General features: G+C 38.1%; 1 protein-coding gene across 1 annotated transcript; it reads left to right on the top strand.

Annotated features, from left to right (window-relative positions):
- Positions 1-28,855: 28,855 nt before the first annotated feature.
- LOC121417273 (transient receptor potential cation channel subfamily A member 1 homolog) lies at positions 28,856-71,229 on the top strand. Its single transcript, XM_041610915.1, has 24 exons — positions 28,856-29,116; positions 31,729-31,906; positions 34,442-34,518; positions 35,685-35,846; positions 36,819-37,040; positions 43,028-43,121; positions 44,387-44,630; positions 44,943-45,135; positions 46,551-46,645; positions 47,399-47,557; positions 48,412-48,526; positions 49,260-49,405; positions 50,570-50,685; positions 54,077-54,220; positions 55,731-55,828; positions 57,161-57,259; positions 58,292-58,612; positions 60,360-60,515; positions 62,944-63,052; positions 64,945-65,036; positions 65,917-66,129; positions 66,831-66,899; positions 68,272-68,457; positions 70,323-71,229. Exons 1-24 carry the CDS (start codon positions 28,865-28,867, stop codon positions 70,536-70,538), a joined length of 3,756 nt encoding a protein of 1,251 aa, XP_041466849.1. The 5' UTR covers positions 28,856-28,864; the 3' UTR covers positions 70,539-71,229.
- The last annotated feature ends 860 nt before the right edge of the window (positions 71,230-72,089 follow it).

The raw sequence follows: 72,089 nt of genomic DNA, 5'->3' as shown, positions 1-72,089 counted from the left end.
CATTTAATTGGAGAGGGAATGAAATTGGCCTATATAATATTCCCATATTGTACCTACTGGGTTTTAGGGGTTATAAACTATTTTTTGGCTTGAAGGGGGAGGGGTACTTCCATTAAAACCCTACATTTAATTGGAGAGGGAATGAAATAGGCCTATATAATATTCCCATATTGTAGTAGACCGGCCAAAACGATTTTTTATACTTTGGACGGCAAAATTTGTTAATGCTTGCTAATGCTTGGCATCCCAGCTAATAGTTTTGCAAAAATACCCAGGAATAGCGTACGGCCGGATGCCAAGCGCAATTTTGCGTGAAAGTGTCATTTTTAGCGTAAAATCTGAAAGACTGTCGAAAATCACGCATTTTGATATTTTGACGGATTATCATCATATTTTTAATTATCTTTGATACGAAATTATTTTTATTCAGAATTTCAAATGATAAGTCTACTTAATATGCATTTCATATTTGAATATTACACACACTTATATGGCACAGGGAAACATAAAACCGCGATTTCCTCGAAATAAAAGTTTGTGAAAAATATCAATAGTTTGAAGTTTTTTTACGCAACATAAATTCTTCGATTTAAATGCGTTTATCCATCGAATGTATAGTAAATGTCCTAGTGCCACAAATATTAAAAGAATTTTTAAGTAAGATGGTAGATATCTCATTTTATGTTATCCGAAAGGAGACAATGTGCATTTTACCAGGTGCGCATTTTGAAAGAAAACTTGAAAAAACCGTACATTATGTACATAATTACATGTATAAGTACATACTAAGCGAGTTTTTATTTACATGTATAAGTCCATAATAAAGCGAGTTTTTAATTGGATAGCATAATTTGTCAATTCCTTGCATCCCAGCCAAAAGTCTTGCGGAAATACTGAGGAATAGCGTACGGGCGGATGCCAAGTGCACTTTTGCGTGAAAGTATCATTTTTAGCGTAAAATCTGAAAGACTGTCGAAAATCACGCTTTTTGATATTTTGACGGATTATCATCATATTTTTGATTATCTTTGATATGGAATTGTTTTTATTCAGAGTTTCAAATTATAAGTCTACTAAATATGCATTTCAAATTTGAATATTACACACACATATATGGCAATATGAAATATAAAATCGTGATTTACTCAAAATAAAGGTTTGTAAAAATTATTAATGGTATAATGTTTGTGTTCCGCATCTCAATTTCGTCAAGATTTAGTGCTAACCGAATAAATACTTAATGATTGTTGTCATGTCACATATAGTGAAAACAAATACTGAAATAAGATGCAAGATATATATCATTTTATGTTATATATGCGAAATATAACAATGCACATTATTTTATCAGATGCGCATTTCTGATAAAAAAATAAACAGCGCACAATATTACATCGATATTGCACATATCTTATATCAGTGCGATACTCGTCATGATATTATATAGGATTATGTTTGCTTTTGTAGAGTTCGATCTTCTTGCTATTTCCACGAATGAATTGGTGCTGAACTTAAATCTACCTGTGGCGATATTCAGAAATAAGTCTGATATTTAATTTGCCGTTACCATGGTAGCATTAATTTTACAGGAATATCTATATCCAAAATCATAGAAAACATACATGTATGAATAAAGCGATTGAATTAGCATTTTTAAACCACTCTGTCAATTTTCAGTGAATTCCTTTTTGGATTTTTTTTTCTCTTTTCAATCAAATCAATTTTATGTTGGGGTGGACTTGTCCTTTAAAGTTCACTTTAAAAGTTCACATTTCAAATCTTAAAGCGCATTTCATCACAGTGTATTGCCATTTTGGGAAATGCCGTCGCACGACCATTATGACAAACAAATCTAAAGGCTAATGACCAGCGTCCAGCGCATATATTGTAATATATAGATTGTCGTACAACTGCATTTCCCAAAAGGGCATTGGTATGTCCAACGTTCTCGCCAGGTTCACTCTGACGGTTGTCGGCGCGAAGCGACGAAAGCCGCGCAGCGGCCTCGGTGCGTGCGAAGCACGCACGGGGGAGGGTTCGGGAGCGGGTGTCCCCCCTCCCGCGCGAAAGCGCGGTAGCTATCGAAAATATCAATATCGACGAGCTTAGATTGCTGCTAAATGCACCACATTTTATGTCTGTTTAATGCTTCTCCGGCCACACAGCCGTAACTGTTGCGCGAATTGCGATTGAAGCAGAAAGGCAATTACCGGTACTGATATCTTAAAAAGGTGAAAGGAAATGTCAATCTCATTTTATACTTACAGTTAATTGATTTATTCACATTGATGGCATCGATAAATTAAGTCCATTATTTCAATGTTTAGATCGCTTCATCATTGTAAAAGTGCGATTAATTTTGTGAATGCGTGTTGCTTATTATGTCAATGACCGACTAAATCTACGGACCGCATGCATGCGTAGCCCTTTGAGCTTGCACCGCGTCACGCCCTTACGAAATCCAAAGATTGTTCCAACTTTATTTGGATGCCTCGGAAGATTTCTTCCGAGGCTTCCAAATAATGGACATCGGTATTCATGAGACGGGGTCCCCAATTAACTAATATAATTTGCATGAATGTTTTTTTTTTATTCAGATACTTACTGAAACTAACTCTCATAAGATTTCTGTTGATGATGTTTACTCTTATAATCTTTTATCAAGATTCTTTTATCACTGTCAATTATTGCTGTGTTTGTTCGTTACTCACCTATAAAATAATGCATGTGCTCATCAAGAGCGTGAGGAATATTTTTAGTCATTCATAAAACTTTAATATTACGATTTTGTTATCAATTGCGATTTATAATGTTTTGAAAGTATAGGTTAATTGATAGGAAAAAATATTTTTAGGTAATACAATATGTAGGCCTACAAATACAGCGTATGTGAAAGAGAGGGGAAGAGGGGGGGGGGGGGTTGTAGATGTTCGACGGGAGAGAGCGATGGGGGAGTGGCCGTGGCCTGGACAATGACAAGGGGATGTTGAGATCGTGTGTGTGGGATTGGTGAAGAAGTCAATATTCAAAGCGAATATATTTTTTTAGAATTCTACTGATGATGATGGCTGAATAATCTTTCTTTACATGTATATTTTGGTGATTTTAAATTCTAAAAATATTTTCTTGCATCAGGAGTGGGAAGATCGAGGTACGTGATTCAATAAATTGCATCACAATATCACTGTAGGTGTAGTTTTAAATTTACAGAAATTCACGTTTTAACAGTATTAAAATTAAAAGATTTTCTTAATTGTATAGCACTCAGCAGCGTATAAAACGGGCCAACATTGAATTAATCCCAAAATACATCATCATGAATGCTCAAGAAACCTCGATATCTAAGCAATATTCCTTCAAAGTCAAATAAGCTTTGTCTCGCCTTTGCGTATTTGATCTGACGGTATTTTCCACTCCCCCCCCCCCCCACACCTCCCATAGATCTAGAATGAAAACCCCAGACAACACAATTTCTGATGACCATGTGCATGGTTCTCGATCAAGATTGCGCAATTTGTACTTTTCCGTAAACAAAATGGATGGGAGGAGGGTTCGTGAAAGGGGCTAGTCTACGTTTTCAGTCGGTTCTAAAATGTCAAACTACCACAATGCATATTCTTCAGTAAACTATACATGTATTTGAAATAAGGAATAGTTGGATGAAACTAAAAACGTTTGCATTAATTATGACTGGTAAATGTCCATAACTGAATTTTAACCACGACTGGTACTTTTATTAATCATATCGTGCTATCATTGATTTCTTGCCAATAAGGCAAGCCTCCAATTTAAGACTAGCAAACAAACTTCTTCTTTATTAGTACTCTTCCAAAAGAATGAGGAAAGCTGGAACGTTATTTTCTCAATATGGAAGAGATAAACAACTCGGGGGGGGGGGGGGTAACTCTGAAATAAAGTGTATACAAGGATATGAAATTAAAAAATATATAGCATGTGAAGTGAAAACAGATTTAAAGAAATAAGATCAAAAGTGGCAAAATATGTCATGCTAAATATATTATTCAATTATATAGTATCCTGTTCCAAACTCTATTAATAAAAGAAGTACAACTTGTTAGAACAGAAATAAAGAAAAATAGTAGAGGAATATTCATGAGGAATATTTGAGGTCACGAAACCAGCTGGTTCGCACTCAAACAACAGGTTAAAAGGTCACACACGGTGGCACACATTCCAGGGGGATCGGGGAAACCCGTTCAAGCACAATGATTGGCTCAAGCCCAAGATAATGAATACTAATTAGATCACGTGCCATCGGTTTTGGGGCGTCTCGTTCACATTCATGAATATCATCCACTCGCAGTAATTAGGCTAACGACGTTGTAAAGCTAACTGTATAAAAGCACAATGCCGATAGAAAACATAACAGTGAAATTGAAAAATTCATCCAACGATATTCAAATTATACTAGCAACTCATTGTGGGCGTAAACAACGAAATACATATCCTCTAAAACGTTCACACAATCCGTACTTAAAATGAATATCTGTGAATGAATTGTCAATCCTCTTTTTTTTTGAATGTGTGTACTTCTATCGAAATCTATTGAATCACGTAACCCTCCCGACCCAAGGTGGATTTTTCAATCGCCATAAAGACTATGCAGCCACAATGATCAATCACAGTAGACACATCCATAAATGAATATTAATTTCATTCGCTCCGAACATTGACTTCTTTTCTCCAATCCCCTCCGACCCCCATCATAAAGTCACAAACATCCCATAATGTTATACATTGCCCACGACCACCCCTCCCCCCTTTATTCTTTCTTTCTCCTTCAAACAAATCAATTTTTTCAAATAATATTTTATTTTAGATCGTAGTTAAGCAATTGTGCAACAAATTCATAAAGCATTCACCGTGATGATTAAAAACATTTCTCAGGACCGTGACAGGTGCGCTCATTATTCAATTGGCAGGCCATTAGCAATAAAGAACAATACAAATGAAAATACACTGTATATACGTATAATTCACATTAAAAAGATGAGTTGTAATGATAACAAATGTGAATGATATTAATAAAGATAATTACTTATGAAAATTGTAACAGATTCATTGAATATCTGAAAAAAAAACATTCAAACTGAATTAGTTTTGGATCCCATCTAATTCTGGAAGACTCGGATCCCCAGATCAAGGATTTTGATGCCATGTGCGATTTGTTTCCTGAATGTGGTCGTTGCGAGCGCTCGTGCGGTGATACAGAACTTGGTAGACACACCGTCGCGAAATTAATCAACACTTTCAAAAGATCGATGTAGAGATCAAGACTTTGGAAATTATGGAGTAAAATCGGAATATAAATGTGAATGAATAAATCATTATGCTGTAAGTAAATGAGTTGGACATTATGTCAATCCATTTCTTTGGCTTTGTCATTATCAACGTGATCTTTGAATAATTTTCTAAATTCGCTCGATCTACGGGAGTGTCATCAGAAAAGCATTCAATGAATTCATGTAGTCGATGTAGCCCCGATGTAGCAAAGGCTGGGACGAGTAAAATTAAAATCCGATCAAATTTTGATATTATTTTTGACACTTTACTTTTGAAAAAGAGAAGTGATAATATCAACTGAAAACTGAAATTCGTAATAACCTAATAATTACATTGCCTAACCCAGTAACCTACGGTACCCCTCTCAACTCACTTTATTTTTTTAGCGTATTTACTACCATTTTAAAGACGTAAATAATGTGAGCAATGCGATACGCAAGCGGGTAAGCATCTTCGCGCTTCCCACAAAAGAGATTGGGCCTCGAGTAGAGGTCGTATCGTATAGCGTAGCGTAGTGAGTGAGTCAAAGAAATCCCGGGAAGAAATCTTGGACGAAATAATCGTCAAGTTTATTTTAGGATCTGAAAAGCAGATTAATATATTCATTTTTTTGTAGATCTAGGCCTGTTTTACAGTTGTCGGCCACGGTTGTCGGGGAAGTTCACGGTTGTCGGATTTCCCCTGAAAATTTTCAGGGTTGTCGGCGCCCGACAACCGTGACGCGTGGTAGCGAGAACGCTGGCCCGTATGTCCAGGGCTGCCCAGGGTCGGGCTGTCCGGCCCCCGTCTTAGACCAGGATATATAACAACATGGACCTGTGATAATAGCAAATGCAAAAACTTTGATGAAGTAAAATGAATTGAATGAAAATTATAATTTGCAACGCAAAAGACCAAATAACATTTATTATTTATATTTTAACATAATAATTATAGCAGCAGGACATTGGAAACAACTGAAATTAATAATTCAAAAAAACGCCATCCATAGCTCATCGAACCAAAATAACGTATGACCTTGATCATGTGAACTGAAATTTGTGCAAAATGATCGATGATGCTTAAATACCCTTATGTTCAAGTGTAATCTTTAACTAGATCAATAAAAATAAGAAGTTATGACATTTAAAAAAATACACCCATATGGCCAAAGTTCAGTGACACTAAATGACTTTTGAACTTAATCATGTGATCTAAAACTTGTGCAAGACGATCAGTAATACATGAATATTAAAGTGTCATTAAAGTTAAAGTGTCATTATTTTTTTCTATACGTTCAAAGTTATAATGAAATTTTGAAAAATGTAACTTTGGTTAAGATTACAAGGTTGATATGACGCTGTTATTTCAAAACTACCGTCACCTCCACCGGAGAAGTGGCTCCTTATAATTTAGTCCTGCTCTGCTATGCCGGCGAGACAAAAAATAGGTACTGCCGTGCAACGGCCATTTTTTTAATGTACTTTGATAATCAAATAACTGAAGTAAAATGTAGATTGACAGAGTGGTTTAAAAATGCTAATTCAATCGCTTTATTCATACATGTATGTTTTCTATGATTTTGGATATAGATATTCCTGTAAAATTAATGCTACCATGGTAACGGCAAATTAAATATCAGACCTATTTCTGAATATCGCCACAGGTAGATTTAAGTTCAGCACCAATTCATTCGTGGAAATAGCAAGAAGATCGAACTCTACAAAAGCAAACATAATCCTATATAATATCATGACGAGTATCGCACTGATATAAGATATGTGCAATATCGATGTAATATTGTGCGCTGTTTATTTTTTTATCAGAAATGCGCATCTGATAAAATAATGTGCATTGTTATATTTCGCATATATAACATAAAATGATATATATCTTGCATCTTATTTCAGTATTTGTTTTCACTATATGTGACATGACAACAATTATTAAGTATTTATTCGGTTAGCACTAAATCTTGACGAAATTGAGATGCGGAACACAAACATTATACCATTAATAATTTTACAAACCTTTATTTTGAGTAAATCACGATTTTATATTTCATATTGCCATATATGTGTGTGTAATATTCAAATTTGAAATGCATATTTAGTAGACTTATGATTTGAAACTCTGAATAAAAACAATTCCATATCAAAGATAATCAAAAATATGATGATAATCCGTCAAAATATCGAAAAGCGTGATTTCCGACAGTCTTTCAGATATTACGCTAAAAATGATACTTTCACGCAAAAGTGCACTTGGCATCCGCCCGTACGCTTTTCCTCAGTATTTCAGCAAGACTTTTGGCTGGGATGCAAGGAATTGACAAATTGTGCTATCCAATTAAAAACTCGCTTTATTATGGACTTATACATGTAAATAAAAACTTGCTTTAGTATGTACTTATACATGTAATTATGTACATAATGTACGGTATTTTCAATTTTTCTTTCAAAATGCGCACCTGGTAAAATGCACATTGTCTGCTTTCGGATAGCATAAAATGAGATATCTACCATCTTACTTGAAAATTCTTTAAATATTTGTGGCACTAGGACATTTACTATACATTCGATGGATAAACGTATTTAAATCGAAGAATTTATGTTGCGTAAAAAAACTTCAAACTATTGATAGTTTTCACAAACTTTTATTTCGAGGAAATCGCGGTTTTATGTTTCCCTGTGCCATATAAGTGTGTGTAATATTCAAATATGAAATGCATATTAAGTAGACTTATAATTTGAAATTCTGAATAAGAATAATTTCATATCAAAGATAATCAAAAATATGATGATAATCCTTCAAAATATCAAAATGCGTGATTTTCGACAGTCTTTCAGATTTTACGCTAAAAATGACACTTTCACGCAAAATTGCGCTTGGCATCCGGCCGTACGCTATTCTTGGGTATTTTTGCAAGAATATTAGCTGGGATGCCAAGCATTAACAAATTTTGCCGTCGAATCCTTATCTAGAGCACTTTTTGAGGTTTGGCGGTCTACTATTGTACCTACTGGGTTTTAGGGGTATAAACTATATATTTGGCTGGGGTGGGTATAAACCCTATATTTAATTGGAGAGGGGATGAAATTGGTCTATATATATTCCCGTATCGTACCTACTGGGTTTGAGGGGTATAAATTATGTTTTGGCTAGAAGGGGGGGGGGTACTTCCAATAAACCCTACATTTGAGTGGAAAGGCGATCAAATTGGCCTATATATATTGTACCTACTGGGTTTGAGGGGTATAAACTATGTTTTTGGCTTGGGGTGGGTATAAACCCTATATTTAATTGGAGAGGGGATGAAATTGGTCTATATATATTCCCGTATCGTACCTACTGGGTTTTAGGGGTATAAACTATTTTTTGGCTTGAGGGGGGGGTACTTCCAAGAATCCTACATTTGGGTGGAAAGGGGATCAAATTGGCCTATATATATTGCACCTACTGGGTTTTAGGGGTATAAACTATGTTTTGGTTTGGGGGGGGGGGTACTTCCAAGAACCCTACATTTTAAATTTAGTAGAGAGGGGATTAAAAATGGCATAATATATATACTACCATATTGTACCTACTGGGTTTGAGGGGTATAAACTATTTATTGGCTTGAGGGGGGGGGGGGTTACTTCCAAGAACCCTACATTTGAGTGGAGAGAGGATCAAATTGGCATTTATATACTACCGAATTGTACCTACTGGGTTTTAGGGGTATAAACTATGTTTTTGGCACGGGGTGGGTATAAACCCTATATCTTATTGGAGAGGGGGTGAAATTGGTCTATATATATTCCTGTATCGTACCTACTGGGTTTTAGGGGTATAAACTATTTTTTGGTTTGAGGGGGGGGTACTTCCAATAAACCCTACATTTGAGTGGAAAGGCGATCAAATTGGCCTATATAGTGCACCTACTGGGTTTTAGGGGTATAAACTATTTTTTGGCTTGGGGGGGGGGGTACTTCCAAGAACCCTACATTTGAATGGAAAGGGGATCAAATTGGCCTATATATATTGCACGTACCTACTGGGTTTGAGGGGTATAAATTATGTTTTGGCTAGAAGGGGGGGGGGTACTTCCAATAAACCCTACATTTGAGTGGAAAGGCGATCAAATTGGTCTATATATATTGCACCTACTGGGTTTGAGAGGAATAAATTATGTCTTGGCTTGAGGGGGGGGGAGTACTTCCAAGAACCCTACATTTGATTGGAGAGGGGATAAAAATGGCATAATATATATACTACCGTATTGTACCTACTGGGTTTGAGGGGTATAAACATTTTTTGACTTGAGGGGGGGGGGTACTTCCAAGAACCTTACATTTGATTGGAGAGAGGATTGAATTGGCCTATATATATTCACATATTGTACCTACTGGATTTTAGGGGTATAAACTATTTATTGGCTTGAGGGGGGGGGGGGTTACTTCTAAGAACCCTACATTTGAGTGGAGAGAGGATCAATTGGCATATATACTACCAAATTGTACCTACTGGGTTTTAGGGGTATAAACTATGTATTTGGCTGGGGTGGGTATAAACCCTATATTTAATTGGAGAGGGGATGAAATTGGTCTATATATATTCCCGTATCGTACCTACTGGGTTTTAGGGGTATAAACTATTTTTTGGCTTGGGGGGGGGTACTTCCAAGAATCCTACATTTGGGTGGAAAGGGGATCAAATTGGCCTATATATATTGCACCTACTGGGTTTTAGGGGTATAAACTATGTTTTGGTTTGGGGGGGGGGTACTTCCAAGAACCCTACATTTTAAATTTAGTAGAGAGGGGATAAAAATGGCATAATATATATACTACCATATTGTACCTACTGGGTTTGAGGGGTATAAACTATTTATTGGCTTGAGGGGGGGGGGTTACTTCCAAGAACCCTACATTTGAGTGGAGAGAGGATCAAATTGGCATTTATATACTACCGAATTGTACCTACTGGGTTTTAGGGGTATAAATTATGTTTTTGGCTGGTGGTGGGTATAAACACTATATCTTATTGGAGAGGGGGTGAAATTGGTCTATATATATTCCTGTATCGTACCTACTGGGTTTTAGGGGTATAAACTATTTTTTGGTTTGAGGGGGGGTACTTCCAATAAACCCTACATTTGAGTGGAAAGGCGATCAAATTGGCCTATATATTGCACCTACTGGGTTTTAGGGGTATAAACTATTTTTTGGCTTGGGGGGGGGGTACTTCCAAGAACCCTACATTTGAATGGAAAGGGGATCAAATTGGCCTATATATATTGCACGTACCTACTGGGTTTGAGGGGTATAAATTATGTTTTGGCTAGAAGGGGGGGGTACTTCCAATAAACCCTACATTTGAGTGGAAAGGCGATCAAATTGGCCTATATATATTGCACCTACTGGGTTTGAGAGGAATAAATTATGTCTTGGCTTGAGGGGGGGGGAGTACTTCCAAGAACCCTACATTTGATTAGAGAGGGGATAAAAATGGCATAATATATATACTACCGTATTGTACCTACTGGGTTTGAGGGGTATAAACATTTTTTTGACTTGAGGGGGGGGGGTACTTCCAAGAACCTTACATTTGATTGGAGAGAGGATTGAATTGGCCTATATATATTCACATATTGTACCTACTGGATTTTAGGGGTATAAACTATTTATTGGCTTGAGGGGGGGGGGGGTTACTTCTAAGAACCCTACATTTGAGTGGAGAGAGGATCAATTGGCATATATACTACCAAATTGTACCTACTGGGTTTTAGGGGTATAAACTATGTTTTTGGCTGGGGGTGGGTATAAACCCTATATTTAATTGGAGAGGGGGTGAAATTGGTCTATACCGGTATATATTCCCGTATCGTACCTACTGGGTTTTAGGGGTATAAACTATTTTTTGGTTTGAGGGGGGGGGGGGGGGTACTTCCAATAAACCCTACATTTGAGTGGAAAGGCGATCAAATTGGCCTATATATTGCACCTACTGGGTTTTAGGGGTATAAACTATTTTTTGGCTTGAGGGGGGGGTACTTCCAAGAACCTTACATTTGATTGGAGAGAGGATGAAATTGGCCTTTATATATTCCCGTATATTACCTACTGTATTTTAGGGGTATAAACTATTTATTGGCTTGAGGGGGGGGTTACTTCCAAGAACCCTACATTTGAGTGGAGAGAGGATCAAACCCGGGGGGGGCACTCGACAAAAAAATGGTGGGGGGGTGCCGCAGGCGAGACAAAAAACGGGGGCCTCGGAGCGGGCTTATTGTAAAAAAGAGGGTCCTCGGAACGGGCTTCGGAACGACAAATGTTTGTGAAAACGGGGGTCCTTGGAACGGATCGCCAGCGTGTGAGCGCGTATTAGGCGAGCGGCGAGAGGCCAAAATTTGGGACTTTAATCCCCCCGACTGGATCAAAGCAAAAACATGCTTCATTTTGAAGGAAATTTTCTGAATTTTTCAGAACTGAGAGTTAAAAGTGTCCCAGAGTGTAGCTTCACCATGGAAACCAGCCTTGAATCGGCCACGCCCATTTTTGTGATAAATGCAAAGCAGCAACTTATTTAGATTTGTTAATTAGTTATACTAATTTATATATAAATATAGAATTTACAAGGATAAGATCACTACAGATTGAATGATATGATAATGCCTAGCAACCAAATATATATTTAATACATATTTGATTTCAAAATCGTTGCCTAGCAACATTATTTTCCCTAGTAACCATATTCTCTTTTCAATATTCTTTAATTTTTTTACCAGATTAATTCATTTTATAATTTTTTAAAGTTTTTAATTTGTAAAAGCTAATAAAAAAGGTAAATTTTGATGAAAAAGTGATAAAAGAGGAAGACTAGGATGTATAATGCATATATGATCATGAAAAGTTACATTATTGCTGTGTTTGATTAACCCCTGTATGTGACGGATATCACTAAATATATATATGTTTGTGTGTATTTACGACTATATGCATCATTGAATGGATATTGTAATATTGTTATAAATCAAATAGATACCCTATTGTGTCATGTTATCTGCTCTAATCTAAATATTTGAGTACTCACAGATTTTTCTGTTACCTATGGAAACCATTTTTTGTTGCCTAGCAACAGTATTTTCCCTAGCAACCATCACTTTTTTGGCGATATTTCAAGCCTGTAACCTCCCCAAAATTCCTGATTTTGGTCCTCAAAATGCATCTTATACTATTCTAAGCATTTATTGTGGCGATGACAATTAACTTCAGCCATCTGGCCAGGCAGTCAGCATATTGAGAGAGGGCATGGCTGTATACAGAAAACTTTTCCTTGGGGGTGGCAAGAAAGTCTCCAAGAAAAGCGAGGAAGCAAAGCGACTGAGTTTGGCAAGGGATGCTTTTTCATAGTAAATGGAAGGATATCATGCATACTTTTGGTGAAGTTTGTGAAAATTTTCAGTTAGATACCCTGTGTCAAGTTATCTGTTCTAATCTAAATAATTCAGTATTCATAGAATTTTCTGTTACCTATGGAAACCATTACGTTGCCTAGCAACAGCATTTTAACTAGCAACCATCACTTTTTGGTGATATTTCAAGCCTGCAACCTCCCCAAATTCCTTTTTTGATCCTCAAAATGCATCTTATACTATTCTGAGCATTTATTGTGGTGATGACAATTAATTTCAGCCATCTGGCCAGGCAGTCGGCATACTGAGAGAGGGCATGGGTGTCATTACAGAAAACTTTTCTTTGGAATGGCAAGCCGACTAAAAGTCTCTAATAAACAAAGCGAGGAAGCAAAGCGACCGAGTTTGGCAATGGACGCTTATTCATAGTAAATGGAAGGATATAATGCACACTTTGGTGAATTTTGTGAAAATTTTGAGTTTAAAAATGTATCTTTTCGCTTTTCACGGCCATGGTAGAGTAATGGGTATTATTATCAATATCATTTAGTTTGTTATTTGGAACATTTTATTATACATTTTAGGAAAAGTAATATATATCCAACACCAACCAATAAATCTTAAAGTGTATACAAGACCAGCCAATAAGTGCCTGCCATGGGAAAACGGAATTATTTATTTTATGGAAAATATAATTCCTATACTGTAGTGATTGTGAACTCTAGAGCTACATGTAAGTACTTTATGAGGTTCCTACTAAAACATTTAAATCACAATGATCTATCAAAGTTTCTATCTGCAATTCTGGCAACTCTGACATTGTGAAATCAAAACTAATTACTTTATGAGGTTCCAATTAAAATATGTAAATCACAATGAACTATCAAACTTTCTATCTGCAATTCTGGCAATTTTCCAGTGTTGTTGGAAGGTTTTTTTTCTTTGTTGTTGCTGTTATTATACCAATGGATGGGCATTGGGCAATAGGGCAGTTAACGCAGTAGTATACTTGCAGACCTTCAAACAGGATTGCTGGTTTATCTGCACAACTCGATGAAAAAACCTTTTCAATGATCACCTGCCATGATTTAAACACAGATCAAGAGATCCTCAGTCTGTCATATATACCAACCAGACAATAAAAATTACTTTAATCTGTGCCTGTTGCTCACTAGAACCGATTAGTCTCTGTACATTAGTGTGCATTACATTACTGATTCCAGCAGTTAATTAGCAGGTCAAATATCTGTTTAAGTGGAATTAATTAGGAGTGGGCCCTGTTGTCTCATCAAGATAAATGGCAAAGTCCTAACCATTGAAGTTATGAGCATTCCCATTTAAGATCTTTCTATAAACCTCATCACCAATCTCTCCCTTCCTCGAGAAGCCACCTACGATCGAGAAAATGTAATTATTGGGGATTTCAACAGTCACAGCAATTTGATCCTCTCTCCACTCAAATGTAGGGTTCTTGGAAGTAACCCCCCCCCCCAAGCCAATAAATAGTTTATACCCCTCAAACCCAGTAGGTTGCAATATATAGGCCAATTTGATCCCCTTTCCACTCAAATGTAGGGTTTTTGGAAGTACCCCCCCCCCCCCTTCAAGCTAATTCCCTTCAAATTAAGATGATCTTTGACCTTGTTCAGGCTACCAGCAATAAGTTGATATTAAAGGTAGTCAAATTTCTTGGGGAAAATACAATTATTTTGTTAAAATTTTCAGCCTCAATGACCTTTGACCTTGATCATGTGACCTTCAACTCGGTCAGTGAAACTTGATTGCCCTAATGCCAAAGTTTCAAGAAAAGATCCAGCTATAACCTGCGAGACAAAATTGATGAAAACAGCTCAATCATATTTGAATATTTGCCCTTTTAGCCGTCCATACTATGCTGGGATGCTGTGGCTGAAGTTAGAGGCCGGGAATGTATACAGATATTTTACGCCCCTAAAACCCAGGATTACCAAAAATTTTGGTGAAGGTTTGAGGAAAATCCGTTAAAGAGTGAGAAAGTTATTAGAGTTCAAAATTTTGGATTTTTGACGTCATAAACGAGCAGCTGCCCCATGTGTTATGTAATATAAAATGTATGAATTTCAAATTTTGTATGGTTCCTTATGACTCAATTTTGTTTTCTTTTCATGATCGGGTGTGAAATGATTTGTCTATTGATATACAAAAGTTTCAGTGAAAACCATTTTCAATTTTCTGAGAAAATGACATTTCTCATAGATTTTTTACCATTCGCTATGTAGGATTTAGGAATGCTGCTCGCATGTGACGTCACAAATCAAATAATTGAAATTCTAATAACTTTTTAATTATTTGATGAATTTTTCTCAAACCTTCGGCAATATTTTTTATTATTTTTTCTGCTATTTTTACAATAAACTTTTTGTCAGGGTGAACTTCCCCTTTAAGTACAGTCCACCAGGTTGGTGTGTCATCGTACTTGTAGAATTGTGCAGGAGGATGTTGTGGAAGATCTATTCTACGTACCTGTGGTTAAAAAAAAAAAACAGCGCAGACAGTCTTACTCTTAGACTTGGTCTTACTTAGTGCAATTGGATTTTCTGCACCTCAGCCTTGAAGTTGAAGCTGGCTACTGACGTGCAATGATACAGTCATTCAAACTGGATAGGAACGTTGGATCTAAATTGGCCAAATCGTGATTTCGGTTCGGAACCCTCTCTTTGTTTTGTAGTAACATGCGCTCTCACTTATGTTTAATAAAAGTAAAGTGAATGATTAAGTCTGAATCTTTGAATGGAGGGGAAAATGATAAGAACCATTTGCCTGATGCCGGCACTTGCTGCTGGCCGCTGCTGTACAAAGTACACGGTTGTTCCTAATTTCACATTATAATTCTGCTAAATCCCCCAGCATAGCACATGTTGAGTTGTTGAGAGGTCACCTGCTTCACTACTCATGCTAATTCTTAAGCTTAGCAAAAAATGAGTGTGACTGTGTCTGTGAGCAGGTGAGTGAGCCAACTTGACTCTTGCTTTTATTTAATTTTAAGGCTGCCTAATTTTGAATTAAACTAGATTCTCTACATAATTAATTAAGTACTGACTTTGGCATCAACGGGAAGAATGAGGTCTGTTACCATGGTTACATTTATCCATTCTAAAAAATATGGTAAATGGGCTCAGCGTTCTCGCCAGAAAAAAAATCACCCATGTCGGGGACTTGTGCTGCCACTCCTGGGGGGTGAGTGCGGGAGGGGGGTTCACCCCTCCCCCGCAGAGCGCGGGAGCGACGGCCTTTTCATCAAATAGAGACGCTAAGGAAGCCCCGGGGGGCCACTTACATTGACGAGTGGATACCATGCGCGACCAAAAAAACACGTAAAAAGGATGTCTTTTTTCACGATAGGGCACGTTACGTACGTAACGTGATAAGGGTGTCAAAAACACAAAAATAATGAAAAAAGGGTATCTATTTCACTTGGAAAATTACGTGTTTAGGGTCGATTTTGCGGGGATGATGAAACAAAAATAAAATGTTTTATAAAGGATGTCCTTTTTGCCCCAACACTACGTGTTTAGAGTCCGATTTGCGCGAGGTGTAGAAGGTGGGGTCGAACTAAACCAAATAAGGTAAAGCCGACGACCGAGGACCCGTAACAATAAAACATTCCTATACTTGTTTAGGGGTTCATTTCGGGGAATATTTGCCAAGAGTATCGTTTTGTTTCCAATACTTGTTAAGAGTAGGGTTTCACACGTCAGTACTTGTTAAGGGGTGCATTTTCAGAATATGGAAATTACGTGTTTAGGGTGCTTTTCGAGACCCAATGGTCGCGCATGGTATCCACTCGTGAATGGAACTGGCCCCCCCGGGAAGGAAGCCCCATTGTGGCGTATTTCTAAGCCCACACAAATGCACATAAATGCTAGGCCTGGGAGTAAACATCGATTGATCGAATGGTTCGATTGGCATGCCGCCAATCACCAATCGATTAGCAAAATTTACACTAATCGAATGTTCGGCAGATCCGATTATGACATTGGGAGAACTCGAATACCCAAGTAATAATAACAAAATTACAAGAAAACAATGATGACACTTCATACAGGTTTAAAAAATTATGTTACCGAGATAATTTTACTAAAATAATCAATGATTGTATTACATTCACAGTTACACACCAACATGAAAGCGCTCCGAATTTTTTTTAATCCCACCCAACCTTGCCCTCGATACACAAAATGAGTTCATTGTCTGCGTGCACAAAACAATAAGAAAACACACAACCAAGCTCACTTGAGCTGATTGGACCTTCGGATAGCCAATGAAACTTTGGGGGGGAAACAAAGAAGAAGGCAGTGGTTCCTTTATCAGGAGAGGTCATGACTTCAGAAATAAATTGACCCCTCCCCCATCTGTGTGTGTGTGAGGGAGAGAGAAAGATAAGGGTGGGAGCCGGAGAATTCCTTTCATGTTTCAAAACAATAACGCAACCTTTTTTCTATCCCCCTCACGCAATGAAAACTACATGTACATTCCAACATGCGCCCGTCTTCACCAGTACTTTCTCGACTAGTCTCCAAAAATAGACCCAGTTATACATGTAGGTTCAAATGATAAAAAATCGTAATTTTAAAAGGTATTTCAAATTAAATATTTTGCAAAATATTTTTTTGAAATACATGTGTAGAATCTTGGGCAGTGCCACAAGTGGGGGCGGGGACATGGTGTGGGCAAGGGATGAAATTGTTCAAGAAATGCTCCACCTGGGGTCAGTCTCAAAGAATAGTTCATGAATGAGTTGTTTACATCTTTGGGCTTGGACTGGACTCGGCTGATCTGGGCTGATTCATTCATATGCAGGGGTGTGGCACTTGGAGGGATGCATGCATAATACCAGAGTACCAGCATGGATTTAGGAAGGATTTTCATTGGAACAATAAACTGAAAGTTTTAATCTCATTTCATGTAGTTTCTTTTGATATAAATATCATGGAGAAGGGGAAAAAGGTCCTACTTTCATTTATTCTAAACATGTGATTTTGATGGAGATTTCACCATAAAGTAGGTCAACTATTGTGACTTTAAAGACCTGATTCCCGACGAACAATCGAATCATTCGATTATTTTTTCAGGAAATAATTGAATGGTAAAAATGACAATCGTCCCAGGCCTAACATCCATGCACCATAGCGGTCACGCACAGTTCTCAAACTTCTTTGCTATTCGTTCATTGTGTGCAGAGAGGGCGGGATAAAATGACAAACACAGTACAACTCCTTTGCTATTCGTTCATTGTGTGTATAGAGGGCGGGATGAATGACAAACACAGTACAAGTACATGTTCCTTGTATATACAATGCATTTATTCCAAGTTCCACTCCCATCATATCAGTAAGCGCAGCTACCGGTAGGTCATGCAGGGTGACCAGACGTCCCGTATTTCCCGGGATTGTCCCGTCTTTTGCTACTTTGTCCCAGCGTCCCGACAAACCCTTCCCGGGACGTCTATTTGTCCCGTATTTCAGAATATTGAACAAAATGTATTTTGTAATTTTCATCCAAATAACCAACATATGACGAAGCAGAGACAACAATGAAATTGATGAATAAACTTTTTAAGTTCTGCTGTGATTTTCTTGCTAACCCCAATACATCGCAAACGAACTGGCCTCCTGCCATTGTGTGGCAGGTTCTCTCCATCAAACATGCGAAAATAATCACAAAAAATGTACAAAATTTGTATAATGATGATGTAACAGTAAATTTTGCTGGGTCTATCTATTTTACTCTTTACTCTTACATTTGGCTTTCCATACTTTATTGTTTACATTCAACTTGTTTATTTCCATTCCTACTCATCTCATCCTTCTTTCCATCCTCTCAATCCACATACATTGTCATGATCTCATCTTTCATTCCGTCTCCACAATACATCTCACATAGCAACACAGGTTCATTTCATTCATTCATTCAGTTTCCCCTCAGTCATGCTTCCTGGTTTTCCATTAGCTTTCCACTCCACATGGTCTTATTGTTTAATTCTCATTAGGATTCAGTTTAACTCATGATCACCCTTCTCTATTCTCTGATTGGTTCTTATTTTCAAATAGGGTTAGTTCATTTTATGGTTCATACCATTTTCCTTATATTTGATTGGTTGATTTGTATGATTATCCAATGTGGGTACATTGGCAGAAGAGAAGATTCGAAAGTAAAGTCAGTGCTGATCTGGACTTCATCTTGTTAACTTCTAATTTATTCTGTGTTCACCCTATCTTCAGTTTAATAATTTTAGTTTAATTAAAGGAGAGCTTAGTTTGATTGAGTACAGGAGAGCATAGGAGACTGAGTTTGGAAGTGTACAAACGGTTATGTTACAACTGGTCATCAGAGGGTCGGCAAGCTTCAATTTGTCCTTCCCTCCAAATTGACAGGACCTGCTTTCTCTGTATGGGAAAGTCTTCCTCCAAGTGAACAGGCTGACTTTAAACAAGCCAAAGAGAGACTATCCACAATTTTTGGTCGGTCAGATTTTATTACTACATTCCAGTCATGTATTACAACTCAGTCTCCTATGCTCTCCTGTACTCAATCAAACTAAGCTCTCCTTTAATTAAACTAAAATTATTAAACTGAAGATAGGGTGAACACAGAATAAATTAGAAGTTAACAAGATGAAGTCCAGATCAGCACTGACTTTACTTTCGAATCTTCTCTTCTGCCAATGTACCCACATTGGATAATCATACAAATCAACCAATCAAATATAAGGAAAATGGTATGAACCATAAAATGAACTAACCCTATTTAAAAATAAGAACCAATCAGAGAATAGAGAAGGGTGATCATGAGTTAAACTGAATCCTAATGAGAATTAAACAATAAGACCATGTGGAGTGGAAAGCTAATGGAAAACCAGGAAGCATGACTGAGGGGAAACTGAATGAATGAATGAAATGAACCTGTGTTGCTATGTGAGATGTATTGTGGAGATGGAATGAAAGATGAGATCATGACAATGTATGTGGATTGAGAGGATGGAAAGAAGGATGAGATGAGTAGGAATGGAAATAAACAAGTTGAATGTAAACAATAAAGTATGGAAAGCCAAATGTAAGAGTAAAGATTAAAATAGATAGACCCAGCAAAATTTACTGTTACATAAGATTCCCTCTTCATTAAAAATGTCCTCATTTTTCAATATACACTCTAAGTTTTTAAGTTTCTATTCATGTTTTGATTCTAGCATGTTTTTTTTTTTTTTAAACAGGCCAAAAATAAAAAAAATAATGAAGGAACCTTAAATTTCAACTATTCAGAGTAATATCAATAAGTCATTACTCTTGCAACAACAATCAGCAGATCTGCCATATGTCCAAACCCAATCAAAGTAATTAATACTTTTTTTTATAGCGGTCGTCCCTAAACAGACGAGTTCAAAGAATGAAAAAAAAAAAATGTATATTTTGACTTTTTTTTTTTTTAAGAGAAATAAGAATTATTCAAATCAGTATTAACTATTACCAATGGCCATCTGACTGTTAGTTGCAAAAGCACAAATAGTATACATGTATATTAATACAATATGTATCAGCATATTGTTGTTGCATGAGTATTTTCGAATAAACAATTAGCTTTCTTCTTTTTTTTTCCAAACTTAATTTTTTCTTGCGATATTTGTGAATTTAAATAAAATATCACTTTTTCTTATATATCCCTTTTTTCACAAGTATTAAAAACCAATATCCTTAAAAAGATACGCTTGTCCAAAAGGAAAAAAAAAATATACAACAAATTGCCATAAGCGAAAATGGATCATGCATCGACAAACAAATAACTTTGCAACCAATCTTAGTTTTGTTTTGTGAACATTATGTCCTTGCTTTTTTTTTTAAGATTCAATTTTTTTTTTGAACAAAATCATTTTCCATTTTCCAAACATACTGTTTCGTGTCTGATGGAATAGAGATAAAATTCTTATTATCTATTTTTTTCCGTTATATTTCCAAAATCAAGTATCCATATTTAATATACAACAAAAACAATTATTTCCTTTTTTGTGTGCAAAATCAAGTTAATCAATAGTATGGCTAGTTGCAAAAATGATATTTTCAAGAATATTCACAATTCACATAAATATATACTATAAATTCTGTAAATGAATACTTTCTATATCAAGATTTGAATTCTTATACGAAACAATCCAATCTTCAATATCATTGCATTTTTTTTTTTCGAGAGTGACTGAGAGTAAATTTTCATGAAATCTTCATGAAAATCAAAAGTATTGCCAAAAATCTTTTATCCCTTGATTTGAAGATATTTTTAACCAATTGGTTTGCCACTTTCATATAAATGTTATCTCAGTCAGAGGACATTAATGCATATATCATTCAAAGAAAACTGTTTTGCATTCAAAATTTGCCAAGATTTTTTTTTTGTTGTTGAAAGAAAATAAAATCTTGAAATGCAGTATCAACACATTCCTGGAGGGTAAATACAGTGCAGTCAAAATTGCATTACAATGATGAAATCCGATTGCTGCTTTTATATCTGATTCCATTTTCAATCTTTTACTTATCAAGGTGTTTTTTTTTTTCAATCGAGGTAAAAATGAAAATAAGTCCTATGAACACATCATTTAAAGCCATAAACTTTACCACTTTAACATTTCTTGCGCTTGTTTTGTTTTTGTTAAAACATTAAATGTTTTTAATTTTAAGTAATGAAGATTTTAAAAACCAAACTTCAAACAAGTAATGACTGCAAATGTATTTTCCTTCTAGTGAATATCAAAAGGGAAAAAAAATACATCGGTAGGAAATTCTCTCATCGATGAAAAAAAAAGGATGTGTTGCCGTAGAAAATTCTCTATCACATAATTCTTCTGTCGATGATGAATGTTCTATCAAAGTCTTATTCGAATGTGGTAGAATAATTATTCTGCTGACGAAAACTGTTCTTATCAAAGTCTGTATTCAACTAGCGTAGAATAATTCTTCCGTTGATGACAAATTTGTTATTAAAGTCTGTACATTTCAATGTCGTAAAATTTGGCTGATCGATCCGGTTCAATGTCATTGTTCATAGTCTTTATATCTTGATGGTTTCTTAACAGAGCGACCAGATCTAGTTCTTATAGTGGGTACCATCAGGGGTTGATCATCGCAGGGAGGTTGAGCCAAGGTTTGGTCATCATCCAGGGGTTGGTCATCTTCCGGGGGTTGAGCCAAAGGTTGGTCATCATCCGGGGGTTGAGCCAAGGGTTGGTCATCATCCAGGGGTTGAGCCAAGGGTTGGTCATCATCCGGGGGTTGAGCCAAGGGTTGGTCATCATCTGGGGGTTGAGCCAAGGATTGGTCATCAGAGGGTCGAGCCAAGGATTGGTCATTAGGTAGGCGATGTCCCTCAGAGCAAGTGGCTGGACTACGGGGTGGATGGAGTCCGTCTGAAGAGTTTTGGGGTAGATCGTCGGGATGGAGACGACCATTAGGGAGGTTTGCCTGGCCTCCACTCCAAGATGGTGGAAGGGAGCCAGACAAAGGTGTGAAGGAAGGACGAGAGGTCATAATGTGAGTATGACCACTAGGCATGAAGTGAGGATGATAGGTCATATTGTGAGTATGACCATTAGGCATGAAGTAAGGATGATTGGTCATATTGTGAGTATGACCATCAGGGAGACTTTGACTGAAGTAAGGATGTCTGCCTGAAGGAGGATATTTGGATGAGTTACCATCTGATGGGTCCGTGGAAGATCGATATGGTTTGATGCGATTCTTGTGTATCACCATCTCTTTCCTGTCATCATCTAGACCATGGATTCGAACTGTGGGCCCCATTGAAGACGAAACAATTCTGTAGGGTCCTTTCCAGTTAGCTGCAAGCTTACTTCTACTCATAGCAGGATTGTTGAGCCAAACCAGATCTCCAGGAAGATATTGGATATTTCTTTCCTTCTTATTGTAAGTAGCTTGCTGTTTGACTCTAGCTGCATTATTGCGTGAAGCAGCATACTGAAATGCCCGATGTAGGCGAGAACGCAAATCTTGAACATACTGATGATGGGTGATACCATTCGATCTTGTGTCTGGGGATGGTACGGAATGGGGGAGGCGAACTTCTCTGCCATACAGTAAGAAGAAAGGTGTATACCCAGTTGATGAATGTACAGTCGAATTGTATGCTAATTCAACCTGTTTCAGATGTTGATCCCATTCACCTCCTCTTTCTGCCAAGTATTTAGCCAGCTGGTCTTTGACGATACGGTTGGTTCGTTCTACTATACCAGCACCCTGGGGGTGGTAAGGAGATGAGCGGGTTTTCTTGATACCAAACTGTTTACAAAGTTGACGAACAAGAGAAGATTCGAACTGACGTCCCTGATCAGTATGTAATACATCAGGTGAACCGTGTTCCCTGACATAATCTTCAAACAAGTGTTTTGATACTGTGGTAGCTGTTTGATCCTTCATAGCATAAAGATTGATGAATTTTGAGAAGTGATCCACAACTACAAGGATGTAGGAAGAACCAGAGGAAGTGCGGGGTAACATCGCAATATCAGCATAAACCGTTTGGAATGGGTAGCTTGTCTTAACACTCTGTAGTGGTGCTTGATGAGAGGGAGTTGGGTTTCTGAACGACTCACATGCCATGCAAGTCTCACAGTGGTCTACTATATCTCGGTGCATGTAAGGCCAGTACATATCATTTTCGGCTCGAGACAGTGTTCTCTCTGTACTAAAGTGTCCAGAAGTAGGATGACTATGGAGTAGTTTGAGAACTTCAGGCACCAAACTCTGTGGGATAACAGCTTGATAGAGGATAGTTGACTTTTTCAGGTCTCTCTTTGTGCGATAAAGGATGCCATCCTCTACCTTGAAACGATTCAATTGCCATAGGAAACGTCTCATTCTTGGTGAATAACGGCGTATTTCTCTAGGACCAAGTTTTACTTTTTCAATCACCATGTGTTTGACAACTTGTACATCTTTGTCTAACTGCTGATGACGAAAGATTTTGAGTCGTAGGCCATTAAGGATCTTTGACGATGAAGGAGGAAGACGAGCATCATCGTCTGTTTTTGAGGATGTCTCTGATGTAGGAAGACATTGTTTGCTATTCGACTCTGGATAGTCAGGTGATTCAGGCAACGACGGAGGAAGGTAAGGCCTATTTACTTCAGGCTTCTCTCTTGGTGCATCTGTTTGTGTACCTACTGAACAAGTAATCTTGCTAATGTTCATGGCACACACATGAGACTTCGAAGGAGGGAGGTGCATACCAGTGTTGGAGCTGGGCAGACTTGATTTAGCAATAGGTGGGGCCGTTGGTGAGGTAGTTGATGGCTGGCCCACAACATCAACTAACGGTCGTTTCCCTGCCTATCAGAGAAATGTACTCTCCTTGGAGAATGAGGACGAAAGGATGTATCCACATTACCTTGACGTTCAGGTCGGCGATAGTCATCATAGTATCTATCACGACGGAGGGGGCTTCTTCCTCTGTCTCGTCTGTCACTAGGACTCGGTGAACGTCGCCAATTATCATTGTAGTTCCGACGAGGACTCGGCGATCGCCGGCGAAATCTATCAGCATTGGGGCTTGCTGCTCTTTCTCGACTATGATACTCATAATCTGGGGAGTCATAGCCACGATGAACGGGGCTCGTCTCTCTTTCCCGTCGGAAATCAGGATACCGCCTTGGACTAGGACTGGATGCGCGACGTCGGTCCTCTTTGAAATGAGAACGAGGCGATTTGTCTCTACTTCGGGTACGAGATGTAGGGCGAAGTGTCAGTGAAGAAAATTTCTTCTCAAGATCTTCAAGACGATCTAAAACTTTCTGAAGAGAAGGGTGATCAGAAGTTTCCTCGGATGGAGAGACAGCTGCACTGGGGGTTTCGGTCTGTCTGCCGAAAATATGAGCTCTCTCAATTCTATTAGCCAATTCGACAGCCTCTTGGAAAGTCTTTGCTCCCATTTCGTGGATTTTCACTTGCAAAACATTGCTCAGGCCAGCGACAAATCTTCGGAACTTCTCCCCTTCCTTGGCATTATCACCATAAGAAGGAAAAGCTTCCTCGACCAATGATGCAATGGCAGCTGCGTACACAGGGATCTGCTCTCCCGGCTGCCTCACTCGAGCTGTAATACATGACTGGAATGTAGTAATGAAATCTGACCGACCAAAAATTGCGGATAGTCTCTCTTTGGCTTGTTTAAAGTCAGCCTGTTCACTTGGAGGAAGACTTTCCCATACAGAGAAAGCAGGTCCTGTCAATTTGGAGGGAAGGACAAATTGAAGCTTGTCGGCCACTGATGAGTCAGCCGCTGCAACTACCTCCAATCTTCTAACCCATTGTCTAAAGTCCTTTCCATCTTCGCCAGAGAAAAACTCTGGCAATTCAATTCGAAACATGACTATGTCGACGAAGGATGAAATATGTGAATAGGTTTGAGGTATTCGTATAATTATGAAGGAGGGAGGTTCACTTTTCTTCTATAGTAAATACTTGTCCCAAGTAGAGAAAAATGAATTAAATATAGATCTTCCGTGCTTGGATACAAAGCTAATGTCAAGATCTGAGCACCAATATGAAGGAGGAAGATATACCACCAGATTGTTTGGATGCAAAGAGATCTATATCAGTTAAACTACATCTGAAGGAGGGAGATTTACAACAAGAGTTAGAACTCTTATATCTAAACTCCAATAGCTGGCATGTCAGGACATATGAGAGGAAGACACCAGATGAAGTAGGGCGACCAACTCAGCCAACATCAAAACAAGGATGTAGCAAAAATATTACAAAATCTAGCCAGGAGCTACAATGTAAATGACTAGAAAATGAGTGCTGCTGGAATGCTGGACTATATACTGTTATCAAATGAAGTAGGGTGTAATATACAAACTAAATGTATAGACTCACCAATAATAATGCATCAAAATACATGAAGAAGGATGGAGCTCAAAAATATGAAGGAGGAAGAAAATGTTGATGCTGACAAAACAGGAATGGCATAGACTGGAAGTAAAAATATATATGAAGTGAGGGCGTGGCTGGATCAGGTCCGGATAAGACAACGGAACACCGCTGGCACCAGTTGTAACATGACCGTTTGTACACTTCCAAACTCAGTCTCCTATGCTCTCCTGTACTCAATCAAACTAAGCTCTCCTTTAATTAAACTAAAATTATTAAACTGAAGATAGGGTGAACACAGAATAAATTACAAGTTAACAAGATGAAGTCCAGATCAGCACTGACTTTACTTTCGAATCTTCTCTTCTGCCAATGTACCCACATTGGATAATCATACAAATCAACCAATCAAATATAAGGAAAATGGTATGAACCATAAAATGAACTAACCCTATTTAAAAATAAGAACCAATCAGAGAATAGAGAAGGGTGATCATGAGTTAAACTGAATCCTAATGAGAATTAAACAATAAGACCATGTGGAGTGGAAAGCTAATGGAAAACCAGGAAGCATGACTGAGGGGAAACTGAATGAATGAATGCAATGAACCTGTGTTGCTATGTGAGATGTATTGTGTAGACGGAATGAAAGATGAGATCATGACAATGTATGTGGATTGAGAGGATGGAAAGAAGGATGAGATGAGTAGGAATGGAAATAAACAAGTTGAATGTAAACAATAAAGTATGGAAAGCCAAATGTAAGAGTAAAGATTAAAATAGATAGACCCAGCAAAATTTACTCAGATTACTGATTTGGAGATGATATCGGAGGAACAAGTTCTTGAGTTTATAGATCTAGTTGTTTAAGCCTTCGTTTTGAGTCTTGTTGTGTATGATGCTGCGATGCTTCATCTAATTTTTAAATAAAAAGAAAATCACTTTGAAATTTTATTCATTTCTAAAACTTTTTTTTAGTTTTAAAAATATATTTGAAAAACACCAAATATCATGATTTTTTGTTAGATGATTTTGTTTGCTTGAAGTCTGAACTTTTTCCCTCTTTCTTACTTTTCTATCCTTTCTTCATCCTTCTACCCTTCCTGCTTGCCTGTTTTTGTTCCATCTATCTTTCTTTCCTGATCCTTTCTCTCTCTCTGTTCATTTTTCTTTCTTTTCTCCTTTTTCTTACCTGTCTTTATCAAATTTCCTTTTTTTATTTCCTTCATTCTTTCTTTCTTTAAACTTTTTTCTCCCCCTCCCTTCCTCTCCTTTTAATTCTTCTCTTCTTCCATTATGTTTTCATTCCTCCTCACTTCATTCTTTCTCCCTCTCTTTCCTCCTTTCATTTTTTATTTTATTTTCACTTCTAATTCTTTCACTTATTCTTTCTCTTCCTCCCTACCTTAATTCCTTCCCTCCTCACTTACTGTTTTTTCATTTTTCTTTCCTTCATTTTTTCTTTCCTCCTCCTTTTTCTTATTTTCTCTCCTTTATTTTGTCTTTCACACATGTATTCTTCCATTCCTTTCTTTCGGTATTCCATTCAAAGAATGACAGAAACTTTTTTTTCGCTTTTTATTCTTTCTTTCGTCGTTTTATTCTAACTTTCTTTTATTCTTTTTTTTTAAATTTTACCTTCATTTTCCCCTTCATTTTTTCTTTCTTTCTTCTGAATTCATTTTTTTTTCTTTCGTCTTTTCTCTCTCTCCTTCATTCTTTCGTTCACCCTCCCTTCCAATTCTTTATAAATTTCACAGGTGTAACACTGTGTAACCTTCTTTGTTGATCTTTTTTGTCGATTGTCCCGTATTTCATTTTGTGAAATCTGGTCACCCTGAGGTCATGGAGCATAGCTGGTGTGATGTGCGGGGCAGACGGGGGAATAGGCACCGGAACGACCGTACAGTGCCGTCATATGCCCGCAATAGCAGGCGCGAGCTAGCTGAGCGCCTTGCCACTTTCCTAGCCGTAGTAGGCCTGTAAGTGGTCTTAAGTTGGTGGGACTTCGGCGCAACCCGATAAATGAAGTTGATATCACTAAGATTAGTTCATGGAGTGTATTATTTTTTTCTGAATATTTCCATTTAATTTTTCCATGCATGTCGCTGAAATTTTACGCATGGTTCCACTTGGTCTCTATTTCTGCATGCATGGTGTTTGAACCATGCGTATTATACACTGGCAAGAACGCTGAATGGGCTCTAGAATCGGCTATTAGGATACATTTTTCTACCAAATATATTGGATGCACTTTCTGAATATCGGACTATAGCAAATTGTGCGATGCGCCGCACGGCGCAATAAATTCCAGCTTTTTAAATCATACCCCTATTGAATTATATTAAATTGCCGACCAAACCAAATTATTTGTTATTGCTTGTCACAATAGTTAACTCATTCAATGAACAAAGTTATGATATAACTGATTACATATAACCTTGTTCTCTGTTAGAACACCCTGTGTGGTGAAATAAGGTTGCATTATGGCTTATTTTCTCTTGTTCTTGGGGGCAAAGCCTTTATTTTTTGACATGGTCAGTTTCCATTACTTGGCTCTGTTCAAGTAAATTGAATTTCAATTTTTTTTTCTTAATTAAAAATATGAGATTGTTTTTTGACAATTCTGAAGCAATTTTACTTACCATCAATAGAGGGCCTTCAGAAGAAATGTTCAAAATTAAATTTTTTGAGTGCTCTGGAGAAAAAAAATGGTCCCCAAGTTTTATGAAAGTAAATCACAACTAACGTTTTATGGAAATGATTAATTTTGGAATACAAAAGGGATATTTTGAAGAATTTTGTAAGTGTGTGTTGTGAACGGCACAGATAGGCAGGGTGGTTGCAGTGAACAAGTGAATGAAATCAGGAAATAATAACCATTAACAACCTCTTCTGTCTCTAAAATTGGATGTGTTTGCTCAGCTCCATTCACCTCTGCTCTGAGTCTGATTACAATACCGGTTGATCATATCTAGACTCTAATTACATTGTCCATTCACCCAGCAGAGCCAGAGATGTCTGATATAAATATTTAGGAAAGTACCATATTTGGAAGGATGTTGATTTCCCCCCCATGGCTGGGGGGAAAATCACCTAATTGGTAATTTCTATTATATTAGCCACTTTTGAATCTTTCTAATGGATTTGATCATTTCATTCTTATTATAGCGAGTTGTATTCCCGACTGGCCTTGTATTACCAAATAGAATTTAATTGAATTCAGTTATTTCATATTTTCCTTTCACTTGAAACCAAACAAAGGAATTACGAGAATATGATGAAGCGGTACCCGCAGCGGTTCCGAAGCCATGCGGTGTGGAACCTGAGTCAACGAAGCGATTCCTCAACAGACTCCAGTGATGAGGAAGAAGGGAGGGGCACCCCCTCGCCCCCTTTCACCGACAATGACTCCGGGAGCGAAGGAGAGTCGGAAAGTTCACAGTCGGAATCGGAGCCCGAGATGCCCAGCGGGAAAGCAAGCTTTAGAATCTTGGCCAGGAAAGTTCGCGGGAACTCGCTTCTAAAGGTACATTGTACATTCCTTCTTACAATGAGGTGAACTCCCCTACAGGTCAAGTCCACACCAGAAAAATGTTGATTTGAGTAAATAGAGAAAAATCAAACTATTGTAACGCTGAAAGTTTCATTAAAATCAGACGTAAAATAAAGTTATGGCATTTTTAAGTTCCACTAATTTTTCACAAAACAGTGATATGCACAACTCAGTTTCATGCAAATGAGACAGTCGATGATGTCCCTCACTATTTTTTTTTCATTGTTTGAATTATACAAATATTTCATTATTTACAGATTTGACAATAAAGGACCAACTTGACTGAGCCATATGCATGTAGTATTAAACAATGTTAATTCCACATGTTCAGGGCAGAATAAATTGTTTTTTCACTTGACAATGAGGAGAAAATTAGAATATTTCACATTTCACATATAAAATACAAAAGGAATTGTGAGTTGATGACATCATCAGTCTCCTCATTTGCATACCGATCACAATGTTTTGTGAAATTTAGAGAAACTTTCTCATTTTTCATCCAATTTTGATGAAATTTTCAGTGTTGCATTTTTCTCTTTTTATTCAAATCAACTTTTTGTTGCCGTGTACTTGTCCTTTAAGGTTTGATACAGCTTAAAATGAGGGGAACTCCCTTCTTAAGGGAACTCACTTTGTAAGACACATTCTATTCTTTCTATGATGGAAACTCCCTTCACATATTTTTACAATGAGGGGGAACTCCCTTCTTATGGTACATTTTACTCATGCAATAATGATAAAAATGATATGGACATTGGAAATGCATTGGCATCCATCATACAAAGATACTCATGACGCAGAAAAGAGAAGAAAACACCGTAAATGGAAATCTTAGTGAAAATCTCTTTCTTACAATGAGGGGAACTCCCTTCGTAAGGTATATTAATGTCTTAGATAGTGAAAACAGAAGTACCTGGATGACTGAAACATGAAACTTCTTCACAAATATTTTTCTATATGATATTTTTTTTTGTAAAAACTGAAAGGAAATAATTGTTTTAATGGGAATGTGTATCAAGGCTACCTCCTTGATAAGGATGCAGCTTTGTGTGTACAGTAAGGGTGTGTATAATTGAGTTTTTCAGATGTGTATCAGATATGATTATTAGGTGGGATCAATTAACATCAAAATCAGAAAGACATAAGTCCGTTTCATAAAACTTGTTACAATAAAAAATTTAGAATAACAGTTAACTAGTGAAATCATCTGATTGGCTGAAAATAAATTTTTTCTAGAAATTATGCATTTGTAATTTTCAAAAGTTGAAACCTTGAGATTGAAATGCTCAAGGTGGCTTCTGCATAGTGAAATTAATAACAGTTTTTGTCTCACCTGCGAAGCAAAGTGAGACTATAGGCGCCGCTTTTCCGACGACGGCGGCGGCGGCGGCGTCAACATCAAATCTTAACCTGAGGTTAAGTTTTTGAAATGACGTCATAACTTAGAAAGTATATGGACCTAGTTAATAAAACTTGGCCATAAGGTTAATCAAGTATTACTGAACATCCTATTAGAGTTTCATGTCACATGACCAAGGTCAAAGGTCATTTAGGGTCAATGAACTTAGACCATGTTGGAGGAATCAACTTCGAAATCTTAACCTGAGGTTAAGTTTTTGAAATGTCATCATAACTTAGAAAATATATGGACCTAGTTCATGAAACTTGGACATTAGGTTAATCAAGTATCACTGAACATCCTACATGAGTTTCATGTCACATGACCAAGGTCAAAGGTCATTTAGGGTCAATGAACTTTGGCCGAATTGGGGATATCTGTTGAATTCCCATCATAACTTTGAATGTTTATGGATCTGATTCATGAAACTTGGACACAATAGTAATCAAGCATCACTGAAAATTTTGTGCAAGTTTCAGGTCTCATGATTAAGGTCAAAGGTCATTTAGGGTCAATGAACTTTTGCCGAATCGGGGTATCTGTTGAATTACCATCATAACTTTGAAAGTTTATTGGTCTAGTTCATTAAACTTGGACATTAGAGTAATCAAGTATCACTGAACATCCTGTGCGCGTTTCAGGTCACATGACCAAGGTCAAAGGTCAATGAACTTTGGCCGAATTGGGTGTATCTGTTGAATTACCATCATAACTTTGAAAGTTTATGGATCTGATTCATGAAACTTGTACATAAGAGTAATCAAGTATCACTGAATATCCTGTTCGAGTTTCAGGTCACATGATCAAGGTCGAAGGTCATGTAAGGTAAATGAACTTTGGCCATGTTGGGGTTTTTGTTGAATAACCATCATATCTCTGTAAGTTTATTGGTCTAGTTCATAAAAAGTGGACATAAGAGTAACCATGTGTCACTGAACATCTTGTGCGAGTTAGAGTAGTATTCAAAGTCAGCACTGCTGCTGTATTGAACCGCGTGATGCAGGTGAGACGGCCAGAGGCATTCCACTTGTTAAAACCTTCTTTTTACAAAATCCCCTCATTTTCTACTAAAGTATAGATGATTAATTATATTGCTGCTATTATTTATGTATATTGTGATTTTATGTTGAAGCAATAAAATCTTTGTTTGATAAAATATTTAAAAATCCTCTCATTTTGTATCCAGTTAGTGAACTCCAAGCAACCTGATATAGAGAAAGCCAAAAGTCTCCTGCAGAACCTCACCCCGGAACAGATCTCAAAGGAGATAGCCACAAAAGATGGGAGGGGTAACAGTATTATCCACTATGCTTGTATGAAGGTCCTTATACCTTGGGTTGAGATGCTCATCCAACATGGGGCAGGTAGGATTATAAAACAAATAATGCATATTTAGGAGTCTGTTGTGGCGATTTGAGGGTATTTGCCATATATGCAAAAGCACAAGGCACTTGCACCGAGTACTTTTTGCATGTTATTGCAATATCCAAGATGCTTGCATCATCAATAACATCACTATTTTTAAAATGTGCATTATTTGTTTTATAGAACAGCTGGGCAGAGTAAGTTTATAGTGGAAAGGTTGTTGAAATCCCTCCAAATATTCTAGGGAGCACACAAATCAAGAGGTCATACCTGTACCTGTTTTCTATTAGACATCACAGGCATGACTAGTATGCCTGCCTAAGTAAGCGCCGGTACTGATAGCCTTTTCTTTAAAAGAACGCGTATTTCAGATGCCGTCTCAGTTTGTTACGCGCTATGGGTAAAATGATGCACCCAACATGCACAGTGCTACACGATAATGTATGGAGCCTAGGAGGTTGTGGAGAATTATAGCATAAACACATTACTTCTGTGACTCACTATCGGCTACATCCTTGAACCCGTTTTCAATTCAATTCCATTCAATTTATTCACATCCATTAAAAGAAGAATATACAGCATACAATATTATATGAACAATAAAAAACAATACATAAACAAATCAATAAAATTACAAAATAGAAAAAGTAAGACCAACATGCGGTGGATGTGGGGGATTGGCAAAGGCCAAAGACCTATCGAGGCCAATCCCCTTGGTTCCACGTGTTGGTTAAAATAAAACAAATTAATAGCGATTAAATAGTTATAACATCAACATAAACAGTCAAAAGAAAAAAAACATTAAAAACAAACAAAGAAAAAAAACACAAGGCTCCCTTTTATTTAAAAACTGACGGTGAATTGGCAAGATATGATTTATATTTCCGTTTAAAAGTCAATAATGAGGGGCAAGTTTTAATTTCAGATGGCAAATCATTCCAGATGACAGGTCCTTTGTATCCAATAACAGTTCTAGAAAAGTTATATGTATAATTTGGCAGATAAAAGTCATTGATATTTCTTGTTGAATACATATTTTTACTACTATTGAGGGTGGAAAAATTATTTAAAATATCAGGTAAAGTTCTTATAGAATAAGAATACATAAAACAAGCAACAAAATAGCGATGTAAATCATATATGTTCGAAATTGTAAGCTTTCGAAACAATGGGTCTGTATGGGCAAGAAATGTTGAATTGGTGATTATTCTTATTGCATGTTTTTGTATTAAAAATATTCTTTGTAATAAATAAGATGCGGTGCTTCCCCATATTATATTGCAATAGGTTATATAAGGCAAGATCATTGTATTATATAAATTAGTGAGAATAAAAGGTGGCAATGTGAACTTTAGTCTACTCATAACACCAACAGCACATGACATTTTATATGATATTTCATTAATATGATCTTTCCACGTAAGGTTATTATCAATCTTAACACCAAGAAATTTTAATGAAGTTACCTTATTTATTTCTTTGTTATTAATGTGCAATTTAATCAAGTCTGCGTTAATTTTCCTGTTTTTTGTTTTAAAAATTATATAGTTAGTTTTTTCAAGATTTATCAATAATCTATTGGCAAGAAACCAGGAATGTACTTTTCTTAGTTCAGAATTGATTAAAAAACCTACGTTTGAAGGGTCATTACTGGCAAGAAAAAGGCTTGTATCGTCAGCAAATAAGATGAATGATAAAATATTGCTAACATTTGGCAAGTCATTTACATATAAAAGAAACAATTAGGGTCCTAGTACTGATCCTTGAGGAACACCAAGTAAAATGTCTAAGGAAGAAGAATTAAAATTATCAATATTTACAAACTGTTTTCGATTATTTAGGTAATCTGTAATTAATTCTAAAGTAATACCCCTTATACCGTAAAAATATAATTTTTTAATTAAAATACTGTGATCAATACAACCAATGAAACCAATTATAACCCTCTGTTATCGATGTTGTTAAAATGTATGATAGTGACAATGATGTAATGTAGCCATTATCGTCCAACATTGAGCCAGTAGGACACACATGTAGCCGTAACTATATTAATATTGATATGATACATTATCGTGATATTGAACTGATACAGTGATTATTGTCATCCAACATCAAGTACATGTAGGTAGGATATAACCAATTATAACGATGAAAATTGATGTTAATTTAATATGATAGTGATATTGATGTGATATAGTCATCCTCCAACAAGGAGCCGGTATGATATAAACCAATTATGCTGGGCTGCAGTGGGATTTCAAACACACCTGATGATTACAAGGCGAGAGTCAGAACCACTCCACCATGGCTCTTCTACATTGGGTTTAATATGGACATGGGTGTCTTGTGTACTTTTTCATATTGGCCCCAATTTACAAAGATGGTTTTATTAAACTGTCAGTTGAACCCACGGTTTATGCAGATTTTTTGTATACATTGCGCTTTGTAATCGGAAGGTCATGTGAATTCTGTATAAACCATGGGTTCGACTTCACCTCTGTGATTTTGGGCCGATTGCCTGGCTTTGTTTTTAGATCTTAATGTGAGGGGAGCAGGCGGGAAGAGGCCCATACACCTTGCTGTCAGAGACAAAGCTAGGCTAGAAGGACAGGTAAGTCAAGTCAAGTCCCATTTGTGACCAGCCACCCCAAAACCAAAAACTAAGTCACCCAAAACTGATTTAATTTAATTTTTTATTGTCTCACCTGCATAGCAGAGTGAGACTATAGGCACCGCTTTTCCGACGGCGGTGAACATCCTGTGCGCATTTTAGGTCACATGACCAAGGTCAAAGGTCAATGAACTTTGGCCATAATGGGGGTATCTGTTGAATTACCATTATAACTGCAAGTTTATTGATCTGACTTTTGAAACTTGGGACATAAGAGTAATCAAGTATCACTGAATATCCTTTGCAAGTTTCAGGTCACATGATCAAGGTCAAAGGTCATGTGAGGTCAATGAACTTTGGCCACATTGGGGGTATTTGTTGAATTACCATCCTATTTCTGTAAGTGTATTGGTCTAGTTCATAAAACGTGGAAATAAGAGTAACCAAGTATCACTGAACATCTTGTGCGAGTTATAGAAGTTTTCAAAGTCAGCACTGCTGCTATGTTGAATCGCGTGATGCAGGTGAGACGGCCAGAGGCATTTCACTTGTTGAGTTTAAAATAGGAAATTATAATCTCATCGTATCTTTTGTTTGCCTTAAATTCACAAAAACGGTTATATGCACATCCTGGTTGGTATGCATTGAGGAGACTGAAGACATCATCCACTCACTATTTCTTTTTTTTTAATCATATGAAATATTCTAATTTTCTGCTGAAACAATGATTAATTCCTCCCTGTGGGATGGGCATTGTTTAATGGTTGAGTCAAGCTTGTCCTTATTTTCAATGTATGAGGGTGGGCCCCATGTCTGCACACCTAACTATGTAAGTTAAGATTCAACGTGAATTTCTTTTTATTTTACAACGATTTTCATTTGATAATGTTCCTATCATTCTAATGAGCGTGTGTGCCAAAAATCTCGTAAAAATTTGATAGAAATAAATTTTCTAGGGAAAAAACCTCCGCCAATCATTTTCAGATTGAACAAAAAAATGGTACCCCATGTCTGTGCACCCATTCACTCAGGGATTGTGATGAGAAAGGCTGCATTTTGAGGCCATCACATGAAATGCAATTAAATGAAATTATTATTATTTTAATTATTATCATTATTGGAATTGCCAATTTGAGGATATGTAACATTTTTATATTTTCCACCAGGCAAAGGATAAAGCTCAGTTGGTTGAACTGTTGGTTGCTAATAAGGTGCAGGTGAATGTCAAGGACAATCAAGGTCAGACTCCTCTCCAGCTGGCGTGTAAATATGATGGTCAGAAGATGGTGGTCAGAGCTCTACTTTCACATCCAGAAATCCGTGTGGATGTAAGTATTGATGACATTGCCAAGATTTATCTACCTTTGTTCCCTAAATCAGCAATAATTGTTGATTTTATTTTCATACTTTGAAAATATAATGGAAATGTGTAAGTCTAAATGAATGGGAATGAAGTATATGAGGAAATCGTTGCCAATTTGCATTTTCAAACAGTGATATCATTATTTTCAATGTGTTGCCAATTTGCCAGTCAGAAGATGGTGGACAGAGCTCTACTCTAACATCCACATATCCGAGTGGATGTAGGTATTGATGACATTGCCAAGATTTATCTACCTTTGTTCCCTAAATTGGCAATAATTGGTGATTTTATTTTTATTTTCATACTTTGAAAAAAAAATGGAAATGTGGGATTCAGGAAATAAATTGTTACCGATTTGCATTTTTTAAAAGTGATTTCATTATTTTCAATGTGTTGCCAATTTGCCAGTCAGAAGATGGTGGACAGAGCTCTACTCTAACATCCACATATCCGAGTGGATGTAGGTATTGATGACATTGCCAGGATTTATCTACCTTTGTTTCCTAAATTGGCAATAATTGGTGAATTTGCATTTATTTTCATTCTTGCAAAAAATGATAAATATGGATATAGGGTGAGTAAAAATGAATGTTGAAAGCCAAATTTCAATGAAAATTTGCCATTTTGTATTTTAAACAGTTTCTTTGTTTTTCAATGCATTGCCAATTTAGAGCGTGCAATGATTACTTCCTCGATTAACATATATTAATTGTTCTTCGCTTTAACTTGGATCACTTTGTTTTACTTTGTGCAACTTTATATGAGCTTGTACGCAAATGTGTGTTTGCAACCGAACATTTCTTTGTAGAGTGTAAGGTACGTGAGGCTGCATATTGCTGCTTTCGCCTAATGCAGCAATATGCAGCCTAGAACATAAAGGTGTGAGCGAGGCTTGTGAAAGAAATAAACCTCTTTTCATTCTGTTTCCTCTACACAGCAACCGGTCAAGTTCGGAAGGGTCAATTCAACCCTCCTCAATATCCTCTGCCACAACGGTCAGTTTGAGAGCGCCCTCTTGCTTCTGAAACACGGAGCCAATCCCCTTTCCGTCAACGCCGCCAAGAACACCCCCCTTTACATCATCCTGAAGAAAGGCAACGTCAAGTACGCTCTGCGATTCCTTTCAGGCTGTCAGCATAGAGGATGTGACATGCGGAAGGTAAGAAAGGTCAAAGGTCACCATTGAAGCAGTCGTGCTCTCTGTAATGATATGGAGTTATGCCAGGCAATCACACAGTGTGAACACTCCCTTGGTTGTATTTGAAATCAAATACTGAGTGTGGGATTCAATGCACTAGTTCATTCACCGGCATCCCTGCATTACAGTACCATAGTTGGTACATACACTTGAGTGATTTCAAATACAATGACCAAAGGAGTGTTCACACTGTGTGCCTTGCCTGGTATAACTCCATGTCATTACACTCTCCACCCCCCCCCCCCCCCCCCCCCCCCCGCCTCAAATTGGTCAAATGTAGTTTTGGACATGTGGTTTCAAACCATTCTTTACACAGATTTCATCCTTGATTATGCTTATTCAGCATGCATATTGAGAAAGTGTTCGATAATAAACGTTTTTTCCACAGATTGACGCTTGTTTCTAAGGTTACTGTATTAACGAGACCACTTTTTATGAATCAGAACAAGACATGGACTCATTGGTGATGTTTTTTATCCATGGTAACTTGCATCAATTTTGCTTCAATGGCCACAGTTTTTTTTGTAAAAGAATTGATTACCCCTGGTATTTTGCTCCAAGTTTGATGTGATATTGGGCACACTTGCTCTTGAGGATATAAGAAACTGTATCAGCTAATTTGGGGGGGGGAATTTAAAAAAAAATATTCTATGAATACAGTTTGATTTCAAATTTTACCTATATTGAGTTGCTCTGGGGAGCGTTTCATGAACGTTCTTATTTACATCAATAACTGGGATATACCCATTTGATTTGCTAGTTCATTACGATGAACCTGCGTGCCGAATATAGAGTACACAACTTTTCCTGCGCGCGCGCTGCATCTCCCTACCAACGCGCTATCCCAAGATCGTCGCGCAATTTGGCGTCCATTCCCTCTTTTACTTTCGCCTGCGGTCGAGTGCAGTCGCAAGCTAAGTACACTCTCAAAATTGCATTTCTGTTTTCCGTTTGGATACTTTATTGTGCAATTCTTCCCTTATTTCAATCTTATTTTCTCTCATCTAAGATTGTTATAGGATTATCACGTCGCGCGGAGCTTCCGTGATATTATTTTAACGTTTCTTGTCCCTCTTCGTGAGTTTGTTTTTTTAAAGATACGTTTCTCACAGGCGGGTTGTCTTCACCTCTCCGCCCCATAGCTCCGCACCTTCCTGCTCGGGCGTTGTCTTCGCTCCTTTTTAATTCTTTTAATTCTTTTTATTCACTGTCTTCTTCGTTTATACGACTCGTCGTGAATTTAATTGATTTATTTCTCCACAGATAGGTTCTGTAGGACGTTAGGAGCGTCGTATTCCAGCCTCGTTTCAAGTTCTTTGTCTCTTGTTTCGAGTTAGTTGATTGTTCTTTTGTTTCAATCAATCCTTTGTTCTTGTATTTATTAATTGAATTAATTGGTTAATTGATTAATTAATTAATTGATTGATTCTTTTAATTCTTGACTTGCTCCTTTGCCTCGATTCAAGTTCTTTGTTTCTTGTTTCGAGTTAGTTGATTGTTCTTTTGTTCAATCAATCCTTTGTTCTTGTGTTTATTAATTGATTAATTATTCAATTAATTAAAAAAAAAAAATTATTTTCTTTCCTTCACAAGAATACTTAGAATTTTTTTTTAGGAAGCCGTCTCCTGTCAGCGTTCGTCGCCTTTGACTCGGCCTTCCTTCTCGGGAAAGCTATCTTTGTTTTCCCCCCTTCCTTTTCAAGTCAGCTACCGGTCTCTGGACTTTTTTTTTTCTTAAACTTCTTGTTTATAAAAAAAAAAAAAGAAAGGGAATCTTGCTCCCCTTTTTTCCTTAGCTGATCCTCACCTCAAGAAAAATTATTTTTTCTTTTGAACAGGTGGACACAAAAAAAAAAAAAAAACTTAGTGTTTTCTTCTTTTTAGATGCTTCCCCCTTCCTTCTTTTCAGAATTTTGGCGGAAGCAGATTCTTGTTGTGATAATCAAATAATTAATTTTTCTAACGGACTTCAGGGACAGTGTCTCTTAATAATTCTTAATTATTACTGTTTCCTTTGTTCTGGGATTTTACCTTGTATCATCCTTGTGAGATCCGTTTTTTTACTCTCAAAAGTCCGCTTTTTGAGGTCCTTGTCTTCTGGGTTGGGGTTTGTTACCCCCCCCACCCCCTTTGCTTCTCTGTTTTTTTTATCTTACTACTAGATCACCCTACGGCAATAATGAGCCTTTCGGACTCTCTTTCTGAAGAGCCTCAGGCGACTGCTGTTTCGGGGCCCGACACCGGGGTCTTATCCCCCACCACAGGTAGTATAGATAGCGAGAACAGAGTCAGAGCCCCGTGGGCTCTCAAAGGGGTGGAACCGTGGACGCGCGTTCACGTGCCCCGCTTAATAAGGGTGGAACCGTGGATTTGCGACCACGTGCCCGCACGGTGATGGCCAAGGCTTCCGTCCCGGAACCTGAACCTTATTGGGGAGCGTCGCACTAGTACAGAAAACGGCGACTCCTCTAGGGCTGTCAGACCCACCGGCCATCGGGTCACCTAAAGTCCGGGGGGAGAGCACGGGTCTCTCCACCCGGCAAAGACTAGGCTCGATGCCGTGTAAGACCCCTCTAGGGAGCGTCGGCAAAGGGCTACCAGCCCCTAGTCGGAAGAGGCACCTGAGTCCGACCGTGTCGGACTCTCAATTCAATCTGACGCCGTCAGATTCGGCCGACGCCTCCTCTCGCTCGGCTAGCTCTCCCCGTGGGAGAGCTAAGGAGAGGAAGACAGGCGCAGTCCAGTCTCTGGTCCAGCCTCTGGTCCTCGGCTGGCTCTCCCTGTGGGAGAGCTAAGGAGAGGAAGACAGGCGCAGCCCAGCCTCTTGTCCCTTCTTCCGCTCCGGCGCCGGAGCAACCGAAGAAGAAGAAAAGAAGAAGAGGAGAACCACAGACGTAAGCCCCGCTCCGTCGGGCGGTCTGTCCTCTGATTCTTTTGATGGCCAGGCCTCTCAGCTTCTCAAGCTAATCTAGAGTGCCCTCCAGCACTGCGGGTTTTTACCCCCAGGCTTGCCTGCTTCAGCCGACGGTACTACCAACCGAGCGGATCAAGCAGACACCGGCCATCCAACACACCTCGGAGAGTCACCGGCAATATCATGTTTCGCCGGCTCACGCACCTGCAAGGGAAATTCCCGCTAATACACAGGTGCTATCGATATACGGGCGTCGCCCGCCATTATGTCACCAGACTCCCGATCATTATACCCTCTTCTGCCCCCCGGCGGGGGCCGCATAGAAGAGGAAGAAGAAGAAGAAATTCTAGGTCGCTAACCCCGCTGTGCGGGCAGACCTTCCCTTCTGATTCTTGTGCCGACGGCCAGGCGTCGTAACTTTATGTTACAACAGAACGCCCTCGAGCATCACGGATCTTCATCCTAATGCTCTCTGTCAGCTAAAACTGCCGTGCCGAGCACCAGGCAGGTCAAGCAGACAGTCGCCGTCTCGCACCTCGGAGAGTCACCGGCAATATGATTCGCTGGCCCACGCACCTGCAAGGGAAATCCCCGCTAATACACAGGTGCTATCGACATACGGGCATCATCTCGGAGGAAAGAAACCGCCGTACATCTCATGAGATTATTGGCTATGTACGTGCGTTCAAGCTTGTTTAAAGCCCCAGACTTCTCTGTCGGCATTCTATGCCTACTTTCTGGGCACACCCACCGTACCGGATCGGCGAGTTTACACCAAACTGTACGCCTCCAGACCATCGGTCGAGCTCTAACAGTCTATCTTATAGACTGCCCTCTATGTGGGTCAAGCTTGCGGGCGTCTCCGCCGTTTCCTCCTTGTGTGGAGTGGTCTACGGTGGATGTCTTACCGTGCCCATTTGTCGAACCGTCTTCTTATTTAGAAGCTTTTTCACTCGGCACACTCGAGTCGCCTCGCATGCTGCTTTCATCCTCCCTCCATGCAATGCATGTGGTCATGGTCACCGCACGACCGAGGATGATGTAACCGTGGATGCATGTATGCTTATGCCTACCTAACCATAATCACTACGACCCACTTTTTCTCGGGCCGACTGTGGATGAGTCTCTCCATGTAAGTGATTTACTTCACTGGAGTTCTTCTTTTAGAAACTTAGATGCTCATCCCCCACTGCTTAGGGCGTCATTTTTGCCGCCCCCCGCAGCTTTTTGGAACTCCTTATTCTCCGATATCGGACTGTTCCACGCTGCCGCAACCGGCGCCGGCGGTGCTTGCTCTTACGATCACATGAGAGACCAGGCCTTGTGGCTGTTTTCATAAACAACTGGTTCTCACCGCAGACTGGTGGAAATTTTTGTGATTATTTTCCTCAAGTCTCCCTCCTCCTTCGCTTGTTTCTTCAAGCGAGGACATCGACACTCTTAGCCAGTTTCCGTCCCTAACTTGATAGGACAGGGCCGTTGCTACCTCATTCGATTCCGTTGGGAACGTACTGTTGAGGTATCATATCTGGCGATGTCTGTTCGTTAGAACATCTCTTGATTGTCGCCTTCACGTAGGATCATGACAGAGACTTTTCGCCAGCTCCCTCTGGCGTACACTTGCTGCTGCTAGGGATTCCCCCGCCCGGCGGTCATCCATCGCAGCCTAGCCTCACGGGCTCTCTCGGCAATGGTGGCTTGAGCCAAGCCACCTCTTCCACCGCAGGCACTGCACCCTCAGATGGGTGCTTCAATCAGTACGGGAGAAAGGGGATCCTGAGTTCTCTCTCGATCACTCGGTCTATCACACTTTTGTCGTGATGTGTACCGCGCTGTTTCTCTGACACGCCCGGTTGAGCTATTTTAACCAGACTGCTTTATTCTACATAGGCAGCAGGTCCGCGGCATTTCTTATTAAAAGGATGGCACTCAGTCGCTTTCTCGACCCTTGACTGCCTTACGAGTGGTTTTCTTCTTAAATCCCTACTCTCCGTCGTTCCTAGTCCCCTTCGGACCGCTAGTAACTTTCTGCCACAGCTCTCTATCAGAATTCTGCAGATGTTCTGCCCTCACGCATTTGAGACAGATATCGAATTCTGGGCGCTTTCTCCCACGCGGAGGCTTCTGAGATCTCTCGCCTTCTCAGATTGTTCGATTGATCACTTACTGAGCCTTAAAGCTACAGTTTTCCGATCACGATTCTTGTTGAAATTTTCAACAAATTCCGAATTTTACGCTCTAGTCAGCTGGTGATGTTGTTCTCCTGACACTAGGCCGAGGGCCCATGATACTTAGTATCATTCTTCTTGGGCTCTTTCTTGGAATCGTCGTTCACGACTTCTCGAGGTCCACCTATTGACGCCCCTCTTTCCTTCACTCCTTGCTCTTAAGGACTTCTTCACATGAGGCTTTATCGCCTCCCCTGTCCGTAAGGCAACGGCCTTTGTGTCTTCATCTCCCTATTTTAACGCACTTCTTAGTCTAGACATGCCTCCCTTCACGTTGAATCCGTGTTGGTCTAGCAAATCAAATGGGTATATCCCAGTTATTGATGTAAATTATGAAAATACTTACCATGATTTTCTTATTTACGAGATAACTGGATATACCCATTTGAACCCTCCCTCCTACCCCTCGCCTTGTGTGACAACATGTCTTGCCCGCAGGCTCATGAGAGGAAATGGACGCCAAATTGCGCGACGATCTTGGGATAGTGCGTTGGTAGGGAGATGCAGCGCGTGCGCAGGAAAAGTTGTGTACTCTATATTCGGCACGCAGGTTCATCGTAATGAACTAGCAAATCAAATGGGTATATCCAGTTAATTCGTAAATAAGAAAATCATGGTAAGTATTTTCATAATTTGACATTTTATCCGGCAAGTCCTGTTTTATCCAACATTCACCATGGGAGCCGTGCTTCTCAGCCAATAAAAATCAAGGAAAGTTGTCAGACAAAAATGTTATTGAAACTCTTCCTGATCTGAATTTAGTCGAAATCAGAATAAAGCAATACTTTTTTCTCGATAATTTGCAGATATTGCTAGCTCAGAACATCTATCAGAAGACGGTGCTGCACCAGGTTATCAAGACGGGTAATGAGATGCTAATCCGGTGCTGTATGTTCCATGGTAGGTATTTAACTTCTAAAGGTACATGGCTTTCATGGGGTCAAGATTAATCTTCTTTTGTTCCTCAAAATGGCAACCTCAAATTGGCAACAATCATTAATTTTATATTCATTTACATACTCTAAAATAATAGAATATGGATATAACATCAGTCTAAATTAATGATTAAAGAATATGTTTACTTAAAAGTTGCCAATTTGCATTTGTAAACAGTGATTTTGTTATTTTCATTGCATTGTCAATTTAGAGTGCATAATGATTAGTTAATGATTAGATATTGTTAGCTCAGAACATCTATCAGAAGACGGTGCTGCATGAGGTTATCAAGACAGGTAATGAGATGCTAATCTGATGCTGTATGTTGTGTGGTATGTATTTGATTGCTAAAGGTACATAGCTTTCATGGGGTCGAGATTAATCATCATTTGCTCCTCAAATTGGCAACAATCATTGATTTTCTATTCATTTTCATACTCTAAAATAGTAAAATATGGATATTTATAGTAGGCTTTAGTCGAACTGGATGGTTCTCCCATGCAGGTCTAAGGGTGCCAGTCACTGGTGGAATTTCTTCCAGACCAGTGGACCTCTAAAATAAAGAAAAACATGGAATAATTCAGTGTCATTAAAGTCTGAGAATATCAAGCACTTTCAGACTTTGATTTCCTCATCGTGATCTATATATTAAAACTTTTGCATGATGCAATTTTTCAAGCCATAAATCAAGCAAGTAGAGCTATGAAAATAGTATTACTGAGCAGGATTTATCGATTTTCTTGCTTGAATTTATCAGCCCGAAACATTGTCATCCTCATGAATGGGTGCAGCCATTTTGTTTTGTTTGGGAGCGCAATCGATCAGTATCACGGCAATTCTGCAGTGGATTAACTGAAAGTACAATCTTTTTGCATAGTTTGTAGCCTTTTTCCTTGCTTTAGTTCACAGTCTAGTACATATATATTTTTCTCTTCATTAATTACCATTTTCAGTAAGTCCAGAAGATCAAAAGGAGGGTGCCTCTTCCAATTATCTCCTGGACGCATAATTTTTTGTTGGTATCTTTTTTTTGCTTGTCCATTTTGTTACCTGTGTCCAAATTTCAGGTGGACCCCCCTAAATTTATTAGCTTCCGCGGCCAATGCCTGGACGTCAAGTCTCGCTACAGATCAGCCATCATGCACACGGCCTGCAAACCGACATCTTGATATCCTCCACAGTCTAGTATTATTATAACATTTCATTTCTTTATTGTTGAATATCTTTAGTGAGTCCTGAAGATCAAAAGGAGGGTGCCTCAGCCAATTATCTCATGGACGTCAAGTCTCGCTACGGATCTACCATCATGCACACAGCCTGTAAACAAGGACACCTAGATATCCTCCATATGCTCCACGACCTTTGCCCTCTACTCCTCGACGCGAAGAACTCAAAGGGATTGACCCCGCTGCATTATGCCTGCAGGGGAAACTATGCCGAGGTCACCGAAGAAATATGCATCATGTATCAAAGGTATGTGTGTTTGCTAAACAGAAATAACATAGTACATCCACACGGTCGTATCACAGATAAAACAGTGCAAACCCATTTCAGACAAAATTGAATTTAAAGTTTACTGTAATTTCCACATTTTTTCCCCCAGCCTTACGATATTTTCATTGCCAGAAAAACTATATAGTTAGAAAAGCTTGACATTTGCTTGACATTGATATTGTAACTTTTACACAATACCGAGAATAAGAGAAAATATCACAAATTAAATACTGATACTGTCATATCAGTCATATCATAATATTGATATTATTATTTATATTTTATTTTCAGTCATGACAAAGAGGTGAAGCTGAATCTTAACGATTATGAAGTTGACGGATCTCCATCTCTGTTGAAGTTCACTGCTTTGAAAGGATCTAGCGATAGCCTGGTTGTCCTTCTCAAACACATCAAAGATTCATCCATTCTGATTGAGCTCATCAAATGGATCTCGGTCGAAAAAAATCTTTCTTTGGTGCTTCAGGTATGTCTAGTCTATTAATTCATGAACTATGTTATAAAGAGCGTTGTGGCCCAGTGGATTAGTCTTTGGACTTTGAAACAGAGGGTCGTGGGTTCGAATCCCAGCCATGGCGTAATTTCCTTCAGCAAGAAATTGATCCACATTGTGCTGCAATCGACCCAGGTGAGGTAAATGGGTACCTGGCAGGAATTTATTCCTTGAAATGCCATCGCGCTGTAAAAGGCTGCGAGGCTAAAGCCAGGGTAATAATATCCAATTAAGCGCATTTGGCAGTGATATGCGCTATATAAGCATGTTGGTATTATTATTAACCCTAAACCTGTGACGTTTTTTTACCTCTGTCATGTGTATATCAGGTGACACGACATTTGCTCCGCAGACAATTGCTCCGGACTTTATTTCGTCTAATATAAAGGGTTAGGGTTGCAATAGGGTTTTGTATTTGGTTTTAGGTTAGGAGAATGAAACCATTGGAACAAGATAGCTTGTGTGAAAACAGAAAAATCAAAGAAACAGATCAACAAAAGTTTGAGAAAAATCGGACAAATAATGAGAAAGTTATGAGCATTTGAATATTGCGATCACTAATGCTATGGAGATAGCAAATTGGCAATGCGACAAAGATGTGTGAAGTCACTGATGAACAACTCTCCCCTTTACTTTAGTATATATTTCACTTGAATTGCCTCTTTTATCACATCTATCCATAGATCATGTGTTCTTTCTACATGAGGGCATGTAATACATATTTTTTAAGAATACATCATGGATAAAGAGTTTGCATCATCATAAGAAAAAGCAAAAAGAGACATTTTAAGGGTATTTATAGTCCACCAAAGGGAAAGTTGTTCATCAGTGACATCACACATCCTTGTCGCATTGCCAATGGGAGGATCTCCATAGCATTAGTGATTGCAATATTCAAATGCTCATAACTTTCTCATTATTTGTCCGATTTTTCTCAAACTTGTTTTATTCTTATTCTTTGATTTTTCTGTTTCTACACAAGCCTATTTGTTCCAAAGGTTTCATTCCCCTTTAAGGTTTAGGATAAGGTATGGTGTTAAATCCAGGGTTGAAGTTTGTCGTTCCATCAGTGAGTGGAATTCACAGCGGAGCAATTGTCGCTGGAGCATATGTCATAGAACCGTATACCACCACCAGCGTAGTCAAGAATTGTCCTAGATAGCGCTGACATTTTTCCTGCTTACCTTACACATCAAAAAAATTCTAACTAAATTTGGTATGGATTGACAGGAAAGGGTGTGTTGAAGCAAATTGAATAGATAAAATGCCTTAAAACCAAGTTAGTTTCTTGAAATTAAATGTAGAAAGGACCCAAATCTTCCTTCCTGCGTTAGAGAAGAATGAATTGTTTTGAAAAGATAATTTTGTTTCAACGTTAACAATCCTAGGAATTGCTGAACCGGTTTGATGACATCAGTACAGGATGTGAATCTATGGAGATGGAGAAGATTATCCTGCTCTGTGCAGCCAAGGGACAGACAGAGTGAGTAATTATACTAAATCCAGTATGTCTACTTTCCTTTTGCCTTTGGTCGACATCCATTTTGCCATGTAGCCCATTTCCTATTTGGTCTAACATTGTAGCCTCTATACGTCTTTCTTATAAAACCCGCGTAGTCTCACCCCACTTATTTGATTTGATTATATGAACTGTTCATGATTCAAATTATCTGGCTTCTATCTTGGTTATGGACTTAGTGATTTTTAAACCAGGTGAGTGTTTACACAGTGTGATAGCTGGACCATGTGTTTATTAGACCAAATTAATGGTAGACCAAGCGGATTTGGCCATGATCTTGATATCGTAGAATTAGACTATCTTTGATTACACCAAGTGCCAGTTTAGACCAGGGTATAATGGGTTGTTTTTGCGTTTACTGCAGGGAAACGCTCTACAACGTATCAATTCATGTGAAAATGCATTTAAAATCACAATGGAGAGCTGAGAGGCTTTTGTCGAAAGTTGGAGGACTGGGACAGCACGTCATTCGAAGATTTACACCCGACAAACAATTGCAAATATGTCATCCAGAGTCATAAGATTCCGATGCTGTCCAAGTCCACCATAATAGTCATAGATTAATCGGTGGTTAGATGGTGTGATTATTGGACCAGTTGGTTATAAGATGAAATGGTGATCGCCGGAACAAGACTAAATGAAGGTAGACCATATGATGAGTGGACAAGTTGGTAATAGATGAATCAGCAGTTTACCGTTACAATTTCATTTATATAGGAGCCTTTTGGAGTTTGCATCATGGCACAGGCGTTCTCTCCATCTGAAAGACCCCCAAGAGAACAGTATCATGCACCTGATTGCCCAAGGGGGTCATTTAGACACGGCAAAAGCTATCCTGAAGAACCAGGACGACGATGATGTCAGACTCTGTGAACAGTAAGATAGGGTTATTTCCAATCTCGTGGGGCCGCATTCACAAAGATGACCTTTTGACTTTTAATCTGCAGTTTCGGACTAGTCTGTAAGCGCAGACTCAAATTGGACACTTTAACCAATTACACCATGTCTGGAGTAAAGCCTACTGTAGACCTGAAACTTTCCATCTGTCAAATAAGAGGCAGCCACCGTGGGTGATTTCAAGTACGGTGTTGGTGTTGAGATCGTGAAAAGGCTTCTGAACCGAGCCCCAACAACGAGCTGAGTTCAGAGGAGCAATACCAATCGCGTTATCAATATTCTATGACGTCATGCCTCTGCGCTGCTGATCATCTCAACTTTACGTGAGAAATTCTAGACGACGAAAGTGAAATCAGGAAGAAATTGCAGTAAAATCTTATCGTACAAAATGCACAGGTTAAAATCACTGCAATAATCAGAAAGCATAAATATTATTTTTCATTAAAATGTGTAAAATTCTAATGATTTGCACTCATCTTAACTGTAATAGATCATTTACGGGTGTTTCATCATGTTCGCCTCCTGTTTGTGAACTACAGTTCATCAACACCAACACCAAACTTGAAATCACTATTTTCCCAATCCCTGGGGGTTGGTGTTGGTGAATAGGGAAATTGCACGTAGATCGTCAACACCAGCTGTAATGCTCGGTTCAGCAGACAACATTCAACACCAGAGCTCAACACAAACTGCCGGAAATATTTTATATATATTTTAGAACAAAAACCACTTCATATCGCTTTCAAAAAGGGATCATAAACTATTAACTGCCCAGCTTCTTCTAAAGATAGACAAGTCACGCATCAGAATGATTCTTTTCTTTGATTGATTAGGAATATTTTAGGACAAACGCCGCTTCATCTTTCGATCAAAAAAGGCCATAAACTAACCACCAAGCTTCTCCTGAAGACTGACAAGTCGCTTGTGTCAATTCAAGATAACAAAGGGGTAAGTCATTTTTATTTGTCATCAATTAAAGGTCGAGTCCACCCTAGAAAAATGTTGCTTTGAACCAAAAGAAAAAAAATCAAACAAGCATAACACTGAAAATTTTCTTCAATGAAGTTTCGCTTAGTTTTCACGAAAAAGTTATATGCACAACACAGTGACATGCAAATGAGAGATTCAATGATGTCCTTCACACACCATTTCTTTTGTTTTTATTGTTTGAATTATACATTATTTCAATTTTGACAGATTACATCATTTGCATACTGACCAGGATGTGCATATAACTATTTTATTTCATGAAGTGAAAGTTGAAGATTTCCGATTTTGGTGAAATTTTCAGTGTTACGCTTCTTGGATTTTTCTCTTTTATTCAAATAAAATTTTTGTTGGGGTGGACTTTACCTTTGAAAAATCAAAGAGCATTTCAATGAACAAATGGTGATTTTCAATGAAACCCAATTATCTGATTGGCTTAGAACTAATTAGCCTGGAAATGACACCAACTACTTGCATCTTCAAATACTCGCAATTTGTAATGACCTCGTTTGACCTTTGACCTTGTGGAGATGACCCTGATTATGCAACCCCTATAAAGGAAGAAATTTTCTTGAAGTCTGATTCCATAGTCATGAAATGATTGCTAAATGATTATCTTACATCCAACTTGTACAATCTTACATCCAACTTTTACGATTTGTAATGACATTGTTTGACCTTTGACCTTGTGCAGATGACCCCATTGATGTATGCCTGTAAGATAGGGAATATTCTGATTGTGGAGATGCTACTTGAGCAGGATCAGGACCAAATCAAGTTCTTTGAGTGTGACGCGAAGGGGAGGAATTGCTTGGACCATGCGATCCGTAATGGTCATGAGTAAGTAGCACTTAAATGTCGCCATGTAAACATGATTTTGATTGGCTGGTGATTCCTGTTGCCATGGTAACCTGACTCAACGCCCAATCAAAAGTGAGTTCTTAGAGTGTGAAGGGCAAATCAAAATCAAGATCATAGGGTGTGAAGGGCAGGAATTGCTTGTTTCAAGCAATATGAACTACTGCATGTACCATGGTGTAACTTTGAAATCTAATCATTGTTCTGATTGGCTGGTGGGCCCCATTTCCATGGTAACATGCCTCAGCAGCCAATCAAAAAGAAGTTCTTAGAGTGTGATGTGAACATGACGAAAACCTCCACTTGAGAACACTATACCCCTGTTTCCCTCTTCATCAATTCTCTTCTCCAAGTACGACAAACCCTAACTGCACCAAGCAAGCAATTTAAGTATCAAAACACCCGTTTCTTGACATTGGTCCGAAGATAAAACAACAGCCCGGCATATACGGTCACAGCAGGGGGCCACACACGATGGGATGCATGCGCAGCGCTGAGTGCGGTCCCTGTAAGCATGCCGTCATTTTTATTCGCTTACTTTCCTTATTCCGAGGTCGATTTTCTTCGTTCGAAATTGAAAATGAACTAACTTTGGGTTACTGAATACAATATGCCTTTGAAAATGTGATTAAATATGGAATACAATAATTTCATTCCGAAGGTCCTACTACAGGCAGAGAAGTCTTACGTAATAGCGCAGCTGTTGTTTATCTTTTTGTCCTTTGCTCAACGCTCATATACTGGCCTGTGGGGGTGAAATTGAGACAGCGGGGATTACCCCTGGATTACTTGGCAAAGCGCGGTTGATAAGGGCTTGGAAATGGTTTTTAGGAGATCCAAATGGAAAATGGGGTACAACACCGCAGTTCACAATCCGAACTGAGATCCAAATGGAAAATGGGGTACAACACCGCAGTTCGCAATCCGAACTGCGGTATTGTTTCAAAGGGAAGTTTGACGTAATGGCTTGGACCATGCTTTTCATAATCATGAGTAGGTTGCAGTTGAACAGAACATTGCAATGATTTTGATCTACACATAATATTAAAAGCAATGTTAGGGTGTGAATTTTATTTTACAAACACACCACAATGCTTCCTGATAAATAATTAATTTGAATGAATGTTGGGGTTTTTTGTCCAATAGAATGGTTGCTGTAACTCTGTTATCACAAGAGAAGTGGCGGTATCTGATGACTCATTCTACCGGCGAAGGAGCAAACAAAACTACCCCTATGAGGAAACTTATCACAACTATGCCAGGTAAGTCACATTGTCAGCATCAGCACTAGCACCACTGTCATCAACATCATCATCATTATCATCATCACCACTATCAATCATTACCGTCATCATTATCATTGTCACTGTCATCATCATCACTATTTTTATCATCAGTATCACCATCATCACCATTGTCATCAACGCCATTAGCATCATCATCACCAATATCAATCATTACCATTATCATTTTCACTGTCATCATCATCATTATCAGTATCACCATCACAAACATCATCATCATTATCATCACAAAGACCATCAGTATCATCTACATCATCATAATAAACACCATTATCACCATCACCACCATCATCATAAACATCATTCATGATCATCATCATAACACCATTATCATTATCACCACCACCATTGTCATCACCAGCATCATCATCATGAATTACATCATTACCATCATCATCGCCATCATCACCACCATCATCATCATCACCATCATCACCACCATCATCATCATCACCACCACCATCATCATCACCACCATCATCATCACCACCACCATCATCATCACCACCATCATCATCATCATCACCACCATCATCATCACCACCATCATCATCATCACCACCATCATCATCATCACCACCATCATCATCACCACCATCATCATCACCACCATCATCATCATCATCACCACCATCATCATCACCACCATCATCATCACCACCATTATCACCATCATCATCATCATCTTCACCACCACCATCATCATCACCACCATCATCATCATCTTCACCACCACCATCATCATCGTCATCATCACCACCATCATCATCATCATCATCACCACCATCATCATCATCACCACCATCATCATCATCATCATCATCACCACCATCATCATCATCACCACCATCATCACCACCATCATCACCACCATCATCATCATCTTCACCACCACCATCATCATCACCACCATCATCATCACCACCATCATCATCATCACCATCATCATCATCATCACCACCATCATCATCACCACCATCATCATCATCACCACCATCATCATCATCATCATCATTACCACCATCATCATCACCATCATCATCATCTTCACCACCACCATCATCATCACCACCATCATCATCACCACCATCATCATCACCATCATCATCATCTTCACCACCACCATCATCACCACCATCATCATCATCACCACAATCATCACCACCATCATCATCATCATCTTCACCACCACCATCATCACCACCATCATCATCATCATCACCATCATCTTCATCATCACCACCATCAGCATCATCATCATCTTCACCATCATCATTATTACAATCATCACCATCATCCCCATTTGCCTGCTTCAATCAACTATTTTTTATATGCCCGTCTTGACAGGACGTATCGCGCTCGGTTTCGGTCTGTCTATCTGTCTGTCCGTTCGTTATCTTTTCCTTGTAAGTGTGATAACTTCAGTTTAACTTAACCTAGGCTCTTATAATTTGGTGTGTATGATACTAACATGGATCCCAGGAAGCCTATCGATTTTGAGGTCAAAAGGTCAAAGACAGGCCTGATATTCTCCCGATATTTATTGGGTTCCCGATATTTTTTCACCAACGTAGGTGGTCTCTGAGATCGATGTAAATCCGGTATAAAATTAAGGGGGGTTAGGGTGTCTATTTTCAATGCCTTATTCGCAAAAATTGCTAGAAAATGAAGGGCACATTGCGCCCAAATTTACACAAATTTATAAGTTCTGGCAACTTGCTGTGGTTACTTTTTATGAAAATTGCTGTCATGCATTCGAAAACTTGATTCTTCGACGGCATATTTGAAGTTTATCGCACACGGTCGGTTGTGATCATGGGCGCTGCCATTTTGTATTACCCACCAGACCATTCGCACGTTGCAGTGGAGGAAACTGCATGCACTTGGTGTGCGCGCGATGGCTGCATTCAATTCATGCATGCAGGCGCTAGGATAACCCAGGGAACTCCTTTGCGGGCGGGAGCTCCCTGGGTTAGCGCTAGGCGTGATTACGGTGATTTGTCGATACGGGAGTTCTTTTGTGCGAGTGAAAAAACGAGAAAAGTTTGTGAAAAATTATGGCTTTTCAACGGAAATTTCTTGATTGAGTTGAAGAGGCAAGGTTGAAAGGGATCGACTCTTTAGTTTGTGAGCAATGGACTTGGAAGTGGGTTGAAAAATCAGTGGATGGAAGGGTGGCAAGTGAGTGCATACGGAAAATTAAGGAACCTGGAACCAGCCAATGTCACAAGGAATCAATGAGCTTTTGGGGGCTTCGCCCCCTCAACCCCCTCCGGGGCGTACCCTCTGGACCCTCGGCCGTTAGGTGCGAGACTGGTCACTTTGCTCCCTACGTGCACAAAAAGCAGATATTTTTTAAAGGGGCCACCTTCAGGTCTGTTCAAAGGTCAATGGTCAAGGTCACTGTGACATATATTCATCTACCTTCCTGCAGTCCTTGTAAACGCGCTAACTTCAGTTTAACTTAACCTAGGCTTACATGTATATAATTTGGTTTGTATGATACTAGCATAGATCCGAGCAATTTTTTAGATTTTGATGTCAGAAGGTCAAAGATGAAGTCGCCATCTTCCACTTTTCTTGCTTGACCAATAGCTCCATTTTCCAAGTTACAGACGGGCGTATTATGTGCTCACCTTAGCGACACTCTTGTTTTTTATCTCATATTCCCATCTGCATATTTCTCTGTCATCAGAACTGGTATCCAAGAAATGATTCTGTTCTAATTACATGTACCACTCTACTATTTGCCTTTATTCAATTCAATTCATTTATTTTCTCTTTCAATTCAATTCATTTATTTTCTCTTTCAATCTTTTTACATTGACAATGATAGTTCAATAGACATATTTACAAAATATAACATTTAAATCATTTTTATAATACAATAATACTATGAAATCGAAAGAGAAGGAGACCAAATAAAAAGCAGAGCTTGTAGGTTGAAGGCTACCTTTCATAAGTACATTTTATGAATAAAAAATAAGATAAAAAAGAGAATAAACAATAAAAATAAATAAACAATAATAAAAATAAATGAATAAGTATACACTGAATACAGAAATCATAAAACGATGAAACATATATACAAGGAGAAATTAATAAACATATTTACATGTTAAGTTCTGAATAACATTACTTTTTTATAAGAAACGATAATCTAATATGAATTCAAAAGATATTTTTTAAGTTTTCCTTTGAAATTTATGCCTCTCAATCCTCTATACCTCTTTCATTTTATTACATTTATTATACCAAACCCATCATTCCAATTCACATGGTGGATCTCGATGCTTAAATCATGTTGAATAGATGATGAATTCTGTAACTTCATCCTTTTTTATTTCAGGTGTATGCCGTTTTGTCCTCGATAAATGCATCACAAGACTGACGGATACCGACATTGACGATGCAACATCTGTAAAGATCAAAGTCGACTACGAGCTCCTTGAAGACTGGTTTTCGGATTGGATGCAAACATCGCCAACCTCACGTAAGATGTCTTTCATTCATTCATTGCATTTACACAACATGCATCATTTGTTTGATAAAATGGGTCGGCAGAATGAATTTGTATTGGTTTTGGGATTTGGATGCAAACTTAACCAACCCCTAGTAAAGTATCTTCCATTCATTCATTTCAATTCACATCATGCATCATTTGTTTTATAAAATTGGTTAGCAGAATTAGTCTGTTTTGGTTTTCGGATTGGATGCAAACCTCACCAACCCCTGGTAAGATATCTTCCATTCATTTCAATTCACATCATGCATCATTTGTTTTATAAAATTGGTTAGCAGAATTAGTCTGTTTTGGTTTTCGGATTGGATGCAAACCTCACCAACCCCTGGTAAGATATCTTCCATTCATTTCAATTCACATCATGCATCATTTGTTTTATAAAATTGGTTAGCAGAATTAGTCTGTTTCGGTTTTTGGATTGGATGCAAACCTCACCAACCCCTGGTGAATTCACATCGTGCATCATTTGTTTTATATAATGGGTCGGCAGAATGAATTTGTATTGGTTTTTGGATTGGATGCAAAGCTCGCCAACCTCAAGTAAGATGTCTTTCTTTCATTCAAGTGGGCTTATATTAAAGGAATACACTGCTCAGAAAGTTACATGTACATTATGGGTTTAGAAACTGGCCAGATTAAATTTGTTTAGGACTTTTAGTGACATTATATATGAAGTAATTAAGGTCAAAGGTCACTCACGGTCAACTAACTGTGGCCATGTTAGAGTTATTTGAGGAATTGTCATCATAACTTTAAAAGTTTATTGGTCTAGTTCATGATACTTGGACATAAGAGCAACCATGTATCCCCGAATATCATGTGCGAGTTTCAGGTCACATGACCAAGGTCACAGGTCACTTAGGGTCAACGAACTTTGGCCATGTTGGGGTTATTTGAGGAATTGTCATCATAACTTTAAAAGTCTATTGATCTAGTTCATGAAACTTGGACATACGTAAGAGCAGCAATGTATCCCTGAATATTCCCTGTGTGCATTTTAGGAACATGGCCAAGATCAAAGGTCATCTAAAGGTCAATGAACTCTTGCCGTGTTCGGAGTATGTGTTAAATTGGCATCATAACTAAGGAAGTTTATGGATCTACATGTAGCTAATGAAACATCGACATAAAGATAATCAAGTATGAATGATGTTTTGCACATGTCTTAGGTCACATGATCATGAACAAAGGTCATTTTGGGTTAATAGACATATTTTTTTATTATCATATTAGTGTTTTTTTCTGTGAATGATATTCATTAGCTATTTTCAAATGATTCACTGCTGCTATATCGCATTGCGTAATGCAGGCGAGACTGCCAGAGGCGTTCCACTTGTTTTTATTCTTTGCGACATAACTGTTCTTGCTCCGAGAGTGAAAACTCTTTCCCCCTTTAGAAATATCCATGATCTCCTCCAGGCATACTTCACTAGCCAGGGTTAAAGAAATTCATATTTCTACCCTCCGTGGTTTGTTACAGGAAGTCGAGGGAACTTTGCGGATAGAGGTTACGGGATGTTGATGCGTACGATCAGCCAACTTGGGCCTGTGGACCACCTTGATGACGCAGAAGAATCGGTAATAATAATAATAATTACTTCTTATTAAGCGTGTTTATCAATTAAGGTACAAAGGGCTGTACAAATGACAAAACAAATAAAATCGGTACAAGCTTAAAACAAAACTACACAAAAGGAAACACTACTTGCAATATATTAACAAAAATGAGATTTAAGCATCTTCTTAATAACATCAATAGAAGGATGCAAGTTCATGGCGTAATCTATTGCAATATTTTGGGGCAAACACAGAAAATTACCTATCACCTACTGATTTTAATGTCTGGGGGATGTGAAGAGGGATATGTGATGATGACCGAGTGTTGTACATTGATTGGCGAACTGTTAGGAGGTCTGACAGGTATGGTGGAGCTTGCTCATTGAGACATTTGAATGTGATAGTCAGAGACTTATGCTCATTTTTTTTACTTTCAGCCAGTGTGATTCTCTTATCAGGGGGTTGTCTGTGTAGATGATGGTTGACAGTAAATGACCCTTGCTGCTTTATTCTGTAATTTCTGTAGACAATCTAGGTTCTGAGAGGTGACACTCATGGAGGGTATCATAAAACTTATGATAATAAATTAACGTCATTCAAGTCATTCAATTTGATTTGCTAAGTTTGTTATTACTATAGGGCAGGGTGCTACATAAGCACTTGCCTCATTGCTCGGGCAAGTAAAAGTTAGAGTCGGGCAAGTTTTTTAAAGTAAAGACCGAAGCTACTTGCCCGACTTGGGCAAGCGAAATACTCGCAGTAGAATGACCAAACTTAGGGTCGATATAATATGATATTGAACCTAATTTTGGTCATGGCAGGCAAGATAAAATCACTTTGGAAAAAACATGCAATAACAAGGTAGATCACTTAATGTCAAAAGAGATAAAAAGTTCAATGGTTTATAAAACTGCAAAACTTTCTTTTAAAGATGTAAAACTATTCTTTCAAGGATTTTTTTGGGCAAGTTTTTTTTCAACTATTTAGAATTCACTTGCCCGACTGGGCAAGCGCTTTTAAGAAGTTATGTAGCACCGTGCTATAGGGGGTTTCACAAAGAGTACAGGGTGTTCAAGAAAGTTGCAAACAATTGCAAGTCTATTTTCGCTGCCTAAATTAATTGCAAGTCTATGCTTGATTTCAAGTCTGCTTCTTGAAACATGGGGTGTAATGTCCTTTGCTATAATTAAACTTGATCTACCAGTTGTAAAATTGCAACAGAAAATATTTGCAAGCAATCACAAATATTTTCATATATTGAATATGTTATGTGCTTTCTTTAGACATTTTTTTTGCTACCATTTATGGGGATATAGGTTTGACAGATATTTCAATTAATCGTTCCTACAAAAGGACTCCAATTTCTACAGCGATGGAAGATTGAAAGAGAACGCCATGATATATGTGACCGACCCCGTCTACCGATCTCAGAATCATCCATTGAGGCTCATGGTATGTAACAAGATTCACCCTATTGGTCCGTTCACATTTTGCAGGTATTTTGCAAGTGAAGCTTTAAATCATTGGTTGATATCATAAACAGGCTTAGCAGGAGTGGGACAGGGAAATACTGGTAATCAGTTAATACTGCCTCAATAATTTTTTAAGGGAAATGATACAAGAAGGAAATGAAAATTTTAAACATGTAATGTAATCTTGTTTTATTAACATTTAGATAATGCTTTTTTATTTATTTTTTGTGACGACGAATGCATTTATTTATGGTGAATTTCTTGGTATACAGCCAGTCAAGGAAACATTTCCATGTACATGTATATATTGTAGCATTGTGGTCTAGTGGTTCTGACTCTCACCTTTGAAACAGAAGGTCATTGTTTCTAATCCCAGCTATGGCATAATTTCCCCAGCAATAAGTCGATCCACACTGTGCTGCACTCAACCCTGGTTAGGTCAAAGGGTACGTAGTAAGATTGATTCCTTGAATGCACCAAGCACCTTCAAGCAGCTGGAGCTAAAGCCGGTATAATTAATATATAGTTTGCCACTGGAAAGTGAACAAGATAATCAGCGCCTCATGTTTATCATTATATCATAGATTGATAAAATGAAATAATCATAATAGTAATAATGATTATTATATTTATTATTGTTAATAATAATAATAATAATATGTCCATTTTTATAGCGCAGTTACTATGTGCATATACTCAACTGCGCTTTGATACTTGATACCATATTATTACCCCGGCTGTAGCTAAGCTGCCATAGTAATAGGCGCTAAAGCGTTCAAGGAATACATCCTACGGGGTACCCATTCACCTCACCTGGGTCGAGTGCAGCACAATGTGGATAAATTTCTTGCCGAAGGAAACTACGCCATGGCTGGGATTCAAACCCACAACCCTCTGTTTCAAATAAAGAAAAGTAATCCACTAGGCCACAACGCTCCAAAATTGGTATTATCATTATCATCATCATCAATCATTGTCGTCGTCATCATTATTATATTTATACTATTTTAAGATCCAGAAAGACGAGAGTAAAATGCTCCTGAATCACCCGGTTGTGCGCCTGATGTTCCGCTACAAGCACAAATCAACACGGCTCAAATACTGGATCAGTCTGTTCCTCCAGCTGACCTTGGTGATCCTGGTAACCGGACATAGCCTGGTCATTCCTCCGCCATTTTACATAGAAACAAACGAAGATGGCACCAACTATACGTGGTTGGCTGATGGGTACACCAAGTGGCTCGACAACATGAATCCGTCGGCTCTTGTTGTCTTTGGTCAAATCGGTACCTGGATAATCATCGTGCTCACTCTCATCTACTTCATAGAATTCGTAAGAAAATTCTCATTCTCTCTTTTCACAAGGGTGTCTCAATTATTACACATTTGAATTTTTGTCTTATTAACCCTATTTTCACTGGGCTATTTCAGACCAGGATATACAGGGTGTCAATTTGACCCCCCTCCCCCCCTCAGATTTCTGCCGCTGACTGCATGATCGCTGCAAAAATTTGCATGCATGTAGAGCCAGATGTAAACTACAAGACTGTATAGTAATTTTTTTTTAATTTATTGTTTATATTTTTTATTGATTAGTTATGCAAGTAAGTGTATGAAATTTACCCTAATTTTTTGTAATGTTTTTGCCTTTAACTCAATTTGTCTAGCTAGTAGAAAGCTAATTTTTATTGTGAGGGTATATTTATGTACATTTCTAACAAATATCCACAATAAATTGAAAAAGTATAACTAGTTGACCCTCTTATGTATTTTATTGTTTATTAAATTCTTATTTAGTTCTTTGTTTTTTCAAACCTTTGGGTTTTTTGCTTGTTTTTTTCGATGAGCTTTGTTGGGGGACACTTTTGCGATCATAAATACCATTTTTGAAATCCATTTAAACAAACAAAAGTATAGATAATCATACATTTATGATTCTTGGTTGGTAAACAGAATTTGCATTGACTTTGTACACAGAATCATGTTTTTGAGCAATTTGGGGTCTGACATGCACTTACAAAATGTTACATAATTTCGGAACCACGAAGCCGGGCGTGGCAAATTTGGTCTGAAAAGATGCGAAAGACTTTAAAGTAAAAAGTCAGCGAGCGGAGCATACAAAAATTTCGTGCAACGGCGTGGTGACAAAATTTGTTGACCAGTTTAACAAGGCTTAAACGATTCCCTTGATGTTCCATGCAATTTTTCGGAGGGCACAAATAAAATGTGTTAAAGATATTGGAAGTTAAAAATCATGAATTTTCATTTTTTTCCTTCATCAATTTAGTGGTAAATTTGGTTGTTGAATGGTCTGTAGTGACCTTTGAAATTATCCAATTCAAAAAAAATAATGAAAAACTAAAGAAATTCATAAACGAGTCTTGAAACAAAAAAGTGAAAATTTTGCTTTTATTTGTTTTCGAAAATCTATAGATATAATTGCAAAGATGACGTCTACAATAAAAAAGAATTTTTCAAGAATTGAATTTGCATGTTCAAGTTTTTTTTAAATGAATGTTCAAGCCAAATTATGGCACGGTCACGCCAGCAGCGGCTGAGATCAGATGGGGACTGTGGGTTAGACTTTTTTGTGTCAATAAACATTTAGAATATTACACATTCCAGTTATAAAACATTTTTACCTTATATATAAAATTATTTATTAGCTGAATAATTTTATATTTTATTAATTAAACAAGCTTCATACAGAATTAAGGCAAAGAGCAGAAATAATCAAAATTTTCAAAATCACAAGAGGTACTGATCAGATAGATCTGAGTAGCCCGTTCAATCTTGATGATAATGAAAGGACCAGAGGTCATAGTATGAAATTGAGGAAATACAGATGTAGATTACAGACATGGCAATATGCTTTTACAGCTAGAAGCATTAATAACTGGAATGCTTTGCCAGAGGAAGCAGTTTCTGCTATTGTATATGCATTTTAAAAAATCCCTTGAAATCCCATCCATTAAAAAAGTCACCATACCAGAGACAACTCAAGGTAACGGGCAAATAAGCTTCCAGCTTTGTGTCTCTACATCCAAGTAAATCCAAGTAATAATGATTCTTGCCTACAGGCTTACCGTGTGTGGATCTACAGACACTCGACATTGAACTCCATCCGCGGATTAGCCAGCATTGTTCGAGAGACGGCCCTTCTTATCTTCATCATCCTCTTTGTCATACCTGGCCTTGGTGAATGGACATATGGCCATGGGGTCATGTTCAAACCGGTCAGTACTTGTTTATTATTAGACATATGGCCATGGCCTCAAGTTTAAAATGGTCAGAAGTTCATTCCTAATACCTATGGCTACTGGGTCAATTTAAAACATGTCAGTACCTCATTCATAAAACATATGGCTATAGGGTCAAGTTTTAACCGGTCTTTACATCATTCTTAAAACATATGGCTGTGGGATCAAGTTTATAAAACGGATCAAAACTTCTTTCTTCAAGCATGCTATTGGTAAAGGGCCCAGGGGGCCACTTACATTGACGAGTGGATACCATGCGCGACCCAAAAAACATGTAAAAAGGATGTCCTTTTCACGATAGGGCACGTTACGTACATCACGTGATAAGGGTGTCAAAAGCACAAAAATAATGAAAAAAGGGTATCTATTTCGCTAGTAAAATTACGTGTTTAGGGTCAAATTTGCGGGGATGATAAATCAAAATTAAAATGTTTTATAAAGGATGTCCTTTTTGCCCCAACAATTCGTGTTTAGAGTCCGATTAGCAAGAGGTGTAGAAGGAGGGTCATACTAAACCAAATAAGGTAAAGCTGATGACCGAAGGACCCGTAACAATAAAACATTCCTGTACTTGTTTAGGGGTTCATTTCAGAGAATTTGCCAAGAGTATCGTTTTGTTAAGGGTAGGGTTTCACACGCCAATACTTGTTAACGGGTGCATTTTCAGAATATGGAAATTACGTGTTTAGGGTGCTTTTCAAGACCCCATAGACGTGCATGGTATCCACTCGTGAATGGAAGTGCCCCCCCCCCCCCCCCGGGTAAAGGGGCAAGAATATAAATCTAACATTAAAATCTTACAAATATGAAGTGCTCATTAATTATTTTTTTTCCAAATGGTGATATTGAAGATCTGGATTGCCTTGTATATGGTACCCTCTCTTGAATTTGTAATTATAATGTTAACAGCATGAGGAAAGTCCTTGACCATAAGTCTGCTGCTATGCTTATACACTCATTTGTACTATCTCGATTAGATGTTGGAAATGCTCTTCTTTTTAATATAACCTCATGCAATGTTAATAAACTTCAGTATGCTCAGAATACAGCTGCCAGGGTTTTAACTGGTACATCAAAATATCAACACATCTCACCAATTCTCCAAAAGTTACATTGGTTGCCAATCCGGAAGCGTATAGAATTTAAAATACTTCTTCTCACTTGGAAAGTGTTTAATGGTTTGGCACCAAAATATCTACAAGACCTTGTCACGCCTTATGCACCAGCTAGAAGCCTGAGATCATCACACCAGCAACTTCTTAAGACTCCCAAGACACGTGTAGCATATGGTGCACGAGCTTTCTCTGCCTCAGCACCTTCTCTCTGGAATAATTTGCCATTAAATTTAAGAATTATACAATCACTGGAGACCTTTAAATCCAAACTGAAATCTTATCTTTTCTAACAGTATTAGTTATTGGCACTTTGACACTCATCCAAACTTTCTCTTTCTTTCTTTTCTTGTGCGCCTCGGAATAGAATATTTCTAGATAGATGGCGCTATATAAATGCCTATTATTATTATTATTATTATATTTGTATGAAAGAGGGCTCTTTGAGCTCTTATTTTACAAATTCAGCAGTTGGATATCGGAAACCAGAGACAACGATTAAGTAAGATTTATATTTTAAGGAAAATTTGAACCATGCAAGTATTCTATTTTGATGGGGCACCCAACCAAGATAAATCTTTATGTAAAAATTTCAGTCTAAAAGTGTTGTGCTTATCAAAATGGAAAAAATGGAGAGAAAAGTTTCTCATGAGCTTGCTTTGTGCCAGAGTATGTTTTTTTCTTTAAAAAATACTCAAATGTTAATTGGATGAATGTAACTTCAGGTAACTTTTTGTTTATTTTAAATCATTTTGTTAAATCCGGGGTGAGATGTACACATGTTTCAATGTTTCATGGTTTTTTTTTTCATCTTCAAGAGCAGTGCGCATTTTATCAGGGAACAGGCTGGCGATTGTTAAGTTGAGATAAAAAAAAAATTAATACTATACTTTTTTGTATAAAAATACCTTTTTTCCCTTCTACGAATACTTTTTTTTGAAGAAGGTCGGCAGGTCTGCATTACTCCAGAATCAATTGATGCTTGCCATTATTATTATGGCATAGAATTAGCTTGCATGCAGCTTGGGTGCTGCGATGAGCATGTGTGCCCCAATTTAGGACTCCTTTTTTTCAAATGTTGGCAGGCCTGCTATCTGCATAGCAGTGCACATTTATTAGAAAATGAAGGGGTTTTTTTTGGGGGGGGATATAGGGGTTTTTGTTATCACAGAACGCAATTTTTCATTCCCAGAGGTTGGCTGGTCTGTATGAACTGGCTTAGTCGCCAAATTGCTGCTTCACAGTTCATGTATATCACCGTATTTTCTTTATTTCTTTTCCTTTTTTTTCAGGATTGGCAATGGCAACTGGGTGCATTCGCAGTGTTCCTCACCTGGTTCAATTTCATCCTCTTTCTTCAGACCATCCCATTTTTTGGTTTATATATCTTCATGTTCCTCGGTAAGGTGTCTTTCTCTTCAAATCACTGATCGGTGTTACACCTAAGTGCAGTGGCAGATCCAGGGGCGCACATCCACCCCGTGCCCCCCCCCTTTTGAGAGCCTTAATCAAAATTTGTAATGTAAATATGCTGCTCTTTGATACACAAGTGTCCCCCCTCCCCATTCGGAAGTCACATATCATCAATGGGACAATGTCGTTCAAAGTAAGGACCTTTATTTTTTCAAATTTCACCTTGGTGAAATGACCTTCAATTTTTAGGAAATGATTTTATGTTTTATGCTTGTCAAATTTTCCTCTGAAAAATGTCCCCCCCCCTTTTTATAAAATGCTGGATCCGCCCCTGCCTCAGTGAGTAAAGTTGTGTAAAATGGACACAATTTGTCGTGTGTTGCCGTTTCATAAACCTTCGGCCCGTAGCATTAAACCTTTGCCATGCAAAATCTGTCAAATAAACAAAAACTCTTGCAAACAAAATTATGCCATTTAAAATTACACATTAAAAACCTCTGGCAAAAAAATTGCCAGTTTTTTATGGCAATAGATTTCATGCAATTGGCCCCTTATGGAATAATGTAGATTAACAAAATCCACCATTTCAAGTCGATTTTCAAAGAAGCTACTAAACGGCTATAAAAGCGACAGAAAACAGTTATAACAAGGCTTCAAAATGGCCAGTTGCTTGCTTGAGTTTGTCATAGTAGAGCCAGACAGTCCACATCTACTGTGACTCATCATGGGGCCTGTTTCATAAACACTGTTATGATGATTTGCCATAACAGTTAAAAGCTACTGAAATCCATTGATCTGATTGGCTGGTATTAACTTGTTATATAAATTGTGCATTTGTTATTATAACAAGTCTTTATGAAATTGGTCCATGAATTGGACTGTTGAATAGTGGAGTGAAACAGACCTTTAAAGGTCAAGTCCGCCTCAGAAAAATGTTGATTTGAATCAATAGAGAAAAATCAGACAAGCACAATGCTGAAGATTTCATCAAAATGGGATGTAAAATAAGAAAGTTATGACATTTCAAAGTTTTGCTTATTTTTAAGAAAATAGTTATATGAACGAGCCAGTTACATCCAAATGAGAGAGTTAATGATGTCACTCAATCACTATTTCTTTTGTTTTTTATTGTTTGAATTATACAATATTTCAATTTTTATGAATTTGACGATTAGGACTTCCTTGCCTGAAGCGCAAAATATTAAAATATTGGAAATCCATGTGTTCAGGAAGGAATGAAACTTCGTTTCACATGACAATGACAAGAAAATACAAATATTTCATATAATAAAATACAAAAGAAATAGTGAGTGATGTCATCAGTTCCTCATTTGCATACTGACCGAGATGTGCATATAACTGTTTTGTGAAGTGAAGCAAAACTTTAAAATGCCATAACTTTCTTATTTTACATCTGATTTTGATGAAATTTTCAGTGTTATGCTTGTTGAATTTTTTCTCTTTTTATTCAAATCAAGTTTTTGTTGGGGTGGACTTGTCCTTTAACTATTATGAATTTAGAGGAAAGAATCAAATTTTTCTTTTACCAATTTGAGCTCTTCTTTCGATAAGACTTCCTATTTTTTCATGGCTCTACCTTACTGGACAACCCCTTCTGTTTACGATAATAATGATAAGTGCAATTTATTAGGCGCCATATCCATCTCGTTAGAGATTGTGCTCAAGGCGCACAAAATAACAGAGGAACACAGAAAACATCGAGAAAAAGAGTTATAGAGGTAAGTTTTAGCTTAATCTTAAATGTGTTGACACACTTGTTAATAAGGATCTCTCTTTCGGGAGGAAATTTCATAGTGAGGTCCCCGCGTAGATGAATGCCCCTTATATGTTTTTTTTTGGTTAATTCTGCCCCTAAACAGAGGTGCTATCTACTCTTCTGAACTTCATCTTCGTAGTTGGTATTTTCATCCTGGCCTTTGCTGTTGTCTTCTGCATCCTTCTCTTGAACCAGGTAAAAAAGTAGTGAATGTGAATTTATTAAAAACAACAACAACATAGTTGTTTGAAGGTTTGCATGGTGGCATGTACAATTGCTGATGTGGTTTACGGTACACCATGTGGAGTGTTATAGAAACAGTGGATAGAATAAGAGAAGAAGTGGATAGGCGAGAAAGTGGAGATTTGAGAGTAGAGTATTCTTTCTTGAAGACGGACAGTCAACCTGTCCGAAACGTCGAGTCTCTCTACTACTCATCATCTCTACTCACCGAATCAAGCCAGCATCTCCTCATCAGCTCTACTACTCAAGCTGTTCCCTACTCATCAATTCCTTCTGGTTTACAGTCCTTTTCAGGACTACTTTCAAGAAAGAATACTCTACTCTCAAATCTCCACTTTCTCGCCTATCCACTTCTTCTCCTCTTCTATCCACTGTTTCTATAACACTCCACATGGTGTACCGTAAACCACATCAGCAACAACTACATAATACAAATTTACACTTAATCCATGACAGATAAGGTGCATTCATGTACATGAATGGATTGTGTTGTGGCTCAGGGGATAAGTTTCTGGACTTTGAACCACAAGCTCCAGGATTCGTATTTTTCCAAGCAATATTGATACACTGTCCCACATGTGCTTTACTGTGTTTGTGATCAAGACAATTATCGGTTTCCAGCTAAGATTTCATGATTTCACAAAGTCCATTTCAGTGTACCAGATCTAGATCTATGATATAGTAATTAGCCTCAATTTTAAAAGCTTTCTCATGAAATAATTGTTCGCTGCAATGATCTTTCACCTTTTAGCTCTATGTAAAAGTTGTATATTGATATAATCATATTTACTTAATTAAATTGTATATTTATTTTCAATAATTCATTTGTCAGGATCCTTTCCATACAATGGGGAACTCCATAGCTAAGATATTGGGTATGGCTACGGGAGAGCTCAACTTTGACACGGTCTTTCATTCCCTGGACTACCTCTACCAGCCTGTGGCCTCTATTGACTTCACAAACATGGTCTTCTACCCAGCCTCTACACACATCATCTTCTTCTTGTTCATTATCTTCATGCCGATACTCATCACAAACCTGCTGGTAGGAAGTCTAACTCTTTATATTGATATGGGCCCTGTTTCCTTTACATATGTGTATACCCAAGGTCCACTCCAATAGACATTTGATGTAATACACACTACTCCATGTATGAGCTGCAAACACAATTATTCTACACCTCAGCGAATGATCAGCCTTAGTCCATGAAATACATTGTCCTCTTAGCAAAATAAAATGGGATTTAATGGTTTTCTTAAAACTAAAAAAGTTGCCATAATTGAAATTTTAGACGTTTAGTGAGTAGAAAAACACAAAGCTTTGAAATGATATATCACTCTTGACAAATTGATCTGGAATAACCCATATATTTGAGTACTTGATTAAAATGAAGAAGAAATTCAGTGAGAGCTTCAAATAACAAGAAAAGCAAAAAAGTGTTTGAAGCTGGGCATTCACTCAATTGAAAACTTCCAAGCATAGGGGTGTTAAAGAAAGACTTTTTTCTTGTCTTTTATTCAACTTAGCAAGTTTAAATTTTCACAGTGTGAGAGGAAAAATTACAGTTACTCTTTCAGATGAGACGATTTTCTAATTTTTGCTTTTGAAGATAAATTTTACATATTGTGTTGGTTTTTGGTAGCTGGTCACATATACATCTATGTACTTGTATAACTTCTTCAATTAATGAGAAGTGTTTAAAAGGGAAATTATTTAATCTTTATATTTATTTCTTTATGTTTCAGACTGGTTTAGCTGTGTACGACATTGAGATCATCCAGAAGAAGGCCAAAATGTACAAACGCACGCTGGAGGTAAGAATTTTTCTTTTTTCTATCATTTGACTCGGGTTTTTCTCCCCTTTGTATCAAACCAGCAACCCTATTTAAACTGGCCTTTTTCAGACAAACATCCCACTTGGGGTGGGATAGTTTCCTGTGCAAACCTTCACTCAAGAAAAATGGTCAGAATATTCAGTCTAAAGTCTCTTACGGGGACTTCTGCAAAGAAAGTTCATCCCGCTTAAAGACAAGTTGTATTTGTGTTAGTCTTGTGTCAAGGCCCCTTTTTTGGTGATAAAGTCAGTTCCCCTCTGGATCCTGCATGCTAAAGGTCTGTTTGGCACAGTTGTCTGCCAATCATCAATATAACTTCCGAGCTATGGAGCAAAGAAGACTGATTCTGTTTGACAGGGTGTAGTGTCGACATAATAAAGGGTGTCACTAAGTATTTTTTTTCACAATATTTTTTTCAAATAATGTCATTCAAATTAAAGTAATTGGTTAACATTGGTTTGACTTTTAAAAAATCTGAGCTAGAAGGTCACACTTGTCACCTGTGTCTGTGATATGTTACAAAAATGAAGCCCAGAAAAAATTGCGTTCGAAAATAATTATTTAGTGCTTCAAAAATTGAAATATAAAGTTCCCGGAAACACCATCTTAATTTCATCCCATACACTTATGTGTACTATTTAGGCGTCTATAAGACGCCTATTTACAAAATCGGGATTTGCCTTGTAGTTTTAGCTTTTCATTCTCAATAATGGTTGTTTTCAGGGTTTGTTAGTTCTAATACATGCACTTGTACACATGTTTCATATTAGTTTGAGAATTTTTTAAATCGGCTGCTCACAAAGTTTTTTCAAACAATAGCTTTAAATGCATGTATTTATATGTTTATTTGCACTTGGAAAAGTTTTGAGCATATTTGTTGCTGGTGAGTAGCGGGCAATCACCTGCAACTCACCTGCAAGGGTTGCACGGAACAATGTGATAGGGCCTTCAGGTTGAGGTACATGTTAGGTTTATAAGTAAGGGATTGTTTGGCTCCATGTGTGGATATTCTTCAGGAGCAATTTTCATAGGATGACATGTATAGAACCATATTTCAATACCTCCACCCATCATAATATCATCCCACTCTAGGCCAAAGGCATGCTGGATGTGCAGTACAACTCGGTCATCTTGCTTTGGAAGCACAGTGTCCTACGTGACCAGGTCATAAGTTCTGGTGTGTCACTAAAATGGCCCCATCCTGTTGGAATGACCCTTACTTATCCTACTGCAAGTTTGGGGTTATGTTTAGCTTAACGTGTGGGTTTTCGCTAAGAGCAATTTTCGTAGGACCACATATATTAAACCATATTTTTATGTCTCTGCCCATCATAATATCATCCCCCTATAGGCCAAAGGCATCCTGGATGTGCAGGATAACTCGGTCATCTTGCTTTGGAAGCACAGTGTCCTACGTGACCAGGTGAAGAGCATCCGAACCGAGATCTCGCCCATGCACAAGCTGTACTACAAAGCCATTGGTTACAAAGAGATTCACGATCAGCTCGTCGCCTTTCTTGAAGAACTGGAGAAAACGGTAAGCAATTTTTCTCTTTTCTTATCCTCCAACTGGGCCTTACTATTGTAGGTTGATTAAAATTTAATTCATAAAGAGTTTAGCTACTTATAAACCCCTCAAAAAAAATCAGTGTATTATTGGCCTGGTTCTACATGTTAGGAACCAGGCCAATAATACACTGACTTCAGTGGGGCTAATTATGGAACGATTCCCACAAAATTTTGGTCATTGGGGTTTTTCATCATGCTCTACAAATATCGCATCAAAAATGCTGAAATGCTAAAAAAAAAATTGTGACATTTGATTTGATTTGATTTTATTCATATATATACATCATTTTAAACATTACATTATATTCATATTAGTATAATCATTTTATATATATATATACATGAATGGAGCATCTTAAGCTCCATGGACATCATCACTTCGATGCTCTGTATTATTACATGACATTTTGTTGTAATGAATATATGCTTTGCCAAAACGGAAATTATACTAAGCGGGTGTAGACTTTGTGGCAATTTATGATTTCACATGCCATTATGAAAATCCATAATTTGAAAATGAAAATCCATAATTTATTGTTCGAAATAGACATGAAATGAAATACTCTGAAAATTTGCTTTGCCCAATTGATCGTGGGCCCGGCAGCCGCTGTGCAGCGCCAGATCGAAGATGCTCTACCCCTTTAATCGTTGAACGCCAAACAGGGTAGCAGCAACTCCCATCTTTTAACGTCTTTTGGTCTGACGCGGCCGGGGTTTGAACCCCCGACCTCCCGGTTGTGAGATGGACGCTCTACCAACTGAGCCAACACACCGGTTATATATCATATGATATCGATTGTAACACTAGACCATGTGGCTGTAACATATCGAGCTGATATGTCATTCGGGTTCATACGGCTACTCACAAGTGATCTAAAAAAGATGACATTTCTAAAGCGAATCTAACATCGTGTCTCTTTTATCCAACCATGTACAGTCCGACCTCTCTTATCCGGACACGTTGGGACCAGCACCAATCCGGATAAGGGATTTATCCGGATCTGGGAGACCCAATATTAAATACACGCAGCTGCGCTGCCGGCTGCCTCCCCAGGCCACCGGCGGTAGCTACACTATTGTAGTGGGCGTACGGTACAGACAGTATTCACTGCAGAGTCAGTGTACATTATAGGCAGTTATTATGGAAATGAAATCGATCGATTGCCAAAACTCTTGGATAATTTACCTGCTAAAATGACTGAGGTATACATCGAGCATACCTCGAAAGAAAGAGAATGACTCGATGAAACCAAGTTTTAAAATTAGATCATCGCGGCAGGTATCGCAGCTTCGCAATGTCAGCCATTGTTACACTGACTGTAGGCTCAAACATGATAGATGGCGCTGTCCGTATTGAGGCCTAAAGTTAGCTAGCAAGACATGTGTTGTTTTTCCCGCGAAGCAAAAAGAGAAACGTGATGAAATGTTTGCGCTGCACCCTGATTTACTGGAAATTATCATTCCTAAAGTTCTTTTGGTGATTTGGGTAAGATATTTTCATGAAAAATATGTAGGGTGACCATGTTGGGAAATACATGTTATCAAAGTGAGTATATGTATAGGATTGAGTTTAGATTGAAATCTCATTCATTTCCTCAAGTACCGTTACTAGATTAAATTTTTTTTTAAATCTCGGCAAGTGTGCGTCCGGATAATAGAGAGATCCGGATAAGGGGAGGCCGGATAAGAGAGGTCGGACTGTACAGACGTAACTCAGACAAGCGGTGGCGCTGTACCTCTCACAGTAGCGATTTACCATATTACACATATACCATTATCATATCATGGACTGTAACGATAATGACTTCTATTATTATCCTTTGCCATTTGTAGGGAAGCGTGCAGTTCACCAAAACAACGGAGATGAAGATCGAAGACATGGCCGAAAACATCAGCGACATGAGGAACAAACTGATAATGCTCTCCGAGAATGCGATAGACTCGAAGATAGAGCAACTGGAGTCCATGAACAGCATGCAGGAACTGAAGCAACAGATGCAGTCGCTCCAGGAAAGGTTTGATAAGATAGATAACAAGAGAGGTTACTAGGTGTCCACCCCTTGTCACGATAAAGTTCTGAAGTGATGACATCACCAAAAAATTTTTTTTGAATTTTAGCATTTTTGATACCATATTTCAAAAGAGCGTGATGAAATACTTCTTCTACGCAAATTTGGTAGGAGTCGGTCCATGGGGGATTTAGATATGACCTCATGAATACGTAATGAGCCCCTTTGAAGTCAATGTATTATTGGCGTGGTTCTAAATGTTAGGCTACAATGGCTCCGTCGTAAATAATAATATGATGATAAGTTTGTATAGCGCAAGTACTATATAGATATATTCTACTGCGCTTTGGTTACTCCTATCTCTTATACTACTTACTAAAAATAATGATCTACTTAAACGCTTCCCTGCACAGATGTGTCTTCAATATTGTTTTGAAATCAGGTACATATTGGGCCATTCTATTCAAGAGGAAGTTGGTTCCACAGTTAAATATCTAAATGAACCATCTCCAAGAGTTGTTTTGGTTTTAGAGCAGGGTACTTTCAACAGGAATCTATCCTTATCCCTTTACAGATTGTGTGAGGTTGATGGCAATTTCAAGGAAAGCAGTTCTGAAAGATAACTATGGATTTGGCCATTCAATGCTTTAAACACCAGTAGAAGTGCATGTATCTTCAAATTCCACAAACTAATCACATGACCAACTTCAACCCTGGATTTAACATTGTACCCTCCCTAAACCTAACATAAACCCTATTGCAACCCTAACCCTACATCTTAGAGGAAATAAAGCCCGGAGCAATTGTCGCTAGAGCAAATGTCGTGGCACCGCTCAACACATGATCAGTGTGCGTAGATGCACCAGAGAAAAAAAAATTCCTGGGGCTTTTTCTTTTTTAAGCTCACCAGTCCAATTTTGCTACATTGTATTACAATTTATATTAGACCTTATAGGAACATCAGGGACTCTTATTTCGTTTTTCATGGCTTTGTAGGGCATTCTGTTTCTGTCTATGGTAACTCCCGTAGGAACTCAGCAGGACAGCGTTTTGCTGTACCAGGTCCTTCGGAGAGGACCATAAGCCGTCGGTCCTCTGGTTGCTTGCTTACCGGCATTCATGCTTTCTTAGCAGTCAGGTAAAAGCCAAGCTGGTGTATAACCAATTACCTAGGAAACATTTTACGTCAAGGTTAATCAGTCATAACATTTTAATAAACGGAACATGTTTCGAGGTGTCGCACCTCATCCTCAGCCTGAAAATTATTAACAGAGTCATTGGTATTTGAAGATGCCAAGATCTTCATATTACTCTTTCTTTCTCATATTACTCTTTCTTTCTCATCTTTCAAGCTCAGTTCTTTACTTTCTGTGAAAGACTCCATTCCCCAGGAGCTCCGTGCTCGTGTCATATATCAATTTACATGTGCGAGATGTAAAGCTCGCTATATTGGTCAAACCAAGCGTCATTATAAGACACGAGTACAGGAGCACCTGGGGAAGGACAAAAACTCCCATGTCTGGAGACACTTGCAATCGTCACCCCAATGCTTGTTAGAATGCAATACCCACTGTTTCAAAATTCTCGATAC

Source organism: Lytechinus variegatus, chromosome 6, assembly GCF_018143015.1.
Source record: "Lytechinus variegatus isolate NC3 chromosome 6, Lvar_3.0, whole genome shotgun sequence".
Classification (NCBI taxonomy): domain Eukaryota; kingdom Metazoa; phylum Echinodermata; class Echinoidea; order Temnopleuroida; family Toxopneustidae; genus Lytechinus; species Lytechinus variegatus.
Note: the sequence above shows the minus strand (reverse complement) of the source record. Positions and strands in the feature narration are given on the sequence as shown.

What these genes read in the sequence shown, in the direction of transcription:
- LOC121417273 (XM_041610915.1), top strand. Translation starts at nt 28,865, where the DNA reads ATGATGAAGCGGTACCCGCAGCGGTTCCGAAGCCATGCGGTGTGGAAC. An exon ending in GATGTCAGACTCTGTGAACA is followed by an intron (nt 47,558 to 48,411) that starts GTAAGATAGGGT and finishes TTGATTGATTAG; the next exon opens with GAATATTTTAGGACAAACGC. An exon ending in CAATTCAAGATAACAAAGGG is followed by an intron (nt 48,527 to 49,259) that starts GTAAGTCATTTT and finishes GACCTTGTGCAG; the next exon opens with ATGACCCCATTGATGTATGC.